Below are 60948 nucleotides of genomic sequence, written 5' to 3' on the forward strand. Positions count from 1 at the left end.
GTAAATTTTGGTTTGGTGGGCTAAAACGTGGTTATCTCTCTTCTTCTTTTTTTTTTTTTTTTTTGAGGACTGGTCATCATTTCTTTTTTTGGTTGATACGAGCAATTTTTTTTTTTTGAGAGAGTTTCAAATCTATGGCATCCGCTCCTGATGATAACTCTTTATCATCAGACCAAGACACCAATCAGTTTTTGGTGTAGGCGGGGATTGAATCTCAGATCTCTTATATAACCATTAGGGACTTTACCAGTTGAACTAACTGCAACCCACTAATACGAGCAATTGAATTTCTTTTTAAAAAGCTAAAATAAAAAATAAAAATAAAAATAAAAATTATACAAAATCGGATGTATAAATGCAAAGAGAATCATCATCCTACTTGCTTTGTGGGCCACATAGGTGAGACTTGAGAGGATATGTTCACATCTCGCTGGACCCACGGCAACTTGGGCCTTGAATGAATCTACAGGATACGCTAGCGAATTATTGGTTTGACTGTCTCCGCCACTCGCTTGGCCACGTGGAGCTTGTTCACGTGAATGTGACTTGCTCCCTTATCCACGTGTTCGTCTCTTACCCGGCCCCGGGTCAAATGAAACTTCGAGGATCAGGAACACTTTTTTCTGAAATTCAGACCACATTTTAAAATTTTATAATAATAATAATAATAAAATTTCTACTTCATTTGAAACTGCGAAAATATGACATAGTCGATAAAATAACTTAGTCGCTGAAATGACTTAGGCTTCTGTCTGTCTTTGATCACAATTTTCCTATTGCTTTGAGCTATTTTGACAAGTGTGGCTCGGATCAAATCATGTTTCACTATCTTATAGTGCAAGCTCCTCCCACAACGAAAGAAAAAAAAAAAACCTCTTTCTCGTTTAATTTTCAGGGGTTTATTTTGAATAGTGAAAAAAAAAAAATCATTTTCCTTAATAATATAACATTTTAAAAAGTTAAATATTTTCTGTCTAGATGAGATTAAACTAATCCAATCCAAAGCTAAGAACGTGCTTGAATGAATTTATTTAATAAAAAATAAAAAAAATAACAATAAAAGTAAGCTAATATTTTTAACCATAAGATTTGTTGTGAAAATGTTATGACCATAACATTTTTCATAACTATATATGTTTAAAGTCCGAATTTGGTAAAGACGGAGTATAAAATCTATATTTTATACAATCCAATAAAAGATTGTCACATTAACATTTTACTTAAAATTTAGTACATCCTACCACACCTAATAACATCTTAATAAACTCTCAATTTGGTTTGATTTATGTATGAGAATTAGAATTGATTGAATGTGGTTGCGCTTATTCTTAAATATGTGATAAGAATAAGACAATGTGGCATGTTGAGATTGAAATGGTAAAACATGAATTTTACACTATATCCTTACAAAATTTAATCTCATATCTTTAGAGTTCTTTCTTTTATTATATTCTAATCTAGTTGCATATTTATGTTATCTTTTCTTTCCTTTTCATTTTTTTTTCTAGTAAAACATATTTACATTATCTTAATATAATGTTATAAAAATTCATTTAATTAAACATTTAAGGAGATAGTATTTCATATATTCGCTGACTTATTTAGTCCTTTAAAAAATAATAGTGTTTATTGTCTCATATTTTTAAAATTTGAAATCAATTTTTTATTTAAATATAACATACGTACACACATAGAGATTATATATGGTAATATTGTATATTGTAAGGACTCAAATGGACCCACCGGCCCAAGATGTTAAGATGATGGCCCAACAAGCCCAAAACAATAAAATTTGTTAGAGAGTGGGCTAGAAACTGAACGTTCAAGGAGTCAAATATGAATCATAGCAAGCTAGTTGGAGTGAGAACGAATAAGATAAACAGTTTAAGAAGAAAAATTACTCCTCAGTCAAGTCCGAGGATGAGAAGTTCTTATATATTTCTTTTGGACTTATACAAATGTTCCAGCTCTTAGTTACATAGTGTTTTTTCTCTCTTAATCTCAGATGCGCCTTCCTGTAATGGAATGCTCCATTTTTATACTCCCTTCCCCCTTTTCATCTCAGCCCTCCACATGTAGATCAGATTGCTAATAACCTTGATACTTGTCCCATCAGCACCTTCCTAAAATCCTTGTGGGTAGCTGTAAGGCTGAAAGTTACTGTTCAAGTATCACTTCCACATTAATGCGGCCAAGGGGTTAGATGCAAAGCATTCAATGCAGTGGTAGCAGCTTTCTTCCTAGATATTTCTCAACTCTTTGGTGACTCACCTCTCACTGAAGCTTATCCTCCCAAGCATAGTTGCCCACTGCCCAGTGTCTGATGGGTGGTCGGACTTTAAGCTTCCGTTTTGTTTGACCGAGTAGGGATTGCTCCTCGGACGACGTCACATGTTTGTTATGATCAATCCTCTTCCTCGGCCCAGTAATCTACTTATCCGCCCTACTACGTGTTTGTTTTCGGGCTTTATGACATCCTCGGGTGCGGCCTACGGCCCATGGCCCAATACCCTTATTTGGGCCCTTTATCCCTACAATAGCCCCTCGAAATTCTACTCTTCCTTTCCTCGGGAAAAGTGGGATTTCAATTTCAAATAACCATACCTCCCATACTTGCGTTATTTCCCCACGTGTGGGTGTCTTTTCACCTGCAAAGGAGCAGGCTCCTGACGCTTCGACAACTAGGACGCTTTAGCATTTACTTTGTACGATGCCCTCTCCCCCATGTTTTACGGTGTGATGAAAATCCTACGGTGGAGATTTTCTATAGGGATTTGAGCACGAACTCTCTCGCTTACTTTCCCTCCCCTTATATAAATTGCTCGAAGAATTCAAACGCCCCACTTTCTGAATCTTCAACTCCCAAGAATCAATCCGAGGTGCTTCTTCCCTTGTGCTTGTAAGTAACCTTTGGTTTACCTCTTTATTTCTGGGACACCTTCTTACTCAAACTCCTAATTTTCACCCTGTTCTTCTAATGTTCTTCACTTACGTCTCAAATGGGTAGGTTTGCTAGTTTGGTAGACACCCTAGAGGGTGTAGAGAGCTTTAAGGCTTGTTATAACATACCAGCTAGGGTTTCCCTCAAGCACTGCCTTCAGGGAGAATGGCATGCCTTGAGGTCAGAATGAGAGGTGGTGATTCCTATGATCGCCTTCATAGAGGGAGAAATGAGGATCCCTATGGGTAGAGTGACTAGGGACTTTCTAATCGCCCATTGACTTTGCCCAACCCAATGCACCTCGAATATGTTTAGGGTGTTGGGTATCGTAGATGTTCTCAACGAAAAGATGGGTGTTAGTCTCACCCATCATGACGTTAATTAGGTTTATAACTGTTAGCACCTTAAGGGTCAGGGATACTACCTTAAAAAGAGGGTCCCCAAGGTCAGACTCATATCGTGTCTTCCTAAAACTAACAAGGGTATGGACCAAGATTTTCGATTGTCTCCGAAGAATGGCATGATGGACTTCATTCCTCAACACGAGAGGGGGAACCAGGTGGGGTACTTAGGTTTAGGCTTCCTGTTTTAACACCGCACAGTTCGCACTAACAATTTCTCATTCTTTTTCTTGTAGTTTGCAAAATCACTTCTCCTTATGTGATGATTTCCCTTGCTAATGACACTTTTGTTTTTGGGGATTTTTGCAGATAAGCGTTTTACAGCCCCTAATCTCAATCTCGTCAATGAGCCCGACCTGAGAAGGATACTCAAGTCTGAGATATTCGTTCATTTTGACAAACAACTACGAGCAACCCATATCATACTTGGATACAAGCCTATCTCCACAAGCTTCCAAACCCCCAAGTACATCATAAAAGCGAAGGATTCCTAGCTGCATCGAATCAACATCGCAGTTCCTCGGATTTCTTACTGGTCCCTCCCTAAAGGTGCCCATCTAGTAGAACTGCCCCTCCAGCAAGTCACCAAGGAAGAAGTGACCCCTTCTATTGTCCCTCTCAAGGAACAGACAGCTCAGGTGATAGAAGTCGTAGATTCCAGTAAGGACTCCTACGAGGATTTTGGGGCTTTCAACCAATCCTTCTCACACTTGCCCGCCGCAGAAGTGAGCAATTCAGGAGCCAAATAGCATCCCAGAAGCCATGGTGCTCCAGCGTAAACCAAAGGCCAGCCTCCTCGAGCTCCTCGAGTCCCACACCGGAGGATTTGCCCCCGATGTGGCCATTCAAACCCATGCTCCAACTCCTCCCCCTGATCATACTTCCCCTTCTGGCAAAGCAGATAAGAAGAGGAAACAGGACAACAAGGGCAAAAACATGTCCGAGCAGGGCGAGATAGTGCCCATAAAAGAACTTAAGCCCCAAAAGGGGGCTAAACTTGCCAAGGGAGCGCAAAGGAAAACTTCATCTGAAGGCGCGGTTACAAAAAGGGTGTTTGAGCGCCGCCCCAGGGTTCAAGCTTAAAACCCTCACTAGAACTAGACAGAGCCCCACTTCCCTTGGACTCATCTATTAGGGATTTCCAAAAGGGTAAAGCGGGGTACGTGGCCAATGCCCTTGAGCAACCCCTGCTTCTACCACGAGATATGGCTAACCTAAGGACCCTCAAGAAGCATGAAATGTTTCTAACTTTAAAGAGGGATTTGGCAATGGTAAGTTCCTCACCCTCGTACTCAGACTACTTACACCCTTCATTTTGTAAACTGCAAAATTTAACTTGGAGTTCTCTTGCAGGAAATTCAAACAACCAATATTGCCGAGGAGTTGGTGAATGACACACATCACCAATTCAAGGAGGAGGAGGCTCAACATATTGCTGCTATGAAAACCCTCTTTGTGGCTGAGAAAAAAGTCAAGGAGCTCACCACCAAATTGACCGAGGCCAACAGGGACAGAAAGAGTGTCAAGGCTACATTGGCTGGTGTTAAGAGGCAGGCCGAGAACCAACGTCAGCATTTGCGGAAGGTTGAAGAGCAGCTTGCCATTGCTAAGGAGCAATTGGAAACCTAGAAGAAGCAGCTAGAGAAGGCTGAGGAGGTCGCAGCTCAGGCCGAGCAACAAGGCTATGACATCAATGTGAAGGAAACCAAGAAAAGCTTGGGAGCCTAGGTCACCAATGTCTGCTGAGGTTACCGTTTGCAAGTGTGGTCTGAGGCCTTAGATCGGGCCGGGGTAAATGTCTCTTCGGAGTTGAGGAAGCTCGAGAACACATTTTACCATCCAACCTTTCTCCTAGTAGCCCCCCCCCCCCATCCGGGTAGATGCTGCCATCAAAGCGCCTGAATCTGGCCAGGTTGCTCTCCCTAGTGCTCCCCCATCTTCTTTTGATCCACCCACCAAGGCTGACCAAATGAGCTCTAAGGGCGAGGAGAAGGAGCCAGCCAAGAAAAGGTCCCCGAGCCAACCAAATCCTTACCCACATCCAAGGAACCTTTTAAGGATAAAGGGGCAACGCTCATACTTGCTACCCTCTCCTTCACCACCAAGGAGAATCCCAAGGATAAAGGTGTAACTCAAGCCACAGTGCTTGAACCTACTATCCAAGCAGGTGCCAAAACCAACCCTCCTTTGCCCAAGACCACTTAGGGTTCTACTTGCTATTGGTATATATATATATTGGATGTACTCTCATTGCCTCTTCAAGGCTTTATTTAATGAAATATGCTAAGCTCCTTTATACTATCAGCGTTTTTGTGTTAATTACAATGTTACTTTACTATTGAACATAGTTTGATTGTCATGCTATGAGTTCAAATTACAACTTCTTCTAATTAACACATGGCATTGCCTTTAGCCTTGACAAACATTTATGCAATTGGTAGCCGATCAAATCAATTCCCATGCAATCGGCAATCTAATAAATTAACTTCCAAGTACTTGATAGTCTAACAACTTAACTTAGAAACAAGATTTCTATACTTAAGATGTTCAGTTCAAAGGGCTACGTGTGATTAAGGCTCCATTCATAACTCCGAATAGACATGAGGCATTAATTTATCCAAGGCATATGGTCCGAGGAGTACTACTTAGTGAAATCAGGTTTATCACTCAAGAATATTTCAAGGATATACTTGCAAATGATTTAAGTTATGCTCGTGGACATTTCTTCAGTTATGATACTTCGACAAGAGTCTTCATTATCCATTGTGGATAGGTCAAGTGTTAATTTACCCGAGGTATGTGGTTCAAGGAATCAGGCATGACCAAGATTCTGTTTAACACTTAGGGGCATAGGAGAGTATTAATTTACCCAAAGTATGTGGTCCGAGGAACCAAGCATGACCAAGGTTCTGTTTAATACTTATAGGAATAGAGAAGTATTAATTTACTCAAGGTATGTGGTCCGAGGAATCAGGCATGACCAATGTTCTGCTTAACACTTAGAGGAATAGAGAAGCATTAATTTACCCAAGGTATGTGGTCCGAGAAACCAGGCATGACCAAGATTCTGTTTAACACTTAGAGGAATAGAGAAGTATTAATTTACCCAAGGTATGTGGTCCAAGGAACCAAGCATGACCAAAATTCTGTTTAACACTTAGAGGAATAGAGAAGCATTAATTTACCCAAGATATGTGGTCCGAGGAACTAGGCATGACCAAGGTTCTGTTTAACATTTAAAAGAATAGAGAAGTATTAATTTACCGAAGGTATGTGGTCCGAGAAACCAAGCATGACCAAGGTTTTGTTTAACACTTCGAGGAATAGAAAAGTATTAATTTACCCAAGGTATGTGGTCCGAGGAATCAGGCATGACCAAGCTTTTGTTTAACATTTAAAGAAATAGGGAAGTATTATTTTACCCAAGGTATGTGATCTGAGGAACCAAACATAACCAAGGTTCTGTCAAATACTTAAATGGATAAAAGCAACACATATAATAATAAAAACAGAAAAAGGCAAGATTGACTTTCATTAATAATAGTACATTCGTAGGTTATTTACATTCCATGGGCATGATACAACATTTTCATCTAAATCTTCCAAAAAGTAAGCCCCTGTAGATCGGGCTTCTACTCCTTCGCCTATGATGGTGATCTTCATCATAAGAGAAAGACTCACTAGGGGGAATCTTTGATCTGGGTCTATAACTATCATCATCCTCAGACTGAGACCCTAAGCTTGAAGAAGTTCCTCTCCTTTGCTTACAGCGTAGCTTCCTTCATAAATGATCTATCTCCAACTGCAAGTTTCTAGTATCTTCTCCATGAGACACATGGCTCCCACTCTTGGAGTGACTCATACCGATATGAGTCATGTGCACACTAACTTCATGGTCTCTCCTTCATTCAAGATTAAGAAATTGATCTTGATGTTGGGATCCCAGTGATTCTTCACAATTTGGTCCTAAACCCACCATGATTGAACAAGCTCAAGAATGTTCAATTTCTCACAGATGGAGCCAATTGTAAGGACCTGAATTGACTCACCGGCCCAAATTGATATGGTGATGGCCCAACAAGCCCAAAGCAATAAATTTGTTAAATAGTGGGCTAGAAACTGAATGTTCAAGGAGTCAAATATGAATCATAGCGGGCTAGTTGGCGTGAGAACGAATAAGATAAACAGTTTAAGAAGAAAAAATACTCCTCGGTCAAGTCCAAGGATGAGAAATTCTTATATTTTTCTTTTTAGACTTATACAAATGTTCCAGCTCTTAGTTACACAGTGCTTTTTCTCTCTTAATCTCAGATGCCCCTTCCATTAATGGAACTCTCCCTTTTTATACTCCCTTCCCTTCTTTCATCTCAGCCATCCACGTGTAAATCAGATTGCTAATAATCTTAATATTTTTCCCATCAGCACCTTCCTGAAGTCCTTGTGGGTAGCTGTAAGGCTGAAAGTTAGTGCTCAAGTATCACTTCCACATTAATGCGGCCAGAGGGTTAGATGCAGAGCATTCAATGCGGCGATAGTAGCTTTCTTCCTAGATATTTCTCATCTCTTTGGTGACTCACCTCTCATTGAAGCTTATCCTCCCAAGCATGGTTGTCCATTGCCTAGTGTCTGATGGGCGGTCGAACTTTAGGCTTCCGTTCTGTTTGACCAATGAGGGATTGCTCCTCGTACAACGCCACATGTTTGTTATGATCAGTCCTCTTCCTCAGCCTAGTAATCTACTTGCCCGCCCTACTACGTATTTGTCTTCGTACTTTATGACATCCTCGGGCACGGCCCACAGCCCAATACCCTTATTTGGACCCTTTATCCCTACATATATATTTAGTAAGATCTAATCATTCAAATTGAAAAAAAATATTAATTGACAAAAGCAATTCAAGATTATAATAAAAATATGAAAAATATTGATGTGTAATATAAATACCAAACATGGAACTAAATATATTAATTTCAACAGTTTCATTCTTATATATAATGACAAATTTTTTTTATTATTAATAAAAGTATTAAAGTGAAGTTAAGTTGAATTATTTTTTGACGAAAACATCATTTTGGTCCCTGCATTTTGGTGTCACAATAAATTGAGTCTATACATTTTGGTAAGCATCATTTTGGTCCCTATTATTTTTAATTTACAATTAATTTTGTCCCTACCGTTAACTCATTAACAGAAAATGCTTATGTGTCCAACGGTGTGTAATGTTAGCATGCCTAATACTGATGTGTCTAAAGTTTAGGGGTCCATGTCAGCAATTAGAAGGCAAAAAAGTCACGTCTACATTTTTATTATAAATAGATAGCAAAAAAGCCACATCAGTGTGTGTGTGTGCGTGCGCAACCATGGGCACACCAATTCTATCATTTTCTTTATTATTATTATTTAATTTTCTTACCCTTTCTTAGTAACCAAACATATTTTCATTTTAATTTTCTCAATTTCTTTTTTACTTTCTTTGCAATTTTTTGGCAGCCAAACAGCAAACTTACAGTTTGATTCACCACCACCGATCCTTCAGTACACCAGCCCAACAGTTTAGCACCACCACTGACCCCAATCCACGACCACCAAACTCGAATTACCACCAACCCACAGTCTAGCACTACCACCAAACTCAATCCACTACTACCAAACCCATATCCACCCCTACAAAACACACAAATAAACCCAGATCTAGCACCACTGCTCAAGGAAAATACTTCTCCAACGACTTTGATCTCACCACATCGTAGCACAAGGCAAACCCAAATCCATCTATAGTAGCCGATCTCATCTCATCTCCCTCCCAATGCTCAATATCAGAGCCGTCTTGGGCTACACCTCAGTTGTCGGCTTCATCTTTACTGTAAGACAAAAGCTTCCATTACAGAGTTGGATGAGCCCAAAATAAGTAGAGATAGAAGGAGAGAGCAAGCAAATGGTGGCTCGTGGTGGTGAACGGCAAGGAGCTAGTTGTAACGCTAATTTCGTCCTCTTCGAAGAGAGATAGGGGGAAGAGGAAATACTTGGAATCTCTCTTTAATTTGGGCTCACTCTCTTTATTTGAGTTTATATCAGGTGGGTTTGATCTTTTTTTGGGTTTTGATTAGCTGAGCTAGTGTGATTTCATGAGGGAGAAATAAAATATCCAAATTTCGAGGTGGTTCATTCATGGTTTTTTGTCAAGAAAGAATAATGGTATAAGTGCATAGAATTTGAGAACAAAATAATAAAATAAATTAAGGATTAAGTTTTCTTTATTTAAAATCAATGTTTTTGTTTTTGTTTTTGATAATAAGAAATTTTTTTTTCATTCATACAGTGATGTGGGATTTTTTAATATTAATTTAAATTTATTATAGCTACATAAGCTTTAAGCATGCCAACCGTGGATGGTGTTAGCCACATAAGCATTTTCCGTTAGTGAATTAACGGTAAAGACCAAACTAATTGTAAATTGAAAATAACAGGGATTAAATTGACCGTTACCAAAATATAGGGACCAAATTTACTGTGACACCAAAGTATGAGCAAAATGGTGCTTTTGCCTTTTTTATTTTTTTAATAAAATGCACGCCTATTTTACTAACTATTTTTTTATAGAGAATTTCAACCTATAGCGTCCGCTTCTAATAATAACTCTTTATCATCAGACAAAGATATCAATCAATTTTTGGTGTAAGCGGGGATTAAACTCCAAATTTTTTATATAACCATCAGAGACTTTACCAGTTGAGCTAACTAGAACCCACTATTTTACTAACTATATCTTAAACCAAAGCATACCATCATTAATTGATATTGGACACACATAATAAGAAATGCAGATATAATTGTTCACTGGATATTCCGATTGACACCTATCTTAATCCTCAATCAAAAACCTTCGTCGTGGATTCAACCACCTCCCCCACCCCTTTCCTCCCAAAAATACAAATGCAATTAGTGCCTAATCCTATTAATTAGTAAACTAATAATGGGATTAGATTAGGGTCAACCAATTTACCTTAGTTGGCCAATTCTAAACCAAAGGGATGTCATCAAGCTGATAGCGAATGAAAATTATTGAATACTCTAGGAGTACTATAAATGCGTATTCCCCCCTCTCACATGAATTGTGAGTCCCACCATAAATTTAATTATTGGAGTTCACAGTTATGTGAGAGGAGAGTTCACGCATTTATGGTACTCTAGGAGTACCTAATAATTACCCGATAGCGAATTAGCGAAAAAAAGGATTCTATAGAAGATGATAACAAATGGTTAGTGTCGACCACATGGCCATTTGTGATGACAAGGCAGTGCGTCTGCACTATTACCATTACTTATTCTTTTTAATTGATAATTAGTCCATTTAGTGGCGATTAGGGGCAATTTGTCAAGCTTAATGTGCACCTTTAATTATTTACTAGTGGTCCTTACTAGACTTTCAAACTTTGATTTTTGCTTACTTAAATGTGGACCATGCTATGTCCCTTAAAATATTTATAATGATTGCTTCATATTTTATTTAGATCACTTTCAACTCAATTTTGGTATCATATGTATATGTTTAGAAAGCATGGGCACGAACTCGGGTACAAATACAACACGACGATACGAAAAAAAAAAAAAATTTAATAGTTATAACTTATAATATCAAACGGCCGGTACAACACGAGTATGACACTTTAAATTAAATGCATGGGCTTCCTTCCTAGGTATATATTGTTTTCATTATACAGACAAAATTAATAATGGCATGATAATGATAAAATTAATCAGAAATATAATGGAAGCATCTTATATTTAAGGGTAAGGTTGCATCCATAAACCCCCCCCCCCCCCCCCCCTTTTTTTTTCCTTTGTGAAAATCACGGGTATATAATTTTTCAAACTTAAGCCGTACAAAATGGTCGAAATTCTATTAAATCAGAAGGACATTGGCGGTTGCAACCATTAACTTATTCCATCATTTCATGAATTTAATTATATCTTGAGTGACGAACATCCGACAAAAATACATTAATTTGTATGGATATTATATTTTATTATCTTATTCCATTACCTTGTCCTTTATTATTATTTTCAGTAAACATGATAAGGAACCTCTATCATGTTGTCCGAATCTAATTGTTTTGTTTTCCAATATTTTTAATATATTTAACTTATTGTGGTTGTTTAACGGAACTTTTCGAACCCTAGTGGTGATAGTGGTTACCCACAAGGTAAGGATCATTATGATTATAGCCTCCACTTCACACATTAAACTCTGGATTACTTATTAACCTAAGTATAAACATGCAATTAATCTTTTCCAAGTGGCTCAAGAAGATGGTATAAGAAATAGAAGTTTTATATTGAAATGAGATGTCTCATGCCTATATTAGTTTTCAAGTGTTTGTCATGCTTCTTAGAAGAGGAGGAAAAAAAAAGAAAAGGATTCCTCGATCTATGTCAGGTGATTCTTGCAAGATCTTTAATCACAGACAAATTTGAAAATTGGACTAGTTTTTATTATAATCTAAATTGTTTTTTATTCAATTAAACTATGAATCGTGTTAAAGGTTGTCAAATATGATTGGCTACTAACTTTGAAGGAACACACCAGTTCTCTAACCACCATTGGACTACAAAATAGATTAAAATTTTAATATATGGATAAATTATATGTTTGTCAATCTCACCTGAAGTAATCATTGAAAAGGAATGTAATATTTTTTATTATTGCATTGTCATTACCTTTTTTTTTTTTTTTATGACTTTGTCATTACTTATTATATATATACAAACATCAGAAAATAATCCCTACAGTCAAAGAATGATAACTTGTTGGTTTTTGTATTCTACTGAGCGAGTATATACGGAAGAAAGGGTTCATAATAGTGTTGTGAATTTTTTGCTCTATTTGTTAGGTTTTTTTTTTAATCTCTCTCTGTGTTTATGGACCAGTTATTCACTAATGTTTTAACTCTATTTTTTTAATATATTCTTTTATCATTTCCAAATCATGTGAAGCATGCCACAAGTATAGGATTTTTTTTTCTCTATAGTAATCGAGGGATAATTTAAATCTCCTATTTTCTTATTCTTTTCAATTGAGTTGTGCATATTTTTCTCATTTGTAAGAATGTTATACTAATAGAGGGATAATTAAATTTCCCATTTCTAGATGAAAGAAAAACTTGTTCGTAATCATGGATTCAACAGCTGCTTTATATTGCCAATAATGTTTTCATGATTTTACTTCTTCTTTTTTTGAAAACATGTTTTTACTTATGTTGGTGTTTGTTTGCAGTAGGGCTATCCACGGGTCGGGTCAAATTGGGTTTGGAGTTGTTCTGCACCCGACCCGATTGGCTCGGGTGTACATAAAATGGACCCGCAACCGACCATATGTTCGGATTGAAACTGGCAACTCAGGTCATCGGTTGAACAGGTCAGAGCCGTCGGGTAATATCGGCTTTGAAACAAGAGAAGGAAATAGAGAAATCACAACCCAAACAATACAGAATTCAAAACCCAAAAGAACACAGACACAAAGAAATCAAGCCAAAAACACATAATCAACACCAAAGGACACAGAGAAATCAAGCCAAAAGAACACAAAAATAAAAACCCAAAAAGGACATAGAAATCAATACAAAGAACACAGAGAAATCAAAACCCAAAGGACATAAACCCAAACACAAACTACATAAATCACATAGCACAAACAAGAACTCAGATCTACGGACTAAAATGAAGAAAGAAAGAGAGATATCACACTAAACTGGCACCACCACCACTCCCCTCACCCATCATCACAAGATTAGTGCAAAATCTATAAAAAAAAATTACATTTTTTACTGACCCACCATCAGATGCACAAGATCAAAGGATATTTCAAGCAAATTAGAGGCTTCGAGAGTTGGGTTTGAGTAGCTTGACAGCGGCGGCGGCGGCAATAGGAAAACTTGACGATGGCGGCGACTGTAAGAAGGGTTAGGGTTAGGTATTTGAGAGAGAGAGCTCAGAGAAGGAGAGAGCATGAAAATATGAAACTGAAGGAGAGAGAGCGTAAAAATCTAAAAAATGAAAACTTCTCACAGGTTGGGTTTTTTGCCTTATTTTTAAACTTCTCACCAGTCGGGTCGGTTTCTACAGATTATGAGTTGTGGAACCCGAAATCGAACCGAAAACCCAAAAATTTATCTCTAACTGACCCGCAATCGACCCATTTTGGCAAACGGATCCACCTATTGGTCTTCAGGTTGGACCGGGTCAGATGGGTGGGTCGGGTCTTACGGGTTGATGGACAGCCCTAGTTTGCAGAGCGAAGCACATGACTCCACAACTTATTAAGAATCCTTTCATAGAGAGTAGAGAAAACCGAGTGAGATATGGAAAGTGTTTTTAACTTTTTATTATTACACACGTTCTATACTTGTGAATTGTGATTATACTTATATTACCTTGATTTTTTTAAGCAAATTATATTGCCCTTATTTATTTATAGGAGCAATACTACAAAAAAAAAAATCACAATAGTTTGAGTTGACAATCTTTTACTGATTTTTATGTGAACGCACCACTAATGTCATTTTTTTTACTTACCACTAATAATCGGCTGCATCTGTCAGATGTGAAATTTTGTGTCTATAGACTTTCTCTATTTATAGATTATGATATTGGAATATAAATCCCTAATCTACTTTATACTACACCAATTACAACTTGTTATGTATCTGTTTGACTTTTTTTATATAAAGTAATCAAAGTTTATAATGGGGGAAAAAAATTAAGGCGAAAATACACTTTTGGTCCCTACATTTTGGGTCAATTCCCATTTTGGTCCAAAAATTGATTTTGTTACTAATGTCATCCCTAAAAAAAGAAAATCGTTTCTAAAATGGTCCTTGCCGTCAATCAACCAACGGAAAAATCTTACGTGTCTAACGAAATTCACTGTTTGCTGACGTGGCGCTGACATGGCCATTAAAATATTATTAAAAAAGATTATTTGGCATTTTTTAAATGCCACGTCAGCATTTTAATTAATAAAAAAAGCCACATCAGAGAATTTAAACTAAATTAAAAAACAATCCTTAGATCTAATTAAAAAACAAACCTTTAATTTCTTAATTTTAATTTAAACTAAAAAAAAAATTTGATTTTATCATAATCCTCTACAGTCTACACCACTCCCCAGTCCCAACCCCTCGAACCCAAGTTACCCAACCCAACATCAAATTTTCTTAGTCACCAACATCACAGTATCAATTTAATCCCTCTCTCTACCCATTGTTCTCTCACTCTCTGTCTATTTGATTTCTCTTTGATCTGCTCCATACCCAGACACCCATGGCCAAAGACACCAAGCTCCAAACCCAGAAACCCATGGCCAAAGACCCCAAGCTCTGCCTCTCACGATTTCTTTTTAATTTCTTTAATTTCAATGATTTCTTTTCGTTAGACCATTTTTTTCATTAGCCCATTTTGAACCTGTGATCTGGGTTTAGAGAGAGAGAGAGAGAGAGAGAGAGAGAGAGAGAGAGATGAGGAGATAATGAGATGCGGTGGTTTGGAGGAGATCAGGCCCGATCGAAGGATGCCAGCGGTGGTCTGGAGCAGATCAGGCCCGATTGAAGGAAGCCGACGGCAAAACCTCTCTCTACCTCACCCTCTTCATTTCCTCTCTCGCGCCTAATCCCAGCCATGACCAAAACCCCAGGCAGTGGCTCTCAAACCCATATGATTGGGTTGACGAGGGAGATGGTGGGTTTCGCAGAGCTTTTGATAGCGGTTGTTTGGGTGATTTGGGTTGTGGATCTTGGACGATGATGCCGTCGGTGTTCTTGTGTTGTTCTTGTGTTGATCTTGGACGATGATGTGGATCTTGGATCTTGGAGCAGATGGTGTTCTTGTGCTGTTCTTGTGTGTTTGAATGTGAAATTTATGAGTTTATGGGTTTGCTGGAGATTGGTTGGTTTGTTGGATTTATTTTTTGTTTTCCTGGCATTGATGGAGATTGGATTTGGTTGCTGGAGATTGGATTTAGTTGCTGGATTTGTTTCTGGGATTTGGAAAGAACATGAAGAACAAATTGTTATGTTCTTACCAAAAAAATTTTAAAAAAAAATTAAGGCTTAAATTAAATTAGATTTAAGGCTTTTTTTTAAAAAAATTAATTTATTTTTGTTTAAATTTTCTGACATGGCTTTTAAAAAAACTTAAAATGCTGATGTGACATTTAAAAAATGCCAAATAATCTTTTTTAATAATATTTTAATGGTCACGTCAGCAAACAGTGAATTCTGTTAAACACATAGGATTTTTCCGTTAGTTGACTGACGGCAAGGACCATTTTAGAAACGATTTTCTTTTTTTAAAGATGACATTAGTAACGAAATCAATTTTGGGACCAAAATGGGAATTGACCCAAAATGTAGGGACCAAAAGTATATTTTCGCCAAAAATCAAACACCAGTATGATTAGTGGAGCATAAAGTGGAATAAAAAAAGTGGAACAAAAAAAGTGGAACAGAATTTGTATACATTATAAGAGAAATTATGGATAGCTTAGTTTAGTTTAGTTTTTTTTTTTTTAACACAAAATTATGAATAGTTAAATGTATAAAAACTAAGGGAGACAACTATATATAGGTGATAAACTAGCTAGATTTTACTGCCATGAGCTAACTCTTTTTTCTTTTTTTTTAGAAGTGCTATGAGCATATATACTCACTGAGTTGGTCTAGTCCAAAATTATAATATGGGAAATTATGGATAGTTAAATAATCTAACCGCTCATGAGCATACATTTGATGCATAATGAACCTATATATTTGATTCATGAGGGGTAAATTGCATAATGAACCTATATTTGATTCATAATACTCCTACTAACTTGGAAGCATTGGTGAGCTGGGGCATCAATTTCCTCATAGGAAATAGTCTTAGTAGCATTTGGTATGGGAGAATCCACATAACTCCTGGCATCCAGATTCTAAAAAATCACATTTTTAAGAATATAGTTATTCCTATGTTTGGTTTTATTGGGAATCTCTTAAGATTTTTAGGAATGTGAGATGATAATATTTGGTGTAAACTGGCTTGGTGGGAAACAATTTATTATCTATGGATACAACCACAGGGTAGAGTTCATTAAGAAGCCACAAGATCAAAGGAATAGCGGGTCAAGTCTATCAAAAGAGAGGTCAAAGCTCAAAAATGGAAGAAAAAATTCATGATTAAGAATTTTCAACAGCATCAAAGTTTTACTTTTCTAATTGGGATGTTTTTAGATTGTATTTGATGTTGATTAATTAATAGGTTAGTAGGGTTGTTGTGTTTTTTGAGATTGATATAGAGAGCTTGTGACTCTCTCTTTGTATATCTTTTTGGGGTTATTTGCCCATTTAGGCTTTGTCATATGTATTCTCTTTCTCTTTCTTTCAAATGTAATCTTGGTTGTAAATTTGTAATTGAATTGTGAATCCATGTTTGAATTCCTACCTAAAATTTGCCTTTACTCTAGTTTATGGTAATGGAGTTGTTTGACTTTTGCTTTTTGATAGGTAGATAGTGGGGGATATGGATTCCTACCAAAGCTTTGTCTGTACTTGATCTTATAGCAATAGAGAAGTTTGATTTTTGCTTTTTACTTAATCTTATAGCAATAGAGAAGTTTGATTTTTGCTTTTAGATAGGTAGATAGTGAATGAGGAAAGGTGAATTTCGAACTACAACCACAAGTCTTAAACCCATCAAATCATCTAATTTACCAAAATTTAAAATAAATAAAAAAAACACAAAGTATAGTATTACACAACGTATTTTTTTAACAAATAAACCAATGAAAATCAAATCATCTAAGCATAACCTTATTAACTTATATTTTAACGAGGCTAGCAAGTTGCATGTGTTCATGGCAAGGAAGGGACTGAAGATTTGACAAAGAAACAAAGTCGGTGCATTAGTACTGACTACGGAGGCGGCGCGTCTATAATGGGGGACACACTAATTCAATTGGGATGACTAAAATGGGGACTTTGGCATATGACAATTAATCGCAACATTATCAATCGACGCCCCACTTGTGTGGATGGGCCCTCGAACCCCCAGACAATGAATTGGATGCTGACTTGGTTGTTCAACCTTTCCAGTTCATCTATCTCTGGGTCTTTTCACTCTTTGTTCTTGTCATCTTGTCCATAGCACGGCACCTAAGTTTATGCCTTTCTTTGTTCTTTTCTTTTTTTTTTTAGAACCTTTGATTAATGTGAATTTAAGTTATAAGGTTCCAGTTTCTCAACAAAAAAAAAAAAGAAAAAAAGTTAAGAGGTTCCATTATAGTGCAAAAATGTTTTGGAAAATAAGAGGTTTCATATATATATAATAGTTCTCCTCTTAAGATTTTGCAATGTGAATTTTTTCTTATGAGATAGAAGTGTATTTTTTAGTTAAGTAACGACATAGCTAAATCTTAAGATAGAAATTTAAAGAACAACATCTAAGATACTATACCTAAATTTTATCAATATTATATATGATTGTATTGTTGCGAATATACCCGATATTCCAGATATGTGAGGAAAAAAAAAGGGGGTGGGGGGTGGAGGGGCTAAGTGCACGACACAAGAAATTATGTAGTTCGACAGTTTGTCTACGTTCACGAAGTTGTAGTGATTTTGCTATTTTTAGGGAAATTATACAAAGTGGGGTAGTACACAGTTTTTTCTCTAAAACAACACATTAAATCCTAATATATATATATATGAAGTAACGATATTTATATCGGGTTGGGGATTCACGGTTGGCAAAGAAACAGGTCAAAAAATTTCTCCTGAGACAATGGCTTGGGCTCTTCGCTCTATGAATTAAGCCTCAGAAAATTTTCAATTAAAACTATGACACTTTTATATCAGGTCAGATCATAATTCGAATCAAACAAAAATTAAGTTTAGCATAGCCCAACATATGTGAGTTATAAATTATTAATTTTACTCTCTCTTTTTTAATGATGATTGTTGTTTAGGATTTGATCATGATTAATTCCTTCCTTCTTCTTTTTTTTCTCTCTCTGTCTTTTTCCCCCATTTTTATGTAGGTGGGATTTATGTAAACTTGTAGTCGTAGATATAGACAACTTGATCAGTCATCATGTGGATTCTTAATTTAGCCAAGAAAGGATATATATATGTAAGATACATTGTTTGTGTGTGATGCTAGGCAGTCTAAATATAGAAACAGTAACATATCCACTTCTAGAAGTACACATTCTATCCTTTTATTTGTCCATTAGGACAGTCTTGAATCACCAGCGCCGTAGCTCGCAAGTCTCTTAGTCCCTGTGGTCACGGGTAATTTTCCATTTTTGAGTGCTGCAACTAGCAAGTTTGTCTTATCATGGAAAGAGCCGTGTGGATGTGTATATATATACATCATACATGTCACGCAAATGCATCCATGCAGTGTAAACCACATTAGCAAACTGATGCTGACATGTTATATATGGGTTATCTAGGACTAATAATATTTGGGTAGGGGGACCCATATGTAAAATGTGATACTCTATGTAACCCATTAAAGAGGAATATAATGTGTGGTTGGGGAGTAATTGGGGGCAAGAGGATGCTTTTCCGTGTGCTGGGGAGTAGTAGTAAGCAAGGACAGAGACAAAGTTGGTTGCCACCAAACAGCCCTGATTTTCAGTCATCTCTCTCTCTTGCCTCGATCTGAACCCTTAAGAGTTAAGATAGGTATTGGTGTGGATCATCATCGTGATAAATACTACTCGATCCATATGGCACCAGATAAGGTTGACCAAGTTCCGATGTCCCGACATATTCCACGTGGTCTGACCACCTCACTGTCCCTGACATCTTGACCGCACGTGACCTCTGCTGGCTTTGTGCCATTCAAGCACGTGTCTATGAGGATTGATTGAGGGGCTCAGACCGCTGAGTGTACTGAAGCCCACTTTTTTTGAAAGCCTTTAATTCCCTCACACTCAAAGAATACACTATCATCCCTTCTAGACATCTTAGAATATGTATGGCTTGTGTGAAACTGTGAAACTGTGAACATATACTGAACCTACATCTAGAAGTTTCAACCAATAATTCATGAATAACGTTAGAGACAAACTTCTCTCCGAACCCAAATTCACGCTTTGCTAATGTATTAACTCATGATTGGGGTGTAAGTCCCAGGAACGGAGTCAGAAATTTTTGCAAAGCCAAGTTACAATATTAATATATTTATCAAAATAATTTTTATTTTATATATATATATATTATATATCCAAAAAGAAAGAAAAATTTTAATATTTTTAATCAAAATTATATTTGATAGTGATTTTTCATAAAATAAAATTTATTTTTACCATTTTCATAGTTAAATTCTTAAAAAGCTTCATTTTCAATAAAAATATCTAATTTTTATACTAAGGTATGTAAAAAATCTTGCCATTGAACTAATAAAATTTTTAAAAACATGAATGATCTAAAACTTGGAAGAATAAGTTATGTTCTAAATATATTTGAAACTATCTTGCTCTAACTTATTATGTGACAACTAAAAAGACATTTCATATATAGTTTTAGCGACAAGATTTTTTTTAATAGGTTAATGACTTGTTAATCATCATATTTTACAATAAAAAATAAAATAGCAAAAAATAAATTTATTTCTCTATAAATATTATACCAATTATTTTATAAAAAAAACATCATTAGACTAATTAATTCAAATATTTGAAAAGACCAACTCTTATTTTTATATTCTAAATTTTAAAAACATTGAAATAACTATATATATTTAAAAATATTTCAAAATTTTGGAGAAGGTCATGGCCCCACTCATAGACATGACTCCGCTCCTAAAGTTGACATAATATGGTCAAATGCATGCAATAAAAAATATTTTCACCGACATGTAAAAAGACTCGTGTAATCCAATCACATATTAACGCAGACTTACCTAATGTATAAATTTAGGTGGAGAAAAAAAGTGTACGCCCGTGTAAGTGAGCCCCACCCACGTGCTGTGAGAGCCTTGAAAAAATATTCCTGATGTGGGGTATACCTTCTCGGAACTGTGGGCTTACATAATTTAGCTTTGAAATGTTTCTGATCACTTGAAGCCTCGAAGGGTCATTGGGTCCCAGTTATTAAACGTACGGGATCATTGCGCAGAGCTGGGCCTAGCATCAAGCGTTTAATCTGTACGCCGTTCCATGCATGCACGTTCCCGAAACCTGTACCATTTCCGTTAGATTAAATCTCAGCAGGTGGATAATTTCACAACATTCGGCCGGCCAAGGCAAAATGGTCTTGGTTTGGTTTTGTTTTTCTCTTCGCCTTTGTCATTAATTATAATCAAATTAATCCGTGTGCCACTGAGTGTTAAATTTCGGTATAATGAATGCTTTTAAAATATTTGTTAATAAATAATTTTAAAAAATTTTGAAACTGTATTTTTATAAAAATATATCCAAAAAATCAGTTATTTTATTTTTTCCATAAAAATATTTCAAAGTATTTCTTAAAAGTTAACAAAATTCATAATAAAAAGTGTTTAGCTAGTAAATTTTTTTTTATTGATTTTTACACCCAATCAACGAGTTTAAGGTTTGCAGTCATGCAGCGTTATCAGTTTTGTATTTAGTGCTATTTCCTTTTTGAAACGTTACTTTGGTATCATAATTTCTTTTCTTGGAAATCAACAAGGCCATATTGCATTCATGAACTACAATACTTCAATAATTTAAACAAAAAAGAAAACCGCATTAAATATGATATTTAATTATTAGCACACTTTTATCGTTATTAATCAATGTAACCCTGCTTACAATTGCGAGAAAATGTCTGTTGGAAAGACTGGAAGCTTTAAGTGTTTTCCAGAGATCAACCTGCTTGTTTCCCAGAAGCATGAAGGTTCAAGCAACCTTAAAAAATGGACACTACCAAAGAACACCTTTTTCCCCTACCATTTATAATAGATAAAAGTTAATGGATGTTTTAAGAAAATTGGTTTTTTTTTTTTTAATTAGAAACTTTTTATAGAAAAATAAAATAACAAATTTTTTTGACAACTTTTTTATATTTTTCATGAAAGTTGTATTAAAATTTTATATTTTACCCCTTTAACCTTGAATTTTTTAATTATGTAATTGCATTGTAATTCTATGATAAGCTCAGTGTCCAAATGTATTGTTTTTAGAGCGATAATCCCTATCATGGTCTTTTTATATAGATCGTAGAAACTTAATTCATCTTTAACTTACTTTGTTCTCTACAAATTCAATATCTGTAATTAATACAATAAACTCAAGAAAATAAAATGCATGAGATGTAAGTGTAATTCTTGTTGTGTTTATAGGCTAGTGTTTAGAAGGGGTATTTTTATTTTGTTGTTGTCTCTCATTTTTGTTAATTCACTGCATTTTTCTGTTAAACGGGTATCAAAATTAATAGGGTATCTATAACATCTATTATATCAAAGTCAAGCAAATATGACTATGACTTATGAGTGAAGTTTCACATTGAATATTAATGATAATGGTAAATGGGTAATATAACATAATTGAACCAAAACTTAAAAACTTAGAGCAATGACATTGGGCACTCTAAAAAAGAATAAAATTCCAATTTATGGGGAAAAACTAGAGTATAAAATAAGGGATTCACACAAATGTGAATGCCTCTAAAACTTTTGGGTTTAGTGGTATATATATATATATATATATATATATATATATATATATATATATATATATATATATATATATATATATTCCAACTGTTATATATATTACTACTTAATTGGAGTCTCCCTAAAATTTTCACTCCTCAAGAAATTGCATTAGATATTAATAGCACTACTAGTTTCTTTGCTTGTGGGTAAGTTTAGTTACAAGGAAGAGAGAGGGAGAGAGAGAAGTAAAAGGAGATAGGATTTTTTTCCCCAATAATTCAAAAATTGGAAAAAAAGGAAAATTTGAACTCTAGACTCCCATTAAAGACACCAAGAGGGTTGGCTTATTTTAGTTTATTATGTTAGTATATTTTTATTTGGAGCTTTTATAAACTTTATTTTTTAAATATAATTATATTTTGATAGTTTGATTCAATTTTATCAATTTTTAAAAAATAAAAAATAAAAATAAGTTCATCCATGACCATCAATTAGCCTCCCCTAACAGTAATTTAACTGCTCAAAGATTTAATTCATTTAGGAAATTTTCTTTTTTCAAAGAAGTTTTATGTTGCCTCCCAAATGAAAAGAAATAAAGCTTTATGTTCCTCTAAGAATTATGATCTTTTGATCTTCTTTTCTTTTTTTTAGAAATACCTATTTCAAAAACCAATAAGTGAGAGGTTTTGTGAGGTGGCTTTTTTCTGTATCTCAATTGCGTGACAAGAGAACCATTCGAAACATTGATGTCTTATCGAAACACAAAGCCCAAAATATACATAAAGAAAGAACTTTTTTTAAAAGAGAAGTTTTTAAACTCAATTTCAGAGCAAGGTTAGTTAATTAATCGTGGTTAGAGGAACATATGCCTTGCTCTCTAACATGTAATTTGCATCTTATGCATTCCCCTAATTACAGTTTTCTAGGCCATCAAGTTGCACAAATTTTTTCTAGTTGATGCAACTTTTGCCGAATTAGATGAGCAGTAATATCACGCTGCTCTGAGGCGCGTGGAGAAAATTTTTTTATAAAATGTAAAAAAATTGACGTTTGGCTATTTTGAATAAACCATATATGACTCTTTCAACCTATCAAAGCTTCAATATTAATCCCAAATGATTACCTACCGTGCAACTAATTGGATTTTTTATATAAAACTATAATGGGACACATGCAGGTCATGCGCAAAAATTATTTTTTTTCAGATTGGATTTTTTTACATTAAAAAATAATTTTGTTTTTACAAAAAAATTTGAAAAGGATTAAAATATTTTTATTTTATTTTTTTTAAAGAGAAATATGCATGAGGTGCATAAACAAAAACTAATTAAAAATAGTTAGTAAAGTATTAAGAAAATATATACGCGCCAGAGAGGAGGGTGAGAAGTGAGAATTACGAATTGAGAATTGAGAATCGAGAAGAGAGAATTGGGTTTCTCTCATGTGACAAAGTATTTGTCTTGGTAATTGCTTGGGTTCCGCTTTTACCGCACGCTTTTCCACCATTTTCTCCTCTCAAAGCTCTCTCACAAAACTATATTTCTCTCTTCGTAGCTCCATTAATTTCCTTCATCACTGAAAGCTAGCGCGTGGTTTTCTCCGGAAGAACTTCCTATTGCTGCTTTTTTTTCTTTTTTTTTTTTCTCTCTTCTCTGTCTTCACAGCTCGACAGTGGGAAACTTCACTCAGAATTCTCATTGACAAACTGATGAGTGTCCTTTCTCTGCTTTCAAACTAGCTAGTACGTATATACTTTGCTGATAGTAGTACATATATATTTTACAAGTACTAATTTGCTACCCCCATAATATACCATCACTACCCCATATCTTTAATTATTTCATCCGTACGATCTGATTCGGATACAGAAACATCTATGGTTCAGAAGCAGCTACACAAGAATTTGGAGCTACCTTTGGAGTGGTCATGGTCATGGTCTTTGGTTTGATTGTCAGTAAAAAGCCGAAGAACACAAAGCTCTTGACTTGACACAACAGTACTTGGAAATTACAGCCTTTTGTTGGGTCTTTATGTAACTGCTAGTTTCTGTTGAACTATACAGAAAACTGTGCAGAATAAGATCCCTCCTAAGTTTTACCATAATTCGTAACCGATCACTCCCCAAGTTCAAATCTTGACCCCGGATCTAAAATACTTTGTTGAATTTCCTTCTTCTTTCATATTTTCCTCGTTCTCAATCTGTGAGTTTTTCAAGAATCTCTGCAGCTATATATATCTTTGTGGATAAAGATAAAAGCTTGAGCAGCTAGATTCTTCAAGTCTTTGCTTGAGAAAACAGTTAACTTGAGGCGGTGGTTTGGTTTGGCTTTTGCTTTGAGTCTAAGTCTCAAAGAACAGAGAGAGAGAAAGCTGGCAAATAATACTAATAAGTGGTGGGAGAGAGTAGATGTGGCCATGGCGGGTTACAACAATGAACAAAACCCAGGTCAAGCCGGTTCAGCTCGCTATGTTCATCACCTTCTCAGGCCTGAACTGCACCTTCAGAATCAGAATCAGACTCAGACTCAGACTCAGACTCAGAGACCTCTTTCTATTGATAATCCTCAACCTTCCGATTCTCCGGACTCTCCAGACGAAGGAGATCACAAGCATGACTCCGATGCACAAGCCACAAGCTCCGGTGCAGCCACTACAAACTCGAACCGCCGTCCACGTGGCCGACCACCTGGATCGAAGAACAAGCCGAAGCCACCGATAATCGTAACTCGGGACAGTCCGAACGCGCTCCGATCGCACGTGCTGGAAGTGTCGAACGCTGCGGACATAGTGGAGAGCGTGTCGAATTACGCGAGGAGAAGAGGGAGAGGGGTTTGTGTGTTGAGTGGAACTGGGACAGTGGTGAATGTTACTTTGAAACAACCTGCGGGGAGTAGTGTGGTGACACTGCACGGTCGGTTCGAGATTCTTTCCTTGTCGGGGACTGTGTTGCCTCCTCCTGCTCCGCCTGGTGCGGGTGGTTTATCGATATTTTTGTCTGGTGGGCAAGGACAAGTGGTTGGGGGAAGCGTCGTTGGTCCTTTGGTTGCTTCGGGTCCTGTGGTTTTAATGGCTGCTTCGTTTGCTAACGCTGTGTTTGAAAGATTACCTCTGGATGACCCAGAAGAAGGTACTGTACAAGTCCAATCCACTGCTTCACAGTCTTCAGGAGTCACTGGTGGTGCCGGAGCTGCACAACTTGGTGAAGGTGGTGGAGGAAGTGGAAGCGGCGGCGGCGGCGGTGCTCTTTTTAGTGTGGGAGGGAATAATAATAATATGGGAAATTTTCCATTTTCAGGTGATCTATTTGGATGGGGTACTGGGAGTGCTGCAAGGCCTCCTTTTTAATTACTGGGTGGGTTTCTAGTAGTATTAGATTTTGAGTGATTGTAGGGGTTGATCCAGCGAGATTAATTCAATTTTCTCAGCTTTTGAATAATTGGTGACGGTGGAGGATGATGATGATGTTGATGAGAGGAAGATCATGTAGCTAGCCAGCTTCTTTTTTGGTTGTATGATAAAAATGTTTGTGATAGAATTTTAACAAATTGCTCCTCCTCTTATCTTTACAAACTGGAAGAGAAACAAGAAAAGGTTTTCTTGAATGTTTAATTAACTTGTAAATTTATGAATGAAGGGCTTAGTACTATCCAGTGGAACTGGAAGAAACCCAGGTTGGAGCAAGTTAAGGATTTCAGACTTCTCTCAAAAGGTCAGTAATTTGTATGACTTTACAAAACCATTTGGGTTCTTGAATGTCATTCTACTTATTTCAGCTAGTTTTATGCATAAGTGATAGTTGTATTGTGGTTATGACTGCTATGATGAACATCTCTAGGGCTTATTTAGGAGTTTCCATCTCATGAGGAGCACATCATCGTATGCTTTATTTTTATTGAAAAGTAGAATTAAAGAATGTGTTTCAATTGTGAATTTCTGACAAATTTTACACAATATGGGAACTTATGGTGTCATTGGTATGAAGTATGAACCTACTACCTAGTGCATATTTTTTTTAATTATATAAACAAATTAAATTATCCACTTTTCTTTTAGCTGAATAGTTTAATTATCTATTTTTCTTTTAGCTGAATAGTTTAATCATATAAATATATATATATATATATATATATATATATATATATATATATATATATATCTTTTATTTTTGTCTGGCCAAACATCCTGAGTCCATATTGCAGATAGTTTTTGCTTGCTGCATGAATCAATGTTCTCCGTCTTTTTGCTACCTTTAAGTTCATTTTTTGCTTTACTCCTCTATCTCTCCTGCCATGCCAACTTGCAGTTGGCTGACCAAACGTTACAGCAGTAACGTTTATCTTGTCAGTTATAAAACATAAACATTTAGTGTTAAGAGCCTTGGAAATAAAATATTTTATGTGTCTAATGGCCTACAACATTTGACCACCTGTTTAACACTTTTGGATTTTAAAGGAATGGAACCAGACCTTGTTCTCTAAGAAAACCAAAAATTTAATATTATATTTTGCGATAAGTGTTTGAGTAATGCTTGGAATATTATAAATTTTATTACATAGAGCTTAGAATATAATGTATGATGTATCACCAATCACCTAAACACATTTTAAATAGGTGGTTGAAATTAATTAATCACATACATTTCTATATCAGTTTATAAACATTACGAAGTAAAACTTATAATACATTTATCATCAAGTTCTGTCGAGAACCTAGAAAAAGAGATAAAAATCTTAGGAATTGGTTGTATTTTGTGACTTTGAAACTTGGGAAAGGGGAAATTTTGATTTGGAAACTTGGGAATATGTTCTCCTTCTGGTTGGTTTTTGAAATGCTTGATTTTATGCCCTAAATTTCCTCAAAATCAGTAACTTTTGAATCATGCAAATACCAAACCCCAAGTGGCCTGTCTGTATTGATCTTCCGCAGTTAATAATACGGAACTTTCCTACCAGCTCTATAAATTGCTTAATTACCTTGCACACAATAGGCCGAGCTAGGGGGGTGCCAAGGGGGCCATGCCCTCCCCCAGCTTTTTAAATTTTCCATTATTTTTCTTTTAAATTTGGTAATAAATCTAAAAGGTATACAAAAATGTATTCACTGTCCCTGAGAAAATTTTTTGGCTCCGCCAATCACTGATATTCGTTTTATTGGACAATGTTTTAGTCATCTAATTCATGTCTACCATAATCGATACATAAGCACAGAGAGAAAGAATGCATTTATAAAAGTCGTATTACTTGATGCGATAAGATCCCCTCCTATTAAATTCTCCAATTCCCTTCATTTTATCACTGGAAATACCAAACAGATGGCACTTTCGTAGACCTTACAATTCTTTTCAACAAAAATAAGCCAAATTCAGTACCACTGAAGAACTTTATACCTAGGTATTATGATATATGGACTAAGATCAAACAGTAGGAAACGTACGTGTATTAGCTTTGTTCTAGAATTACAAGTAGTCCTACTTCTAGATAGCAACTGTTGAAGAGAGAAAAAGGGGAGCCCCAGGGCGTGACCTAATAAGGGCAACTTCTGCTAGGGAATATTGAATTGAGTCATAGCTACTGTGACCGAGGTGTCACAGACCTCACCCTAGCACCCTAAGAGAGTCACGGATGGGTGTAATGCATGCTAGGAACCCACCTCCACATGGTACCCACCACGACTTGAACGAATGACCTCATGCATGCATGTGGGATCCCACACCAACTGGGCCACCCCTCCTAGGGCTGGATAGCAACTGTTATGGAAGTTATTTAGATATATGTATATAGAAAGTCAAGAGATGCATGCATGGATTAAGCGAAAATTGATACAGTTGTTTGATGAGACTTTGTGCATTGACCATTGAGTGCATCATCAGCAGTAGTTGATTAAAACGATGAGCATTGAACTTGAGACTCGTTTAATTTTTATCTTAATTAGTTTTTTGACTGATGTGAAAGCAATAGTATATATTACTTCATGTTCTCGAAAAATTCATGTAAGAGATACCAAGGCTGTATGTGGCAGATTGGTGCATGCAGAAGAAAAGAAATTGATTTTGACTACTAGAGGTTGGGCGATAAGATTGAATAACATAGTGCGCACTATTGGTCCAACGTGAAAGAGAGCAATATTTTCCTGTTCTTCATTATGTATAGTAGAGCATGAACAATTTCTTAAAACTTTACTTCGCAGTGGTATTCAAAACTGGCTTGATACATTGCATTACATGCATGCTTCATCCACTTTCTTCTTCTTCTTCTTTTTTCCCCTGGTATTCTATTTCTTTTACCTTTGGTCTCAAGATAGGAAGCCTTCTTCTATAGGTCATGGTCTTCCCTGTAATTTAAATTTGTTGATAAATTCGATAGTTACAATGGTGAAGTGAGATTTGAACTCTAGGTCACTTGAGCTCAAAGGTTTTTGACAGTCTTACCTGTAATTGAAACACACAATAATTTGACAGTATTCTATATATTATATTTATATATTTGAGAGTAGATGGTGTTAGGTGCACGGCACCAATGAAATCCAGCCCACGTAATATAAAGTGAAATTATTTGGAGTTTGTCCCGTGGTTTTTCCCTTCAAAGAGAAAGGGTTTTTCATGTAAATATATTTGTGTTCTTGTGTGTAATTGCTATTTTGAATTAATAGTTTTTTTATATAATATTATTTGGGACCCAATGGATGGGACTTGAAACGGATAAAGATTACATGAAATATGAAGTGCCAAGAGACTAAATTCATAAGATAATTAGATAATAAGGTTAGTTCAATAGCTGTCTACCATTGAAAGCTCTATCATATAAAGGGGAGTGGTAGAGCATGTATAATTAAGTTCTTAGAGCAAGATCTAGGATTAGGATAGACAAGAGTTTGATTTTTTTTTTATCAAAAAGTCTTATAATTCAATTAGTTGGTAGTTCCTAATGTCTCTAAAGGGGACATTTAAGGTTCAATTCCCTCCTCTTCATTGTAAATTTGTAACTATCAAATTATTAACAACAAAAAGACTGTTCCTTTTCCAATATTGTAACTTGATGAAAGGTGATATATAGATAATCAACAACAGCCTTATTCTAAACCCTTGAAAATTAATTAGCATCATATACATACGCTTGCAATTTTCCTATTTTGGGTTCATTGCCTCTAGGATAGGCTTGCAATTTTTCTATATATGTATCCCTCAATGATTTGATGTTATGCATGGATTCTTTCAGAAACTAAAATGCTAAAAGGAGAAGATAGTACTCCTCAATAATTTGATGTACCAATATGTATAAATTCTTTCAGGTTAACAGTCACCTGTATAACATAAATTGTGCAATTTGTTTATTTCTTTGTTAATTATGTTCAGCATTTGTTATATGGTAATGTTTGTTGCACACAAGTAGTTGCAAACATCAGTACTAAAAATTTAGAAATCGTATTTTGAAAACACAATTTCAGTTATTATTATAAAATCATATTTTAGAGACACGATTTCAATTGATATAGTGCACACACTCCTTACACACTGGTGTATGTAATAATTAGCCTTCTTTGTTATAATGTGATGAAAAAGATGCTATCAATGTATTCCTATTTCCTAAAGATCTTCAAAAGGAAGATTCTTTTTACCTGAATTATCTATTTCCAGTTCTTCTTCTTTTTCTTCCATTTGTAATCAAGTTGGAAGAAATAAAAAGAAGCATGCAGGAGGGAATTATCAAAGTTGGTGGAGCAAAGTGTTGGTATCATGAGCTTGTTAGTTTTTTTGGGTACTGGGAGACCCATTTTGCACTGTATTTAGTGTCAACTGTCACTCCGAGCACACATACGAGAGAGAGAGAGAGAGAGAGAGAGAGTGCATGCACTGGACTATTTGCACACCAATGTCTATCTTCATGTTGCAAAGATGTCAGGCAAATAAATTAATAATGCAGCGAAGATATCATATCCTGGGAGAGGCATATACCCTAGTTTTTTCTGTCCCATCTCACATTCATTTCATTTTCTGTGCCCCCAACCATGTCTTTTCTCATTATTAGGAGTTTGTTATTTGTTAATTCATTTTTTTTAATTTTTTCAATTAAATTCATATTTTTAAATAAATTTATAATATATATATAGAATTTGAAGATTTTGACTATTTGTTGATTTCTTACCCATAAACTTTTAAATATTTTATTTTATTTTTTCACATCAAATTTTAATATATATTGTTTTATTAAATAAAAATTTATAAAGATTTTTATAAAATTGTGAATTCTCTGAGTAGAAGTTTTGTATAAATATACCACTATTAATATTTTGATTTAAATTCTTTTCTTTATAAAATGTAGAATAGAATAACATATTAGAATATTTTTACAAATAAATAATTCTATTAATAAATATAACTTTAATAAATGTCATGTGTGTGTGTTTCTCAAAAAAAAAATGTCTATTAATATTATCAAGTTAGTATTTAGAAAAATAAAATAAGATAGAGAAGATTGTATTTTGTTAAAATTTACTATATATTGTACGCATAGGCGGAGCTAGGGGGGTGCCAAGGGGGGCCATGGCCCCCCCTAGCTTTTGAAATTTTTCATTAATTTATTTTACATTTGGTAATAAATCTAAAAATTACACAAAAATATATTCACTATCCCCCTAAGAAAATTTCCTAGCTCCGCCACTGATTGTACGGATTATCGGCTAGTAAATGAATAAAATGGAAGGCAAGGGGCTAAGGAAGGAGAAAGTGTAGACTGACAATTAGACCCTAGTTTGTGATATTATACGAATAGAGAAAATGAAGTTAAGCCATGAATTTGATTTTTGATATCCAGTCTTCTATTGCTGCCTTTGGTTACATTATTTTTGCACATACTCGTGGATTAGGTAATGTTTTAACTCATAACCTTACATGTTAGTGATTTTTCTGTGTGGATGGGGGATGTTCCACTATACCTTAATAATGTATACTTTTAACTGATATTGACTAAGTTTTTTCAATAAAAGTTCAAGGTCTTCCTTCTCAAAAAAATAAATAAATAAAGTTAAGCCATGAATTAAGTGTGTTGAGCTTCATGTGGCAAATTAGGCCTCCCGTGTCCAAAATAAATTTCTCCTTTGTTTTGCAACATATCTTTGTTTAGCTTGATCACTACCTTCCAAATGTGGCAAACGATGACATCCACTTGTAGAAACTATACTAGTTTCCTCGCTGGCATTGATCCATGCATGGAAGGGTTGACCCTTATGATTCCTGTAGATTATGGCCAAAAAGGATATATCATGTATGACTGAGACATCAAAGTCGAATCTGAGCCAACCAAAATGGTGAGGAGCCCAAAACATTGCATTGTTCGAAATAGGGAGTGGCAAAGTTGAGAGGCCAAACTGAGTTATTCCAGACATGATGTTTTTTGAATGTTGAATTTGGAATTAAGAGAGACATATTGTGGAGGGGAGACTTTCAAAATAAACTTTCTAAGACAGAAATCTTAGCCTTAAATGGATCTTTTTTGTTCTAAAGAGCCTTCAAGGAACCTAGGAGGCCTAAAAGGTAGCAACTCTTAGGTATCCCCGAAACACAAAAAATAATGCTCTCTCTTCTCACATTTAAGGCTGACCACGGGTCGGTCAGGGTCGAGTTTGGACTCAACCCAGACTCGACTTGCTCAAGTCGGGTGGAAGAGGATCGGACCTGCAATCGACCGTTGATCACCACGGGTCGAGTCGGACCGGATTTCAAAAAATGATCGGTCGGTTCAGTTGAAACTAATGAAGGGCGGCGACGAGCGGAGGAAAGCAAATCTTGGCCAAATTTGAGAGAAGGAGAATAAAATGTCACCGGATCTGAGTGGAGGAGAGTGAAACGTTACCAATCTAAGCTTAAACATCGCGCGGATCTAAGCCAAAGTTACCAGATCTAAGCGGGTTTTTGAAAACTATCGCCAGATCTAAGCCAAAATCACTGGATCTAAGTAGATCTGGGAAAAATCGTCCCCGGATCTGAGCGAAGTATGGTTGATCTGAAGTGGTGGTCGGGCAGGTCGGGTGGCTAGGGTTTTAAAGGAGAAAACTCACCACTCGACCTGCTGAACTCAGGTTTGGAGGGTTGAGACCCGTCATTGACTGCCAGAGTCGTTGGATCAGGCGACAAGCGAGTCGGTTCAGGCGGGTTGCTCGGTTTGGTCGGGTGCCCGGGTTACTTGAACACCCCTCTCACATTCATGGTAGAGTTCACTCAGTAAATTTATGGTAGAATCCATCATGAATGTGAGAAGAGGGAGCACCATTTCTCCATGCTTCAAGAGTAACTAAGAATTTTCCCTGATAAGGAGAAAAATCTTGATTTTTGATTCTTGAGATAGTCAAATTTATAGCTGAATAGGCACAAGCGAAGGGTCCAGATTAAGTTGTCCATGGTGCTAACTAGTGATAGATGGATATGTTTGATGTGAGTAGCAGTAGCACTGCAGCATCATCAAAATAATTAGAAAGCATACTTGGGAGTTGGATCCTATTGCTTGGTACTGTTACTGATCAAATCAGCCAACCAAAAGTATTATTTGGGGCTCCTTGTTTTGGAAAAGGTTTGAAGGAGTCACATCACATTGGAGTGGAGGACCCAAGAGTCATCCCAAATTCTAATCGAGGTTCCATATCTTATTCCATTCCAAGTGAAGGATGGATTGGCTTTAAGGAGGCAAAGAGGAATGGGGAACCTTCTAGATATTTCCAAAACACATTGAACTCAGAACTTGTTACTGCCAGTGGCAATTTGCATACTGAGTTTAGCTATTAGAGCCGTATATGCTTCAGGGAATCTCCTTTGTTCAAAACCACCAGTTGATTTCGGTTTACATATTTCCTCCCAAGATTTAAGATGGCAACCTCTAGAGTTGGGATTCCTATTCTGAAAGAAATCCTTTAGGAGCTTATCCATTGAGATATACAAGTGGATTTTGGAAGATATATGGTAGACATGGTGTAAGTTGGAAGATACAAGTGGATTATCCATTGCATGCAAGGACTTTTGCTCACCAACCATCAATTGTGGTATCATCTTTGAAATGAGATCTTGGAAAATATATCTTTTAGTTCTCCCTAAAATGAGAGGGATACCAAGATAAGAGGAATTGGAGGAACCTCATTGGAGGATGTTGAGGCTAGACATGCTAATAAATATATTCTTTGTGCTGGTACCAGTGTAGTTGAAAAGGATAGAAGATTTAGCTTTGTTGATGGATAACCTGATCATGCTTGGAATTGATTATAGTAATGCATTATAGCAAATATAGCCTCTTCTTTATCTCTAACGAAAATTACAAGATAATCGACAACAAGAAGAAAATCTAGGGCAGCCTGTTGATACTTGGATACCTTTGATATCCTCATCTCCCTCAGCCTTAGGGAAAAGCCTAGAAAGGACATCTATAACAAGAATGAAGAGGAAAGAAGAGATGGGATCACCTTGCCTAAGCCTTTTTTATTTAAAGAAACCCATAATACCCCATTAATAAGAACAAAGAATAGGGGGTTGTGATGCATTGTTTGATAAGGTGAATCCAACTGTCACATAACCCAAAACAATATTTGAGAGTGGAGAGGAGAAAAAATGATAGTCAATGTTATCAAAAAGATTTTCAAGATCAATTTTAATAGCAATATAACCAAGTTTTTACTTGGTAGCTTTCATATAATGAGTGATTTTGTGAGCAACAAGGATGCTGTCTTGGGTTGACCTTCCTGGAAGGAATGCTACTTGCCATGGGCTGATAATCCCAGAGAGGATAAGCTTAAATCTATCAACAGATAGTTTGATCTGATTTTTTTAGGCCACATTACATAGGTTATGAGGTCTGAAATTTTAAATCGTGGCAAGGCGATTAGACTTGGAGATGAGGATAATGAAGGTGTGATTTAGTTCTTTAAAAGGAAACATTCATTGAAGAAGCTTTGGACAACTGAGATAACATCTCTGCTAATGATTTCCCAAAAATGCTTATAAAAAATCGTAGGCATTCCATCAAGGTCAGTAGCCTTGTATTGGACACTCCAGGTTGAACACAATCTTTTTTATTTTCTCACCATCATGGATACTGCACCGAGCATTGTTTTCTTCATACAGTTAGAAATGTTAGTCACAAACATGGATAGCAGTCTCACTAGGGTGGTAATCACAATATGCAACCTTGTGTTTGCAAAGAGAATATATTGTAAAAATTGTGTCAAAATGCAAATGAGAGTCCAGGGTATGTATAGGGAAATTTGTATCCCTTGGAAATAGACACAATTGTATGACTAGATACATCAACCCGGCCCGAAAGCCACAACCTTATCCAAAAGACCAGCTTCGCTTCCCTCTACTGAAACAAATACTTCATCTATAAAGAAACACCATCCATTAAGTGAGGTTATTGTGTGTGTGAGAGTGAAACATGTAATATGATCACCCATCACAGCCACACGCTAACAAGGAATTAAGGCCTCAAGGTCTTCATTGCTTACAGGAGAGAAAGGGGCTTGAGAGAATAGAAAGGTGAAGTAATTAATAACATTCATCATCAATATTACTTTTACTAGTGCAAACCTACCCGATGCATGAGAAAATGTAATAAAATTATTTTTTAAGAATATAATGTAAAATTTGTAGTTTAAACAGTGCACATGTTATTAAAAAAATTTCAATTTTTACAAGTTTTATGTAAAGAAACATGTAATGTATTTTGCATTCAACAATAATACATAGTGATTATATATATATATGAAATGATTTTAAAAAAAATACCATAATTGGTTCACTAATTTGAACAGGTCCAAGAATGTTAAAAAAAATGTACACCCCCATTCCATAGAACACGTGTAACATGTTACATTAAGTTTAAATTATTATGTAAGTATAGAATTGTAGCATTTTTTCTTTCCAAATACAAGTATAATGTCTATATTATTGAAACTTGAATTTTAAGGTAATCTTGTAAATATTTATCATTTTTATTGCTTTTTTAGGATTCATATCTCTAATTTCTAATGCCTATTTTGTTTAGATTTTTTATCTCATAATAGAAAAGGCAACTTACAAAAAAAATCAATTTAAGGTCCAATCAATCCAAAATGGACCAAATTGATCCAAAATGAACTAAAACGGACCGAAATGAATCAAGTGGACCAAAGTGATCCAAAGTGAAGCGGATTGAATGGATAGAAATGAAGCATACCAAAGTGGACCGACATTGATCAAATGGACTAAAGTAGACCGAAATACTACACCGATGTGGCATAATAGGAGCATGGAAATAATAAATACTATGTTTTAGCTTTTAGATAGTACTAATAGCAGACCCACGTAATGCGTGAGAATATATATAAATATTATACAATAGGATATAATATATAAAAAAATAACACTTACTTCAAGTATTGTCAATTTTTTAAAAATATTTCTTCAAGTATTTTTTATCTTTCTATCTATACAAATATATCATTCTATTATTTTTTGTATGTTTGATTAATATTTTTTTAAAGTGAACCATATCTTTCTAATTTTTGTTGTAGCGTGTTATATTAACCTAATATACAACTAAAATTTATAAGTTTCAAGTCTCTTAAAGAACAAGGAGATATCATGTAAGCAAAACTCATCACAAAATTTCAAATTTATCTTAACCAAAATTAAAATGAAACCAACAAAATAAATGATAGACTTTATCATAATTTATTGTTCAAATAATTGGTAGGCATATTCAAATTCATATCCATGTAGATTGTGTTTTTTTATATAAACTCAAATTCCTATTTCCAAACCCAAAAAAAAAAACTAAGTATTAACCTAAACCAAAATTCAACCAAAGCTATAAAAGGGAGAGAGAAGACTTTGTATGAAAAAATTAAAAATTTTAATTAAAAAAAAAAAAACAATCCAGAAACACATTTTAAAAAAAAACCATCAATCTTAGTTAGAGTTACAAAAATAACAAAAAAATCACCCAGAGAGAGAGAGAGAGTACTCACAGTTTTTGTGTAGTAAAAATATAGATTGAATGGGATAAATGATATTAAATTTATACAAATAAAATGGGAAGAAGAATAGTCAAGTTATAAAAAAGAGAAAATAATGAAGGAAGTGTAAGGATGAAGTAAAGAGTAGTGAGGGGGGTAAAGAAGTAAAGAGGGAAGAAAAATGTCGAATGAAGTGTAACCGTAAACGTGTACAAATAAAATGGAAAGAAGAAGAGTCAAGTTATGAAAAATGATGAAAGAAGTGTAATAGTGAAATAAAGAGGAGTGGGGGAGGTAAAGAGACAGAGAGGGAAGGGAAACGTTGGATGAAGTGTAACCATAGGTGTGGACTAATAAAGAGAAGAAGAGGTCTTTGTTTTTGTCTTTTGTAGATAGTAGTGAGAAGAAAAGTTTGAAAAATAAAAAGAAGAGATAAAAAATAAGTGAATGATGTGGCTCAATGATTGAGTAGCAAAATGTATTGTGTGTGTCTATATATATATATATATATATATATATATATATATAAGGAATAGGATAGAAAGAAAATGACACTCAATGTTGAGAGGAGGTTCCAATATAGACAATAAAAATTAACATTTATGATGATGTGTAGTGCATTACATTTGGCCACAAAAAATTAATTTTGCAATAGGCAATCAGTAAAGATGGAAAACCAAAAAAATAAAATAAAATAGTGATGCGGTCCAACAAGAGTATAGCAATAATAAATACTACGCTTTAATTTTTTTTTTTATATATATATAAAATAGAATTTCTACTCTAATCTAAGTGTCAATGTGTGTGAAGCTCCGTCCTGGAGACTTGAACTCCGGCTATTACCTCCCACACTCCACAAGCATTTATACATGTGGAGTGACCATCGCACCAAGGGTGTGCGGTGGTACTATGCTTCAATTTTAGATGTATATAAATAAAGATAAAGACTAGTCTCTAACCTAAGAATAATATCGCCCTCAAAAATAAAAAACTAAGAATAATAAATAAAATAACATATATTTATTTAGCTCACGGTGGGAATTAGGCTTTATTGTTTCAATGCTCACCACTAACTTTGTTGTTCTTCACCATTCCAAAACAACCAAAAAAAAAAAAAAAAGCAAACTATCATCACAATATTTTTATAAAAAAAATCAACATTACTATGTGTCCAACTAACAATACTTCAATATAAACTATCAACCCCACAATTATATGCATATTCCAATTGCATTGGTATATTCATAGTCCCATGATCTATATATAGAAAGATCAATGGGAAAAAAATCCTTCACCATTGCATTATAAGCAAAAAAAAAAAAAGGCCAGCCAGCATCACACACTCCTAAAAGGCCATCCAAATTTAAACATAATTATGCACAAACTAATTGTTTTGCAGGTATAAATTATAAACTCCACCAAATAAGCAAATTCTCCAATGGCATTTTCACACTTGAGTCCAATAGTATGAATGCTATGAATTATGATGGCACTCCACAAAACAGTCTTGACCCAAACTTCATCTTTATAGAATTTTAACTATTTTCTTTAAACCTACACATCAACAATTTTAAGAAAGAGTTTCCGTTGTGATAATAGCTTAAAAGTATAATATTATCTTAGTTTTGGTAGGAATTATCATATTTATTTTGTGTTTATTTCCACACTTACACGTAAATATGAGAGTTTACAAGTTTCTCTAAAATATACTCATTATATATATTTTTCTTTTGTAGGAGATTAAAATTAATGAGCTAAACATGCAAACATGAAGCCAAAAGAATTCAAGCGTGACGATCAATTGAGAAGTAGCTTTTGAAGAATTTAATGAGTCAAATATGTGTGAAAACATAAAAGGAAAGAGAGAAATCTATTTGAACCAAAGATGGAAAAAATCCTGGCATGGAAATATCCTGACCAATTTTGGTATTTTGGCCATATCTTTTTACTCCAATATCAGGTTGACTTGATTCTTGTCGACGTGAAAAGAGGACTTAAAGATCTAAAACTTTTTACTATCAAAACTTCAGAATCTACCGTATTCAAGGCCAAAACCAACTTGGAAGTTGACCCACTATTGAAAAACAAGAATTGACATTTTATATTTTCTTTTTTGAGAAGCATGTGTCTTAGGGTTTTAAATGTTATAAATATTAAGGTGATACAAGGGCAGTCACGTTTTTGGGCTGCTGGGAAACATTATTTTTCATCAATTTTTTAGAGTTTTTATTCTCTATAGAAGCTTAAGAACCTAAGCTAGGGTTAGGGGTGAATTCACAATGTTGTAAGTTGTCCACTCTTTAATCCAAGCATGTTTTTCATGTTTTTATAATTGAAATCAATTGTTCTATTTTTCATAATTTTTTTGCTAGATTAATATTTAATTTCTAATTCTTTCATAAGTCTATTCTTGAATCTTCTTATTGTTAGAATAGGGTTTTATAATCTCTCTAGTAAAACGTGGTAATCTTGTTAGATATTACTTTTACCATAGTATTGCCTCTAGGGTGTGCGATGTTCTTGAGTTTTTCTAGTAAAGTTATTATTTTCTAAACTAAATTATTGGAACAATTGATAAATATAATCAACCAAAGAGAGTTCTATTAATAAAACTTATTTTTGAATCTTCCAATCGGATAGTTTATGTGTTTACTTACTTGATTGTGTACTAAATTGAATTGGTAGTGGATGTTTAACAATATTGGTGGACAAACCCTAACGTCCTAGTGATTTTTATTTTTGAATTTTACCAAACTTTCTTTTTCTTAAGTTTCAATCATATTTTTCTATATTATATTGATTCTTTTGACATGTTTTTGTTTTCTTTTTCTCTGTGGAACAACAACCTTAGTTGCACTATAATTTCCATTACAAAATTAGACAACATCATGTTGGCATCTCTTTGCTTTACAGCGAAGTGAACATCAAGAAAAATGCAATTCTTTTTATTGCAAGAGTGACAAGGCCAAGAAAAGCTTAAGTCCCACCAAATCAAAGATATTATCTTTAAATCGTGGAAACCATAATCAGAGTGAACGCATATCTTACTCGGTGTGAGAAATTAACTTTGTTTAAAAATAAAAATTAAAAAACCATTAATAAAAACTTTTAAAATTATTAATTAAAAAAAAGCATAGTACTGACTTTAAGATTAAGTTTCGTCTGCAATTGAATAGTAAACAAATGAAAAAATGGAGGCATTTATTTGAACCCATTCAAGATAAATAATAATATCACCAGTTAACAATTCACCCAGATTACACAAAAAGGACAAAGTGCTAGAAGTAACAAAATATCAAAAAGACTTTTACTTTCCAGCAATGAAAGGGAATGTCTCTATCACTAAAGACTTGTAGGATTGTTATTTCTTAAACAATAACTACAGAGGTAAATATCAATTAAACTATTTACAACAAAATCCCGTTTTTCTTAACCCACAATCAAATCTGAAACAACCAAGTGCCTAATAAATTTCAATATAATTGCCAATAATCATCAAATTATTCGGTTCCATGACAATAGGTTCATGAAAAATGTATAGGGTTACCTTTATCTTCTAAAAACTATGCATTCCAATATGTATAGGGTTACCTTTATTTGGTACAACCACTCATGATGATTTTCTTTTTCTATAATTCGCCCCTTCATATGTCATTTCATGATTACGAAATTCCAGTATCCATTCCTCCCATTCAGATTACAACAACTAAGGTTGTTAAAAAAAGCTGCTTCACTCACCAACCAACCCAACAAGCACACGGGTCTTTTATGTGAAATGGCACAGATTGGCTAGTTTAGAACATCAAGGGTCAGTTTGACTAGTATGTATATGTGTGTGTGTATATATATATATATATATATATATAGAGAGAGAGAGAGAAATGATATGTCCACAACATTTTTACAACATTTTTACAACAAATCCTAAATGGCAGGATGTTACTGGTTGTTATTGTTGGGGCAAAAAAGTAATCTTAGTGTTAGGTTCAAATTTGAACCAATAACAACTAACCACCTATGATTTGTTGTAAAAATGTTGTAAAAATGTTGTGGACGTAGCACCTCTCATATATATATATATATATATATATATATATATATATTGTATGTTATTATATTTTTATATAAGGATAAAAAAGGGGGGGGGGGGATATTGGAGACCATTTATGGCTTTTGAAATTTATTTCTTATGTTTGTATGCAATAATTTTGATGTTAGAATTCCTACCATATAAGAACTTGCAATTTTGGAATGATAAGACTTTTGGGAATCATATAGTGTAATTTAATGTGGCATATTGTATATTTTTTAATTTTTTTTTTTTCTCTTTCCTTTTCTATTTGAGAAAACAAGAATTATTTGAAATCATACCTATTAAAAAGATAAACAGAAATGCTCTATTTTATGAATATAAATCTTTAGTCTCATTTTTTGTGTTGTTCTATTTTATGCTATCGATCACAACTTGTCATGTGTTTGATTTTTTTTCCATTTTAAATTTTGATTATTTTATAAAAAAAAGTCAAATGAATACATGACAAATTGTAATTAGTAAAATATAAAATAAAATACAAAAAGTAAGACAGAATTTTTTTATCCCTATTTTATTCATATTTTTCCATTTTCTTAAGAAATGTATATTGTAAGAATTTGCCACCCTACACAACCCACCTAACTGTGAGTCAAAACCACCAAGATTTTCAACCAACCCACCAGTTTTAGGTAGGCTTTAGAGAATCATAGACCAGCTACGGGTTGGATTTTTTTTCAACCTGCAATTAACAGTGAATTAAGAATATTGGGCTCAACCTTGTATGACAACAGTTATCGTACAATTTTTTTTTTTTTTAGAAGAATTATCATACAAGTTGCATACACTGGCTTCCAAATTTCAAAATTACTTCAGTATTCTAATAATGGGGGTAAAAATCTCTAATAAATTAAGTGGTGATAGGTAGGTATAAGCTGAATGTGCCCTTACAAAAGATTTTCAGACACTGTTTAGCCGTTTGGATTTTCTTAAACGGTAAAAATTGCAATCCAGCCCATATTATGAAGAGCCTTAAAATAGAGATTTGCCATTAACTTATTGAAAATGTATGTATTTATAAAGCAAGAGATTTGAGTTTGGGAGAACAAAAAATTGTTTTCTTCAACCGTAAGGCATTTAGATTTCCTTAACTTGTTATGGACTGGGCTCTTACTCAAACTGCCTTGCCAACGGAGCCAGCTCCAGCTCCAGCTCCAGCTCCATAATTAGTTGTCCAACAAATTAAGATCCCGTAGAGTTTTTACTCACCATATATAGGATTCTTAGAGTCCTATTTATTGTCCTCTCAAAGAAAGTCCTATCTATTTAATTAGATTTTACTGCATCAGCATTCAAAAAATAATAATAACAATTGATAACTCACTTTTTTGGTATCCATTTAAATTAGTAATGATGTAACAAAATTCAATCCACTAATTTTAAAATTGTTCAGATTATTATAGGAACTCTATCAGAATATACTAAGAACTCTTACGGATCTTAATCCGTTGTCCAACAAACCCTACCCTTTAGTTGTTATTTATTTGAATGGAAATTTCCTTCTTTTTTTCCCCCTTTCTTTTGGATAGAAAAGTTGCAGTGCCATAACCACCTGGGTCATGTCCGCACACACACACACACACAAAATGAGATTGGGCAATCTCTGCAAAATTTCATCAGCATGGAGGCCATCACGGTGTAAGAAACCAACTCAAATTCCATGTTTCCAAGAACTAGTGCCTTCTTTTTACACTGATCTATTTAATCTTTTAACATAGTCACGGCCATTCGAATGAAATGCTACAGCAGGGAAATCACAAATGAAACTATAAAACATACTTCAATTTCATCAGTTCATGGGGGCGTCTAAAACTGATCTGAGAAATGCACATAGAGAACTAAATTAGCCAATGCTTGAATTAATATAATTTGGTATTTTGAACAGATCTAACACGGCCAAAATTAGTTCCAAACTAAACCTCCATGCCTCGATATCCTAAAATTAAATTCCTTCCCTGAAAATTGATTAACCGACCTTTAAGGAGTGGTTCAAACTGATCCCTGCTCAAAAGGGACACGTACAAAGAGTCGGCCATGCAGGCTAACAACAGCAGATGTCTGAAGTGGATCAATTCTCCCAGGTAAGCTAACCACCTGAAAACCACACCACAATAAAGTGTTTTAAAATAATATAAATACTGAAGGAAATAAATTAATCGGTCCTAAACATACCTAGATCAAATACTCATGCACACTGAATAAAATTCAGAATTGCTTGGAAATAAACTCAAAGTAAGTTTTAATTGATTAATGCATAACCCTTCCCACATATTGGTGAGTGAGTTTTACATGTTTATAATTTAAAAACAAATATAAATATATAGGGGAGGGGAGGGTGGGGTGGGGGGAGAAAGGAGTTAGAGAGAAGCAAGGTGGGAATTGGGAGACAGGATCAGCTCTACAAAAATTGAGGTGTAGAGAGAGAGAGGGAAACTAGACAAACTGGCATGATGGCTGTAATTTGGAGGTGGTTTAGGAGAAGATCCCCTTTCACAACGTGGATTTCCTCTCCAAGTCTTGAGAACCAAAGAAAAACAAAACACCAAAGAAGAAAAATGCACACAAGAATGCAAAGGAGTAATAGCTATAAAAAAAATAAAAAATTTAAAAAAAAATTTAAAAAAAAAAAAAGAATATACAAGAATGGAGAGGATAGCAGGTGATACAGCACAAAACTTTGAAAGAAACAGGAAAAAACAATAAGTAAAAAGATGACACCAGGGAGTCAACACCAAATAAAAGAAAAGGGATAAAAACCTAGGAGTCAAACACCTGATAAGTTATTAAGTAAAACAGGAGGACGTTCATGTGGTTCTCCCAACCAGTAAAATGAAGCTATTCTTGATCAGCTTATAATTTCAAAGTCCACATAGTCACTGAATACACAATTGTTTACTTGTATTGGTTAGGAGGACCACGTGTATGATCCAACACCTAGGTTGCTTGGATTCAACACCAAGACATTAGGAATTCCAACACAATTTTATTCATCAAATCAAGCATAATAATATAAGCTTTTAATGCCAAGAGTCTGAATCTCAACTGGCATAGCACTTCTTGGTGTTTCCAATATAGACATCTAGGGTTCAAATCCCCCCTTCCCCCAACTATTAAATTATAAAAAATAAAAACAATATTGATCTTCAAATAGGATTCCCCCACTACATACCAACTTTCAAACCAAGCAAGGAAAGGAAATTAAGTCCTAAACCAAGTAGGAAAGCAAATAATTCTTCGACCAATTACATAAATGCAAATAAAAATTAAATTGTAGAAATTAAAATAATGTCTAATAAATCAATCGTTCCAATGCTCCATGTCTAGCCACATAAATTCCTCTTGCATTCTACGTTCCCAAAACGGATTCTATCAAATATTTCACATTTTCTACATCCAGTGTCAGCAACAGCAGATAGAACAAAAAGTGGAGTTTCTTCAGTCAATGTCAAAGAAATACCTTTTTAAAGGGCGTAATGCCCCAAGGATTATCAAGCTGCTCCGGTTGACCAGTTATAACCAAACGTCCTGCTGGATCTGATTGAACTCGAACCTGCATGCACCAAAAACAAGACTGGCCATAAGTACAAGAGACTGAGTAGTACATGTGATAACATGATACAAATAAGGGATATAGGATTCTGAAATAGAAAGAAACAAAATAGATTTGGAGTATGGAAAATGATGAACCAACAGATTAGAATTTAAAGCATGATTATTGTTTCTCACAAATTTGACAATGCAAAAACCTTGGTATTTTTAGAATGCAGGAATTCATACCTCATACTTCAACACACACTAAACATAATGATATATTCACAAATAGCATATGGAAATTTCCAAGACTAACACACACACACACACACACACAAAAAAAAAAAAAAAAAGAGAGTTACTGTATTATAAGTAATACAATTCAACTGAATCTAACATATTTTCATAAAGAAAAGCATATAGTGATCCCATCACCATAAATATATAAGATCAACCAATCTAACATGTTTCTTTCTTTAGAAATGAAGATGCATAGACTGAAAATAAAGGCAGTAAGTAACACCATTAATAATGATATCTTCATATCAACAAAGTGTGCATGCAAATCCGGTCACATGTGATAAGCGATGGTGACCACCGATTTTTATACTATGTGTGAAAGTTCATAAACAAATGGAATGGAAATGAATGGGGATTTGTTTTCTCTTTTCTGGTATGTTTGGAAGTTAAGAAAAGAAAGAAAGGAAATCAAATAAATATATACTTTTACCATTATGCCCATTATATTTTATTTGTGTTCGAAAGAAATGAGGGGGGGGGGGGGGGGGAATATATGATTTCTCCTCAATTAATGAGGGGAACAGATCATTCCACCCAATTTTAGGCAACAAACATATAAGGGAATGGAATGGGCATTCTCTCATAGTAAGTCCATTACTTCCCACAAAATTCTAAAACAGGGGAATAAATGGAAAACTTCTTAAAATCCATCCCCCCCAAACCCCACCCAAAAAAAAACAAATACTCTTGTATGATTTTTTATTTAAATATATACTGATAAGATTAGTACTAAACACAATGGATCACAATGTAGATATCAATGGTCTTATTTACTGATGTGTGATTGTAATGGGGTCATCCAAAATATCCAAACAACTTCAAAATCTGTATCTGCCTTATATAAAATTAACTATGTGAATACCAGTGGCAACAACAGGCCGGTTGTCATTATAATTAAGTCTATTATAAATAAATAAATAAATAAAGCACCAAATAGAAGGATAAGACAGAGGATATCACTAAAGAATGCTTACCTCCTCACGTAGTAGCCCAGGGACTAGTGCATATACCTCAAAGCAATCTTTCTGAGCAGAGATACCATGGAAGTAGTCAGGATCCCAACAAAATATACCCAGCAATTTTATCATTTTTTGTAGCACTAATATTAGAAAAATAAAGCAAACACACTTACAGTTTCCCGCACATTAATCTTCACCCAATCAGCTGGGGGTCCAACGTCAACAACTGTCGTGATCAATCTACCAAATGAAAACCATTAGCCTTGATTTAATTAGGTTACACCAAAGGAGATTACTATGAAACATTATTGTGCATGCTTTGTTTTGAAAAATAGGACAGCTGGGATTTTTTTTATTTGTTGGTGGGAAGGGAGGAGGGGGGTTGTTAAATATTCGCTTGAGCCTTGAGTAGTATACATAGTTGCATATTGACCCCCCACCCCCTCTCACGACACAAGGATGGCAGTGACCTTAATGAATTTAACACATTATGGCCTTTATATGAGGTAAAAGAGCTCTGAGATGATTCTTAAAGATTTAGAGCCCAACAAGCAAAAGTTACTTTTCCTTGTATTCTAATTTATTTTTTGAGGCCTTAGAATACACACAAAGAAATATCCTTGACTGATTTTATGCATCAAATCAATTCAGTGCTTAGCATTCACATTCACATTCCATAGAGGAATTTTTTTCACCAGTAAGGTACATCTAACTTCATGTGTAACATCCCTTCAAAAAAAAAAAAACTTCATGTGTAACAACAAAAAAGATATGCAATGAGTGCTTATACATGATTTTTTTGTAATGGAAGTACATAAGATGATTCAAGACACCATAAGAAGAAAAATCAATTGCTACAAAGAAATCATATTACCAAATGACCCAGTAAACACCTGTCAACACCCTCAAATAAAATGTCCAAATTACATACAATCTAGAAAGAGGGGAAACCAACTTTTTAAAGAAGAAAGAAGAGGAAAAAATTGGGAGGCTTAACTGCTTATCTACTTCAACAATTGCAGCTTTCTCAGCATGCTCCAATCCAGTCGGTGTCTTGTGTTTGAGTGAACCTGGCTCAAAAGAACAATACAAATGGAGAATACAGTTTAGCATAAAATAAAGATTGACAAGAAAGATCTGTTTTAGTAGGGACTATGGAGCATACCGATACTTTTGAGATTCTTTTCACGCTTTAGTGTAGAATTTAAGTTCTTGTCCTGTCCAGAGAAATAAAAATAAATAAGAAACCACCACTGTACTGCTTTGGATAATGCAGAAATTTGCTACAAGTACAAAAAATAAAAAATTTAACAATAATAACAAGCTAGGCTTTAAAGTTTTTAACAGACCTTAATAATAGGCTCAGCAACCTCACCATATCCAAGAAGACGCTGTGAGTGCCAACCTTGCATTGCACGAGCTGCAGCATCCCGTCGTGCCCTACCTGATCCAGGAGGTTGGTAGCCACCTCCCTGAAGAAACTCAAGAGAGTTAAATTTATGAAGAAAGAGGAAATGGTTAAATAAAAATTTGCCAGTGGGAAAATCAACACGTATACATGCATGGGACAAAGAATCAGGAATATAAGTAGTCAACTAGTTGACTTTTTTTTTTTTTACTAAAAAAATCTAGTTAAATAGGTTCTAGGTCAGATCCCCACTATATAAGTTAGCTAGTAGAATACCTTCACTCTTCTTGTTAAGGACTATAAGTTTGTCAAGGACTTTTATAATTTTCTCAAAACCATGCATTCTATGTTGGTGTAAGCAATCATCATTTTATGCTTATTGACTTCCTAATAAACAGGGATGAACTAGAGCTACATGCATTCAATCCGTACACTGGCACATGCCAGTGCCACATGTACCACCTAGCAAAGTAAACATAACATGTAGCAGTGCTGATGGGCTCTAAAAGAGATAAATCCTCTTTTTCAACATTAAAGGGGTTTTTCTTTTCTTTCTTTCTTTTTTTTGGGGGGGGACATTAGTTGTGTGACTTGCCTCTAAAGAGTGGGGAACCAAAAAAAATTCTAAAGAATTAAAATACAGAGAAACTAAATTCTACCTCCTTTTCAACTCTTGCAGACAGAGGGAGGGATCCAGCGAGTTGAAGCTCACCAGTTTGCCTCTTATTCTTTTCATATTCCAAAAGTGCCTGCACAAAATGAAAATAATGAGGGAAAAAAAAAAAAAAGAAGAAGACAGGATCAAATCATGCAAATTGTTTCAAAGATAGCAACTTGATATGATGACTGAGACACACTTTGTAAAATATAAAGCTAAGAAATAGACTGTAATGATAATGGTTTCATTTTCATTGCTGTCCAAATTCCCTGTGACAACATAAATTTTAATCCATTCAAGCTTGATGCAATCCCTATATGATTTAGAGAATAAATGAATTTAAGAAGGTAAATATGAGAGTTAGTTCATACTAATTAGCAAGAACACCCACATTCAACCCCTGAAAGAAAGGGAGAGAAAAAATCGCAAACATTAGGTGCAATTTCATTCATTCATTGACAAAATGCTACTATTTAAACTTCAGCAAATCTTTAAATAATATAACATAATGTTGCCCTAGCAAAGACGAAATGACAACCACTAATTCAGATTTAACCTAATGATTTGAAATCTGTCCTAGATTATTCAAAACTAATTAAAGTGGTGTAACTTATTATTGGTCACATGGCTCACACAAACTTCACATGAAAACTTAAGAGCCTAATATAAATATCAAGCTTTAAGACACAAACAACCACTAAAAGAAGCCAAGGTTGATCACACTAGCTAACTTATGGACTTCGAGGCTTCCTTTAGATGCTTAGCCTAGGAAGCACCTGCACGGATATGGGCACAGGTATGGTATGGCAACACAGCAATTTTAGGAGAAAGTAAGGCACGGGTATGGCGGGGATACGTATATTGATTAATTAATTTTATACCCTATTAAATGTTATCACGTGAAAGGAACACAAAACAAAGAAAGTAAAAAGAAATAGGCTAAAATGCAAAACCTACCCTCTAGTTTCACCACTTATTATTATTTATTTCTTAATTATAAAAAATATATAAATTTAAAAATTTAAAAAAAAAAAACAGAATTTAAAATAACCAAACAATGTCGTCCCTACCTCTCATATGAAAAACACGAAATAGAAACCCCACCACCAAAATCCCTAGCCTAACCCAATATCTGTGAGGGAGAATGAGGGAGAAAGAGAGATAGAGAGGGAGAAGGAGACTGAGAGGGAGAGGGAGAGACAGATAGAGAGGTGGAGGAGATCGGCCTGAGAGAAGGAGAGAGATCAAGAGAGAGGAAACTGATTTTGGGTGTAAAGGATGCTCTCAAAACCCAGCATTTCAGGTTAGGATTTTTACTCCTTTTTCCCCCTCTCTTTTTCTTTTCTTTTTTGATAAGTAAGAATGTTATATAAACGAATGGCTACTCTATGCATGAAAAACATAGAGCAGACCCAGAAAATACAAGAAGAAAAAAATAGAGAAAACATAAAAGAAAACCAGTCAACATATTAATTACAAAAGAGAAAGAGAACTAAGAAAAAAATGGAGAGAATCACTAGTCGTGAGTCCCCATGCCCGAGACCAATCAAAAAGAGTCCCACTAAAAGAAGCAAGCATCTGATCACCAGAACTATCCAAATCCTCAAAAGTCCGCCGATTCCATTCCATCCAAATACACCATAAGATGCACAATAGAACTAAGTTCCAAATCTAAGACGAATGCTTCCTAAACCAATTCCACCAGCCAAAAAGCAAATCTGGGATCAATTTAGGTATAACCCAAGACAAACCAAAAGTTATTAAGGCAAAGCTCCACAACCGATGAGTCATCTCACAATGAAGAAGTAAATGGTCTACTGTCTCTCAACAATGTCGACACATAATGCACCAGTCTACAAAATCCAATCACATCAATCTCAAGTTATCACATGTTAGGATCTTATTCCAAGCTACACACCAAATAAAAAAAGAAACCCATCTAGGTGCCTTTACTCCATATACCTTTCCAAGGAAAGACAATTGAGGGAGAATCCTGCAATTTGTTATAATACGACCGAATGTCAAACTCTCCATTAGGTTTCAACTTCCATCTCATCCAATCTCCAACATCCAGAAGAGGAGTATTAGCTCCCAATATACGAAGAAAATGCAGCCCTTCATCCATCTCCCAATCATTAAGCTCTCGACTAAAACGAACATCCCAAATTCTTCTATCCTCCGCCTCCTGCCTTGATAAAGAAGCTTCTACAGATGCCTCCTTATCAATGGCAATACCATACAGCCCTTGGGAAAGCCAATTGGAAAGGTTGATCCTCATACCACTCATCCTGCCAAAATCTCACTCTATTCCTCAACCCAACAACAAACTGACAATTTTTTCTAAAATCCTCTCATCCCATACGAATACCTCTCCACAAACCACACCCATGAACTCCCCTACCTAGCTTTGAGGTCCATCCCCCCCATTCCTCCCCATATTTTGAAACTACCACCCTCCTCCATAACCAATCCTCTTCCTTCCCAAACCGCCACAACCATTTCCCCAATAAGGCTTTATTGAAAGTAGTAAGTTTTCTTATCCCCAAGCCACCGTTAGCTATAGGCGCACAAACTTTATCCCATCCTACCAAATGAGTCTTGCTATCACCCCATAGAAAATCCCTTAGCAACTTTTCAATTTTATTAGCCACATAAGAAGTAATGGTGAATAGAGATAGAAAATAGGTAGGAAGACTAGATAACGTACTATTGAGTAACATCAATCAACCCCCTTTAGACAAATACAACTTCTTCCACCTGGCTAATTTTCGCTCAATTTTTTCCAAAATGGGATTCCAAATTGAAGGGGAGTTATGTGAAGTCCCCAACGGCATGCCATAATAAAACATAGGCAAAGTTCCAACTCTACAACCCAGCCCAAAATTTCAGCCAAGGCATGCATATCATCAACCTCCCCTATTGGAACCATTTCACTCTTGTGCACATTGACCTTCAAACCTGTTACCGCTTGAAAACTAAGTAACAACAACCGAATATGAAGAATTTGCTCCACATCTGCATCACAAAATAGGATAGTATCGTCTACAAACAATAGATGTGAAACACTTTCCCCACCACCCCTCCTACCCTCAACTTTAAAACCATGGATCAAGCCAGCTCCCTCCACTCTTCTCAACATCCTACTGAACACCTCCATCAAAATCAAAAACAGCATAGGAGATAGCGGGTCCCCTTGTCTTAAACCCCTTGATCTACCAAAAAAATCAGCTAGAGACCTATTAATCAAAACAGAGAACTGAATTATGGATGAACTATGGATATACAAGTACGGATCCACTTACACCACTTCACTCCAAAACCCATTCTATTCAACAAATCCAGCAAAGCCTCCCAATTCACATGATCATAGGCCTTCTCAATATCAAGTTTGCAAATGACTCCAGGAACCCTACTCTTCCCTCGGCTATCCACACACTCATTCGCAATAAGAACCGAGTCAAGGATTTGTCTCCCACCCACAAAGCTATTCTGAGTCTCAGAAATCAACTGATCTAAAGCCACTCTCAAACGATTTGCCAAAACCTTAGCCAAGATTTTATACACACTCCCCACCAAGCTAATAGGCTAGAACTCTCTAATATTAAAGGCATCATTCTTTTCAGGAATTAAAGCAATGAAGGTAGCATTAAGGGATTTTTCAAACTTACAATATTGAAAAAACTCTTCAAAGACTGCTAAGACGTCTTTCTCCACTACTCTCCAACAATGATGATAAAACGCCATAGTAAACCCATCCAGACCTGGAGCTTTGTCCCCCTACAAGTCACCTATGACTTAAATTATCTCCTCTCTTTCAAACTTCCGTTCAAGCCAAACCCTCTCCATATCCCCAATACAATCAAACTCCAAACCCTCCACAAAAGGCCTCCACCCTTCAGACTCCTTGTACAAATTTTTATAAAACTGGACTACTTGATTAGTTACCTCATACAAATTTTTATAAAACTGGACTACCTGATTAGTTACCTCAGATTCCTCCTCAAAAACCACCCCATCCACCTTTTCCCCCTCTCTTTGCCATGTCCCAACCATGTCCGATTATATTAAATTAAAAAAAAATTAAAAAGGAAGGACACACGTGCAACCATGTGCCAGGCGTACGTCGTGCCCCATACATGTACGACACAGGCACGACAAGAAAATTGCCATGTCCGTGCTTTCTAGTGCTCAGCATGCTTTATAGAAGATTCCCATACTCAATTAAATATCAACTTTATTCAAACATCTACACCATTTTCAAACAGTGTTTGAGAGAGAGAGAGAAATAAAACTAAAATCATTAATGAGAATTTCCAACATAAATACCTAAACCATTACAAACTCCTATATTAAATTTCCTCTTGCCTAAAAAAATTCAAAAATGCAGTCATCATTGTGATGAAGGTCTATCCACCAAGTCATGCATTGCCAAAAGAAAGATGCATAATTGATAATGATTTAACTTGACAGACATTACCTTCTCATAAAAAATGCGGAATGTCCAAGAGACTGTTGTACAGGTCCTGAAAGAGAGGGATAAGTTCATGGAAAGAATATGGGAAAATATTACCTTTTGTAAAGCTAACAAACCCAAACATATAAAGAACAGCTACAGCAGAACAGTTAAACTTCCATATATGAAAGCCATACGATTTGTAAATGATTTATTAGAATAAAATTGTCCAAGCCATTCCTTACTTGGGGGGATGGAAAGACTCTCCTACTTGCCGCCACAACTTGGATGCAGTCACCTGCAGATACCCACAAAGTGAAAGCAGCTTAGTTAAATTATGATAGCATAACTTATTATTCTAGTATTAAACATTTAATCACAAAACAATTAGTCCAGCACGAGAGTTGCATCAAAGCTTCAAATTTCATTCATCAAATTTATAATATTGGAACTCAAACCAGGGTTCAGCCAACTTTTGAACATTCCACAGTAACTAAAATAAAGGAACGTAGGTGAGGACTGGGATGCATCATTTGTCAACAATATGAAACATTGTACAAATTACATAAAAATATAAAACAAAACAAAACAAAACGTTCATGTATACTAGAGATACCCATAAGCATGTACACTGACAGGAATTTACCTAATAGCAACAGCAATCAAGCCCTTAGTCTCAAAAATTTTGGAGTTGGCTATGGATCCTCAACAATTAAGTCAGGGTCAACCACATATATTCTTTTTCTACCATTCTATTCTATTCGAAGTCATACTCTCTGTTATTTTCTTAATTGAAATGTCCTTTTTACTACTTCTACAAAAGTGATTTTCTGTCTTCCTCTACCTTTTTTTGTTTACTCAACTTGAATCAACTTACTCTTTCTCACCGCTACATTAATAGCTCTTCTCTAAACATGACCAAACTAAAAAAATTACTCATTTTTGTAAAACCCAATAAAATCTCATAAGAGGATGTTTGGCATGTCATAGAACCTAACCAAGAAAAAAATATAACCAATTTAAAATAGTTTTCAGTTTGGAAACACTTTAGATTCAAAAAATTAATTCAAAATTAGACCAGATGTATTCCCATAAAAAACTAGTTTTAAATTTAGTTTTTTCGAATGCACATTCCCTCTAAAAATTTAGTTTTTAAATTTTGGTGTTTTCACATGCATATTTAAAAGGCACGCACACAATAGTTTTAGTTGAACCAGTTTTGTGATTTGCCAAACACACACACACACATACTTCGATTGAAATTGTTTTATTTTGCTTCACAGCTTATATCAAAATTGAACCAGTTTTGTGATTTGCCAAACACCCCAAAAATTTTACTTAATAGGATTTCAACTTGAGCTCAAAATTCTACAAAACGAAAAATAAGACTCAATTCCATAATCATCAATGCTAATGAAATATACTTAGCAAAAGGAAAAGGCAAATATAAATTATATATTTTTAAATATTTGCAAATGGAAAGAGATAGAGAAAAAAAAAATGCATACTTGTTTCACACAAGTGAGACCAGCATATATTGCAAGAGCAAGCTTTTGTTACTACAAGGGGGAGCTACAATTTAAAAAGGACAAAACTAATGTGTCCAAATCATTCAAAAGCCAAGGAAATCATTCCCAATTTTGCCTCATTTAAATTAGAAAAAAGCTTGGATTTTCTAATCACAAATCAGTCAATCTGTTGAGCAGTCTAGCACAAACCATTGGACATATATATATGCACCTCCATATGTAACCCAAAATGTCTTTTAGATGTAAATGTAGGTTAATAGCTCTGTAGCCTCATCATATGCAACCTTCATTAATTATTAAATTACTATAGTAATTATGCTCAAAAGGCATCTTCTTCCCTTGCAAGAGCAAGGTAGGTGAGGTTGTGAGTTCATGACCCACAAGGTGCATCTGTAACTTATCAATAAAAAACAAAATTACTATTAATACAGTAATAGCTTTTAAATGCTTTTCAAGATGTAGATTGCAAATAAACTATGTTCCTTCAAGTATCCAACATTTACTAAAAACAAAAAAAAAAGTCTGTTATGCAAATGACTTCATCACAAATCAAGTCACTGGTGCAACTTTTCCAGAATTGCAATCAATGAAATTCCTTTAACAATATCTTTTACAAACATCTGAATCAATACAGTTTGGGATGTTCAGTTCTAGGTAAGATGTCAGTCTCCTTCAATAACACCTCACATAAATTGAAATGGCTATAAAATACTCAATTACAAACAGAATCTTCTCTCAGTTAACTTCTTATGAATATAATTGTCTATTCCTCGAGCTATGAAGGTTCTAAGGGAAAACAAAAGATAACATAGGATTTAAAATGGAAGACAATCAAAGAAAAATCAACACCAGATTTGTGCTATCCAATATTTGCATAAAAAAATGAGGTAATCCCCAAAGAGATTGGTATTGAAGCCCTAAATTCTGAATCATAAATTTTGAGAGTTATAATTACAGTGAGCAAAAGGGGGTCTACTAGGAAAGATCTATACTGAATTTGATAGATAAAATATATATTAATGGATCACCACTTAACCATCCTTCTAATTTTGATGGCACGAACAATCTAATATCTTGTGCATACAATCTCCGGTTTAAGATTATAAGAACTAATAATACATACTGCACTAAACTTAAGCCACCTCATTAATATCTCACAGCCCCTGATGTCTTAAACCAAGATATTCTCACCAATATGATCACATTCATATGATCAGTTTGAATTCTCAAAAAACATGGTGATATTCCAAAACAGGTGACACCAGTTGCTTGATCTACATTGGAAGCATTACCAGTTACCATCAAAAGTAAAAAAGGAAAAACTAACACCTCAGAATGTAAGGGTACTGATCAAGCAAATGTAGACATTCTGCTTTCTGCTTTTGATTTGATAATCTCTAATAATTATTTCAATTCCGTATTTGTTTCTCTACGCAAGATGAAGCAGTTATATTTTGAATAAGAATTTAATCCAGTTGTTTGAATCTTCAATAAATAATTCTATACAATACACAAACTACAAATTGAGTTAGAATTTAACTGAATTAGCACTAGTTACCAAGTTAGGTCCAAACTACCACTATCCTCCTTTTTTATCTTTATCCTCATATAAAATCATTCCTCCCACTAAGCACTCAAGCAGCATAACAGACCTACTCAGCAAACCTGCACCAGAACTCAATGGCGCTAGGCTGTGTGGGCAATAGATCCATAGTAGTCCTTACCATATTCCCTGGCCTCCCAGTTTGCAGGGACTCATCATCTGCCATCAAAAACCCCCCTTAAACATTTCACTCAAAAATCCCTTCTTGCTCTTATTGCTCGACAACGGAAAGTAAGAACAAGCCTAAAATAGTTATTCAACATTGCACCCATTCAATCTGAATACCAAATTCCACCAAAAATAGATATGGACGAGCCAGAGCAACATGCTTTTGATTGTCTCTTCTACTGGCTTTTATAATATGACAATCTATTGAAGCATTGGAATAAATTTGAGCTATTATGATTGCTAAAAATTTGTGGAATATGAAGAAAATGGTAATAATGACTGAATTGGATCATTTCGTATTGAGTTCCACACAATGCAAATGGACAAAATTTAATTGAATTTAATTTTTTTCCAAAAAAATGAACTGAAAAAGCCAATTATTTCAACAAATTTGTATTAATTCAACATCCATTCAATCCTATCAATATCTGGTTCCCAATGGAAGAAATAAAATCTGAAGTTTTTGACAAAAGGGAAGAGTAATTACTCTCTTTTTTCCTTGGCTTCTATTTATATCTCTTAACAAGCCAATTACACAATTTTTTTTAATCCTCTAAAGAGTCATCACATTGACTGCATATGCTTGGTCAATTTTTTCCACTAAGATTTAACATTTATCACTTACCTAACGCATAGAGTTAGAAGCAATTAATTTTTCAAATATGCATTTGGATGCTAATTGCTTATTTATTGAAACTACTATAGAAATAGAGGGGAATTTTTTTTGGTGGGACCCACCAAAATAAACTCAAAAGGCCCAAAACGCTGCCTTTTTCTTTTGCACTTGGCAGGCCATATATCAAATATGTAACCAGTTGAATCTATGCCTATCACACTGCACTCCAGATTAAGTAGTAACAACAACATTTCATGAATCATTACTCCACATCCTAGATTGATAGTGATTTGTGCATAGCAAATGCATTTTCTTATGTATTATTAAATATATGCCTCATTTGCATTAAATCAATCTGTTTCATTATTAAGCTTATGTATCATTAAATATAGGCATCACTTGCATTAATCTGTTTAAATTGATATAATTATTAAGTGGTTTTTCTGAAAATAACCAGAATACGTCTATTTAGAAAAGCACTGCAATTTTACTTGCCATTGCCTGCTGAAGCTCAAAACAACAAACAGCAGCTGTACAAGAGCCTGAAATATATAAATAATTAATAACATAGGAAGATGAATGCATACCAGCTCGTAGCCACCCAATCTAATAACAGCTCTCCATAACCTACAACCATAAAAAGCATGCATACAGCAAGAATGTAATAAAAGTAACGCCAAACACAAAAATCCCAGATTCAAAACAATCATCACCGGAAACTTACTTAAGGCAATTTAGCGGCTCTCCATAAAATTTAGGGGCTTTAAATTCCAAAGCATTCTCCCTATGGAAACGCTCCAGCTCCTTCATGAATGCAGCTTGATCCTGTGGCGTCCCCCATTCATCGGCCTCAGACATCTGCAAATCAAGCACAAAAATAAGTAATATGCTCAAAGACTCAAAATTTACCACTGCTCCAAACCGTTAATTTAACAATCAAATAAATTGGGCATCGGGATTTCACTTGGGAGGAGTACCTCTACATCACTCAACCATAAATTCTTATTCTGTGCTACTGGGGTTGAGAATTCCACAGCGGAAACAGGTGCAGCAGGCGCTTCCAGATGAATTTCAATGCGGGCATCAGTGCCATTGCTGCTTTTATTCTCTACTGGTTCCTTAACATCAGCAGCGCCATTGCTTTTATTCTCTACAGGCTCCTTAACATCATTGCTTTTATTTTGCACCGGCCCCTTAACATCATCACCGTCAATTTTCTCATCCTCAGCCATAACTTCATCATCAGGAGCAGCATCAACCATAACCTGATCATCACTACTACCCAATTCAACACTCTTATTCTCCTCCTCCACCACCTCATTTGCCCCAACAACTTTATCCGAGTTCCCATTTTCTCTAGGGTTTTGATTTTCCATAGAGACAGTAGAATCATCTTGCTGTGGCTCTCGCTGTTGAAGTTGAACTTCAACATTCGCATCCACAAGGTCGATATCAGAATCTTTGGCCATATTTTGATCCAACTTTTCGTTATCCTCCATTTCCCCTTTTACGGTTTCTACAGTACGAAACTGAAATATATATATTATATATTACATTATAATTTAACTATAATAAAATACATTACTGTAACGTTGTTGGCAAAATAAAAAAAAAAACACATAAAGCAAGAAAACGACATTCATTGATCCACCAAATTTTAAAAAAATAAAAAAATTTTAAAAAAAATAAAGTATTTTTACAGTTCCGCTTTTTTTGATAAAAAGCCACCGAAAATCGAAACCCTAGTTCCCCGTTTGGTTTCTGATACAATAAGGTGAAAAAGATGAATGCTTTTAACCAAAAAAAAAAAAAAAGGGGGAAACAAAAGCCAAATTTTGAGTGCTTTGACTTAGTTTCCCTCTTCTTCTTTTTTCTCCATAGCCAAACAGAGCTTCGAATGAGTTTTAAAAAGGCGATAAGAAAAAAAACAAAAACGGTTATAAAAATTCTAAAGCAAAACGAGGGTGAAAATGAAAGCTTGCCTGTGCAGGGAGTGATTCTAAGGGCACATCAGGGGAAAACTTTTTTTATTTTCTCGAGAAAGAGGAAGACGAAGAAGCAAGCGGACCTTCCAGTTCAAACGGCGTCGTCTTAGGGTTTTGGCAGTTAAGAGAAAAATGCAGGTATAGGGAGTGTGAATGTGAAAGATAAGAGAGAGAGAGAGAGAGAGAGAGAGAGAGAGAGAGAGTACAGTAATAAAAGTGGGGTTTTGTAATTGTGAGAGAATTTTCTTATCTAGGAGAAGAATACATAGAAAGTAAGGTGTTCATGGCATGTACGGTACAGGTGGATTTTGAATTGCCGGTGTGAGGACTGTGAGAGAGAGAGAGAGAGAGAGAAAGGGAGAGAGAGAGTTTAGAAAGACGAATCGAGGCCGCAGAAACCCACGGCGGTCAGAGCGTGTTTCTGCTGCTTTTGGAGCTCAAAATTGCCTTTGACTCGACGCACTGATTAACACCTGTACTTTATTTATTTATCGACCGAAATTACCATATTAATGTCCCTTTTGCCATGACACTCACTTTATTATCCATTTGGAGTGTTTGCGTGCGAGGTCATATATGTACTCAAATCGAATATGGTATAGAGCGGCTCCATAAGACCATCCTCTCGTTGCGAGATCCAATCCACAATAAAGGCAATGGCAAAGAATTTTATCCAAATGATTCGTTAAGAAATATAAGTTAAAACAAAATTTAATTAAAATAAAACTTGACTATATCGAGTTACCAACAAAAAAATAAGCAAATGCATAAAATTTTATAATTTGTTTCTACGAGTTTTCATATTTTGAATCATTACAAACTTTCTATATTTCCTAAAAATTAAATTATATAAAGTTATATCATGTTTATACTATACATACACACATTCGCACACATCACAATTTACACAAAAAAATTATTAAAAAAATTGTTCATAATCAATATTAAACACACTCACACATATAATAAAATTTTTTAATAATATAGACACTCGCAACTCACAAATATTCACTCTTTATTCTTAGAGTTGAAGATACCAAGATAGTCAAATAATTAATTGAGGTGAGATGAAATTCATGAGAGAGAGATCTATATGATCTGTGCTGTTATTTGGTTTTAGGATGGGTTGATCTATGTTGTTTTAGTTTTGGACTGGGTTGGCCTATTTTATTGTTTAGTTTTGAGTTGGACTTATCTGTGATTAGAGCGTTCAAAATTTAAGTCAGAGTGTTCAAAAATATTTTTTAAAGCAAAGTAAGCTAATAAAAAAATATTTTATTATATAGTATTTTTATTTTCAAGTTAAGGGGTTCATCTGAACCCCTGAACAACACTTAACGTCGCCCCTGAATAAAGGATCCACACGTTTTCATTGGGGTTTTGTTGAAATTGTCTTATAAGATAAATTTTCAACGAGATTTTAACACATTGTGTTTAGATGGAGGAATATGAGAAAAGAAGATGATTGGAATGAACTAAATGTTTTATCTATATATTTATGACGACGAGGCTTTGATCTTGTGCATTGGAGCATTGGACAAGCCACAAGACTAACACGTGGCCAATTTTAGAGACTCATCGTGTTTATATCGTGTTTAGAGACATTTGGTGCTTCACTAAACCAAATAGAAGCCAAACCATGTTTATAATCTATATGTATGTCCATGTCTATATGGACGAAGTTTTTCAAAATATTCCTCCAACCATGTGGCAATTGGAGAGATTATACATGTATACTTTTAGCACATGACATGTTTAACAGTTATGTAACTTAATTAAATTATTTTATAATTTCCTAGCTAAACATTAACCCATTGTGTTTAGATGAAGGAATACAAGAAGAGAATATTATTAGCATGAACTAAATGTTTCATCTGTATATTTATGACAATGAAGCTTCGATCTAATGCATTGGGCACTAGATAAGCCACGAGACTAACACATTTAATTTTAGAGACATATTGTGCTTGTATCACGTTTAGTGCTTCACTAAACCAAATAGAAGTCGTGGGTTCCAGTTAATTCAACTAATAAAGTCTTTAATAGTTAAATAAGAGATCTGGAGTTCAATTTTCAACTACACAAAACAACGATTGGTGTCTTGGTTTGATGATAAGGAGCTATCATCAGAAGTGAACATCATAGGTTGAAACTATTTAAAAACAAAAACAAAAACAAATAGAAGTCAAACCCTATCTATAATCCATATGTATGTCCATATCTATATGGACAAAGTTTTGCGAAATATTCATCAAACTCACTACATGGCAATGGAAAGATTATTCACATGTTCTTTTATCATATGACATGTTTAACGGTCATGTAACTTGTTTTAATTATTTAATTAACTCATTGCGATTTAATACATGTATATGGTCTTATAAATCGTTACATAACGAGTTAGAGATAAATTCTTTAACATAGTTTGGGTGAAAACCTTATCATATAAATTTAAAATATATATATTTTGAATGACATTTTATAATATTGTCATCTGGTTTTTTTTTTTTAATACAATCAACATTTTTGAAGTTTAGACTAATACCAACTAAAGATATTTCAAAACTAACCAATTTGCTCTCTAAAGCATTTCTTATTTTTCTCCTTTCTCACGGTGATTATAGACCAAGTTGGTCAATTTTGAAATATTTTAGACTTAGCTAGCATTAGCCAAACCCTATAATTGTTGACTGCATTTTACCATTTTATTTTATTAAAAAACTAGGTTTAATCTTATCTTAAAAAAACACCTAACTAAATAAGGTAATTTTTTTTGACAAAAAGGTAACTTTTAAAAAAAATTCTATAATTTGACTTCTAATTTGTTACTACTTTTTAATTAAATGTATAATTCTAATTCATCTACACGTCTATGTTAAATATAGATAAAGTATTTTCACATTGTTCCTTTGACCCACTATGTGGTATTCAGAAATGTTATCTTTGTGTACTGATTTATTTAAATAATTTAATGACTCGTATGATTTAATATATATATACACATGATGATAGTACAAAATTTGGCCTTCCAAACCTTTGTTAGTAAGGCCGCGTTTGGTTGGACGGTAAATCAATTTCAGAAAATATTTTTCGCATTTGCGTGTGTTTGGTTCAATGGAAAATTTGGTCAAACTAAAAATCACTTCCACATTGACCGTAAAATAACCCTCTCCAGCTGTAAATCAATTTCCGTTTCTATTTTACCTTGAAATACAATTTTTCAGACTGAAAATAGAAAAGGAGAGAGAGAGAGCAACGGTAGTCACACCAGAAAAGAGAGAGAGAGCTAGAGGGAGATCGCCGAATCCGGTCAGATCACGCCGGTGAAGCTTAGATCGTCATCCTCAACCCAAAGCCCCGCCGTCGAGCTCGCGCGAACGAGATCGAGGCGCGAGATCGTGCTGTCGATTGCTCACCGGCGAGATCGAGGCGCCATAGAACTCGCGCCGTGAAATCGCACCGACCGCCGTGAGATCGGACCGGATTTGCGATGTGAGATCGCGATGTGAGATCTCTTCCTCCTCCCTCTCTCAGTTTGACCGAATGATTTATGTGGGAATGGTGTTGTTTTGATTTTTGTTTGTTTAACAGTTGATGTATTACAATTTTATATTATAAAATTTGTTTGGAAGCTGGGAAAATGGCTGAGAAAATGTGAGAAACTAGTAGAAAATTTG

At 34.8% G+C, this 60948-nt stretch overlaps 2 protein-coding genes across 4 annotated transcripts; one reads left to right on the plus strand and one right to left on the minus strand.

The window, feature by feature from the left end:
• Nucleotides 1-23409: 23409 nt before the first annotated feature.
• LOC142622175 (AT-hook motif nuclear-localized protein 25-like) lies at nucleotides 23410-25681 on the plus strand. Its single transcript, XM_075795607.1, has one exon. The coding sequence runs from the start codon at nucleotides 24416-24418 to the stop codon at nucleotides 25343-25345; it is 930 nt and encodes a 309-aa protein (XP_075651722.1). The 5' UTR covers nucleotides 23410-24415; the 3' UTR covers nucleotides 25346-25681.
• Nucleotides 25682-41702: 16021 nt separating this feature from the next.
• On the minus strand, nucleotides 41703-57818 carry LOC142615715 (AT-rich interactive domain-containing protein 5-like). 3 transcript variants are annotated; one of them, XM_075788506.1, is made up of 15 exons: nucleotides 57269-57727; nucleotides 56264-56815; nucleotides 56011-56144; nucleotides 55874-55913; nucleotides 51616-51668; nucleotides 51395-51440; nucleotides 46919-47008; nucleotides 46201-46323; nucleotides 46017-46068; nucleotides 45849-45921; nucleotides 45025-45091; nucleotides 44867-44917; nucleotides 43519-43611; nucleotides 42037-42155; nucleotides 41703-41878 (listed from the first exon to the last, which is right to left on the minus strand). In XM_075788506.1, exons 2-14 carry the CDS (start codon nucleotides 56783-56785, stop codon nucleotides 42051-42053), a joined length of 1449 nt encoding a protein of 482 aa, XP_075644621.1. In that variant the 5' UTR covers nucleotides 56786-56815; nucleotides 57269-57727; the 3' UTR covers nucleotides 41703-41878; nucleotides 42037-42050. The 3 variants fall into 3 exon arrangements, with proteins under 3 accessions (XP_075644621.1, XP_075644602.1, XP_075644611.1); XM_075788487.1 differs by having other exon boundaries at nucleotides 41703-42155; nucleotides 57269-57818; XM_075788496.1 differs by having other exon boundaries at nucleotides 41703-42155; nucleotides 56264-56802; nucleotides 57269-57725.
• Nucleotides 57819-60948: the final 3130 nt, after the last annotated feature.

This window comes from Castanea sativa, chromosome 1, assembly GCF_040712315.1.
Source record: "Castanea sativa cultivar Marrone di Chiusa Pesio chromosome 1, ASM4071231v1".
Taxonomy (NCBI): domain Eukaryota; kingdom Viridiplantae; phylum Streptophyta; class Magnoliopsida; order Fagales; family Fagaceae; genus Castanea; species Castanea sativa.

What these genes read in the sequence shown, in the direction of transcription:
- LOC142615715 (XM_075788487.1), bottom strand. Translation starts at nt 56,785, where the DNA reads ATGGAGGATAACGAAAAGTTGGATCAAAATATGGCCAAAGATTCTGAT. An exon ending in CTGCAAGAGTTGAAAAGGAG is followed by an intron (nt 46,324 to 46,918) that starts GTAGAATTTAGT and finishes GAGTTTCTTCAG; the next exon opens with GGAGGTGGCTACCAACCTCC. An exon ending in AAAGAATCTCAAAAGTATCG is followed by an intron (nt 45,922 to 46,016) that starts GTATGCTCCATA and finishes CTTTTGAGCCAG; the next exon opens with GTTCACTCAAACACAAGACA.
- LOC142622175 (XM_075795607.1), top strand. Translation starts at nt 24,416, where the DNA reads ATGGCGGGTTACAACAATGAACAAAACCCAGGTCAAGCCGGTTCAGCT.